Source organism: Nicotiana sylvestris, chromosome 11 (assembly GCF_000393655.2).
Source record: "Nicotiana sylvestris chromosome 11, ASM39365v2, whole genome shotgun sequence".
Classification (NCBI taxonomy): domain Eukaryota; kingdom Viridiplantae; phylum Streptophyta; class Magnoliopsida; order Solanales; family Solanaceae; genus Nicotiana; species Nicotiana sylvestris.
In genome coordinates this window covers 133,275,737-133,347,825 of record NC_091067.1, presented here as the reverse complement: position 1 = coordinate 133,347,825, position 72,089 = coordinate 133,275,737, and the positions used below count along the sequence as shown (strand labels likewise).

The 72,089-nt window shown below is 36.8% G+C and overlaps 2 protein-coding genes and 1 pseudogene across 2 annotated transcripts in view; 1 reads left to right on the top strand and 2 right to left on the bottom strand.

The window, feature by feature from the left end:
- Positions 1-19,952: 19,952 nt before the first annotated feature.
- On the bottom strand, positions 19,953-32,120 carry LOC104218478 (4-hydroxy-3-methylbut-2-en-1-yl diphosphate synthase (ferredoxin), chloroplastic-like; annotated as a pseudogene).
- A 14,069-nt stretch (positions 32,121-46,189) lies between these two features.
- Positions 46,190-48,051, top strand: LOC104222594 (dirigent protein 20-like). The gene is made up of 3 exons (XM_070161917.1): positions 46,190-46,295; positions 46,906-47,403; positions 47,630-48,051. Exons 1-3 carry the CDS (start codon positions 46,190-46,192, stop codon positions 47,941-47,943), a joined length of 918 nt encoding a protein of 305 aa, XP_070018018.1. The 3' UTR covers positions 47,944-48,051.
- A 20,763-nt stretch (positions 48,052-68,814) lies between these two features.
- LOC104235090 (3-dehydrosphinganine reductase TSC10A-like) overlaps positions 68,815-72,089 on the bottom strand; it is a 3,515-nt gene continuing 240 nt past the window's right edge. The window contains exons 1-3 of the mRNA XM_009788772.2: positions 71,747-72,089; positions 70,520-70,667; positions 68,815-69,276 (exon numbers count right to left, since the gene is read on the bottom strand). The exon at positions 71,747-72,089 is cut by the window's right edge and continues 240 nt beyond it. Coding sequence (XP_009787074.1) covers positions 68,978-69,276; positions 70,520-70,667; positions 71,747-72,089 — 790 coding nt within the window. The 3' untranslated portion in view covers positions 68,815-68,977. The remainder of the gene's footprint in view (positions 69,277-70,519; positions 70,668-71,746) is intronic.

Here is a 72,089-nt window from a genome sequence, read left to right as displayed (position 1 = left end):
CAGTTATTTTCGATTGGGTATTGTTCCTACAGCATAATGTGACATATTCGTTCTGATTTTGGATAGATTCGACGCACGAAGAGGCCAATTCGAGAGGCAAGGGCATAGCGAGCTAGACTTTTGGCCGTCTTGAGGTGAGTAATTGATGTAAATGATATCCTGAGGGTTTGAAACCCCGGAATTTCACATCGTAACGCTATATTGAGGTGACTTGCACGCCGGATAACGGGCGTGGGGTAGAGCACCATTGGGAATTGTGACTTGGTCCGACCCGAGAGATGTTTTTACCGTATTTTCTACTTGAACTAAATTGTGAATCATCCTTACTTAGATTTGATTGTTACATTTGGGCTTCTTGCCAATTATTTGAATCCTTCAGGGATTGATATCATTGTTTTCGCATATTTTTCATATCATTTGATCTTAGTCCAAGGTTTTAAATACTGTTTTGCAAACTCAGCCATCTTTCTAAGATTTGAAAACTTAAATGATATTTCTACATGATATTTCGGGCTGAGAACTATTGTTTTACGAATGCCCAAGGGGCTTATGATGATTTCTGGACTGAGCATGGATCGGGCTGTGCGCCGCAATAGTGTTACATTGATATTAAGGCCGAGAGCCTGGTTGATTACATTGATATTGAGGCCGAGAGCCTGGGTGATTATACTGATATTGATATGAGGTCGAGGGTCTAGATTTGATGCCACGAGATGGCTTGATATTGCGCTTGGGCTGTAGGAGCCCCTCTGGAGTCTGTACACACCCCCAGTGAGCGCCGTCGACGATAAATAAATATGGATGGCTCGGGCTGCACGCCGTAGTGGGTACTAGAGGGTATCGTCATATGCATTGCATTGCACTCATGCATTTATTCCTTATCTGCATTATCTACCATAATAATTATGTGCTCTTATTTCATTGACTTGTTGCTTCATACTGTTCTGAGCCTGAGGGGCTGATACTGTTCTGAGATACTGAGCCCAAGGGGCAGATTTCTACTTATTATTTTGATACTGAGCCCGAGGGGCAAATTTCTAATTATTATTTTGATACTGAGCCCGATGGGCAGATCTCTACTTGTTATTTTAATAGTGAGCCCGAGGGGCAGATTTCTACTTGTTGTTTTGATATTAGCCCGAGGGGCAGATTTTTACTCGTCATTTTACTGCCAAATTACCTGTTTTACTGGTTTAAAAGAAATTTCACATGATGTTTCACTGAATTGTTATTTTAAATGATTTCATGCTTCTGTATAGAATGTTGTGTGCCTTAACGTGTTTTCTTACCTTCAGTCATTATTTATATTTATTACTCACTAGGTCGGAGTACTCGCATTACTCCCTGCACCATGTGTGCAGGTACAGGTATTCCTGAGGCATAGAGCGAGTTTTCTGCTGTTCAGTTTTCATCGGAGTTATCGAGGTAGTTGCATGGCGTTCGCAGACCCGTTTTCTCCCTTATCTTCTGTTGTTTATGATATCTTCAGACTTTGTTCCTAATTCCATACTTTGTAGAATTTTAGTAAACTCTAGCTCATGACTTGTGACACCCCGGTTAGGGCTGAGTTGGGTTGGATTTCCGTATTTTATCTATACTTTCCACTATTGGATATTATTAAACCATGTTTATACTATAATTGTGTTAATTAATTATCTTAAAAGGATGAATTGGGTTGAATGGCTGGCCTTGTCTTCATGAGAGGCTCCATCACGACCAGGTTCGGGAATTGGGTCGTGACAATATGATAATGTCACGGTTATAATGCGGAGATTTGTGTTATTGATATATACATTGTGGTGATTTGTTGAGTTTTGGATGTGTTGTTAGGAGTTGTTTTGGTGTTACTCTGACAGGTGGATAGGCCCAATTACAGGGAAGACTCTGCCGAAATTTCTGAAAAATTTGGGAGTTACAAAATTTTGGGATATTGAGATGTGCAAAGAAAGAGATAAGTTACATTATGTATTTGATGACGGACTCTACTTCTTATTTGAGGATGAATGACCTAAGTGGGGGAGGATGTAACAACCGTTAAGCGATATTTAAAAAGTTGATGCGTGCGTAGGCACGAGTTGCTATAGCCAGGTGAGACTAATGTCGTGTGATGATGTGAAAATCAGACCTTTTTGAAAATGTTCGGAGTGTAAGAAAATTGGTCTTAAAGTTTACAAAGGTGGGTAAGGGAAATAGCCTCAATTGAAATGATATTGTCTGACTTATTTCGAATGCGGTAATGTGGGATCAACCATGAGTATATGTGTAAAAGTAGAAATATCAATTTGGTAACCTCAAAATAATTCTTAGTACGTTCGAGGACGAACGCTTGTTTAAGAGTTGAAGAATGTAACGACCCGACTTGTCGTTTTAAGAATTAGTGTCTCGTTCAGAGGCTTAAGACCTCAAGAAGCTTCATAACGTGTATTATGACTTGCGTGTGCGATCGATTTTGGTTTTTGAATTATTCAAGACTTAATTGAAAGAACAATATATTCTTGTTTTGGAAGCTTGAATGAAAAGAGTTGACCGGAGTTTAACTTTTGTGCAAACGACCCCGAAATAGAATTTTGATGGTTCCAATAACTTCTTATGATTATTTCGGACTTAGACACATGATCAGAATTGGAGTTAGAAGTCTGTAGAGCAATTCAACACATTTTGGCGAAATTACAAAGTTGACGTGTTCTAATTATTTTGTATACAAACGAGGACTGATAAAATGATGGATATCAATTGGATATGATAATAAGTGTACGATGCATATTATAAGTGATATGGGGTTTAATGAATGTCCTAAGTCTAAGTCAAGTTGGAAAATTTTCTAATAGACTAAAGTTGCAAATGAGTACGCGCAAGACCTCACTTTAGATGATCATATCTACATATATATAAAGAACTATGTGATGTAAAACCTATCAATGAAAGTTTTTTGAGTTTAGTTTCCAACGCTTCAAACCGTTCTTCATTCGGACACTCCTACCAGAAGTTATGACCAAATTACCAAAGCAGCGCAGAAACTTGCACTACCGCGGCGTCCCATGCGGCGCCTCGTGCGGCGCGCCTGTAGGGAAATCCAGAGAGCATTAGAAAATGTTTTTTGAGCACATTTTTCACAGCCGCCCCGTCCCCCGGCGCCCCATGCGCCGCGGCAGTACAAAAATGGGTTTTTTAAGACCCGAACCCCATTTCATTTAACTCATTTGGGGTTTGTTATTTTGGGATTTTCTGGTGCTTTTAGAGAGAGGGAAGAGCAATTCTAGAGAGAGGAAGAAGCTCAAGTTCCTCGTTCATCAAAAATCTTGTCCAAGCCTTGAAATCGCATCAAAGGTGTTGCTAAGGCTTCAAGAGGTAAGAATTTCTTTTTCCCAATTCTTCAATTTCGAAGTCTAACTAGAAATGGGTAATTAGTAAGATGATTCATGGAAGTTTGAGAATTAGTTATACCTGCTTGTAACAATAAGGTTATAGGAAGATGGTTGAGTTCAAATAGTAAAGATTGGGTTAAAAATGGTAGAACTCTTCAAAACTTTAATTGAGGATTTGAAAGTCAATCCGATGTCGGAATTCGATAATTTTTGTATGGTTGAACTCGTATCAGAATGAATATTCAGATTTCGTAAGTTTTCCCGGGATTCATGATGTGGGTCCCACTGTTGAATTTTAAAATATATTTCGGATTTTATCCAAAAACAATTAGTAAATTCATATGGAATTAATTCGTATGATTTATATTGAGTATATTGAATTATTATGACTAGATTTGAAGCTTCGGACGAATTCGCGAGGCAAAGGCTTGTTGGAATTTTGAATTGGTTGCAAAGCGAGGTAAGTGTTAGGTCTAACCTTAGCTTGAGGGATTAGGAGTTGTGTCCTATTTGTTATGTGTTATTTGTTGAGTACGACGTATAGACATGGTGATGAGTATCTATACGTTGGTGTCAAGTATGCCCATGAATCTTATACTTTGATTAATGTGACTCCTTTTCGTATTGTATATGCTCTATATGATAATTTCTATTGAGGAATATGACTTGCGTAAGTATTATTGTTAATTGAACATTGTAGAGCATTAGCTCTAGTTAAAAATAGAATTGTTGAACATTATAGAGTATTGGCTCAAGTTGAGAATTGAATTGTTGAATATTGTAGAGCATTGGCTCTAGTTAAGAATAAAATTGTTGAACATTATAGAGCATTGGCTCAAGTTGACAATTGAATTGTTGAACATTATAGAGCATTGGCTCAAGTTGTGAATTGAATTGTTGAATATTGTAGAGCATTGGCTCTAGTTAAGAATAAAATTGTTGAACATTATAGAGCATTGGCTCAAGTTGAGAATTGAATTGTTGAATATTGTAGAGCATTGACTCTAGTTAAGAATAAAATTGTTGAACATTATAGAGTATTGGATCAAGCTGACAATTGAATTGTTGAACATTATAGAGCATTGGCTCAAGTTGAGAATTGAATTGTTGAACATTGTAGAGCATTGACTTTAGTTAAGAATAAAATTGTTGAACATTATAGAGCATTGGCTCAAGTTGACAATTGAATTGTTGAACATTGTAGAGCATTGGCTCAAGTTGTGAATAAAGGAGAGAGAGAATCATGACATTGTCTCCCTTGCCGGGATGTTATTGTTTTGATGTTGTTTCCCTCGCCAGGATTTGAGTGTTGTACTATTGTTCCCTTGCCGGGATTTTGTTGTGATTTCATTTATTTCCTTGCCCTTATTTCTTGTGATTGTTGTTTGGGTGAGGAAGAGTGTTAAAACACGAAGGGTGATGCCATGTATGATTTGTGAGGAAAGAGTTTAAAGCACAAAGGGTGATGTCGTGCCGCACGATGTGCCATTCTGTGCCTATTATATTGAGAGTAAAAGCACGAAGGGTGATGTCGTGCAGTTTATATTGATTCTTATAGTGAAGACGAGAGTAAAAGCACGAAGGGTAATGTCGTGCACTTGTCCTTGATTTTTCCTGATTCTAATTGAGTTATGTTGTCCTTTACGTTTATTTACTGATTTTTTGTTGTTACTTGATTTTATTTCGATGTTATATATTCCCTTACCCTATTTGCCTTGTGTTTGTTACTTGGGTGAGGAAGAGTGTAAAGCACTAAGGGTGATGTCGTGTATTGTTTTGGTGAGAGAGTGTTAAAACACGAAGGGTGATGCCGTGTATTGTTTTGGTGAGATAGTGTTAAAGCACGAAGAGTGATTCCGTGCACTTTCTATTTGATGTATTTACTTGTTATTAACAATTCAAGTGTATTAATTGTTTAAATCTCTTTACTGTTGTGATCCTTTATGTTGGAATCCATAGTGTTTACAATACCTCGCCTTATTTTTTTTATATGTTCAATACTTCAAATTTCAATAATTGTTACATTTTTAACTCAATTGATTTCTCAACTAAATTTTTCCTTAAACCGTTTGAGGTTGTACTTTACTTAAAAGCGAATACCTTTTATGTCTTGATTAATTGATTTCTCGTATTAAAGGTAATGATTCATTCGATATTGTACTTTAATTGAAAATGGTATTTTCTTTATCAAATAATTTCTAAAAATAACTTCATCTTTTCTTGTTGATTTCCTATTTGGGTTGGGGGCTGTACTCTACTTTATGTTAAGTGAATGAGGCTCCTTAAACATTCTTAATTGTATTGGGTTATGGAACCTATAAACTGAGTAATATGAGAATATTGTTGTGCAATATGAGACAGAATAATGTGGGCACGAGGTGCCGTGAAAATATGAAAGTGGGCTGAGACCTATATTATCTATGATTATGAAATGAGGCGTCACAAGGTGACCTTTACTCGAAAGAATTATATTCAAAAGATGCTTATTTGAAAGATACTTATTTGAAGGAAATATATTCGAAATATACTTATTGAAAAGCATATTATCTTAGAGATTATTACTTGAAGGATTTATAGGCGAAAGATTTATATTTGAAGGACTTGATTAATTGATTGCACTTGTATTTATTTATTTTTTGTTGAGAAGCATTTATGGTGTTCTTGTTGCTTGCTATTTATATCACTGGTTGATCATTTTTGCCATCATTGTTATTCGCTTCCTATTATTTTTATACGCTATATTGCACAAGTTTATTTGGTAGTCTGGTCTTAACCTCATCACTACTTCGCCGAGGTTAGGCTAGGCACTTACCAGCACATGGGGTCGGTTGTACTGATACTACACTTCTATACATTTTTGTGTACAAATCCAGGTATTTGATCGATAGTAACTGTTCGTTGCGGTGGAGACTCAAGGTAAACCTGTTGCAGCATTTGCAGTCCTTGGAGTCACCTTAAATTGTACTTATTTCCACTTGTCCCCTTTGTTTCGGAACAGTGATGTACTTATTTTGTATAACTACTCTTAGAAAGGCTTGTGACTTGTACCAACGGTTTTGGAAATTGTAAATTGTTAAGAGTTATTGAATTTTGAAGTTGGCAAATGTCAATGTTATTTCAGTTAATGTTAGGCTTACCTAGTTTAGAGACTAGGTGCCATCACGACTCCTTCGGAGGGATTTTTGGGTCGTGACAATGACGTTATTGTAAAAACTTCTATATACCATATGTGTACTATTATATATGCTATTCAGTGAATCTAAGTTTTCAGTAGCATGATGGTCATATTTTTCTTCAAAATCAACCTATATGCAATGGAAGATCAATTTTAACTTAGTCTATTATATATATGGCGACACTAACATGTAAAATAATGAATTTGACAATAAACTGTCACGACCCAAAATCCCAACCCGGTCGTGATGGCGCCTCTCGTGAGGACAAGGCCAGCCAATCAACAAAACAATACATCTCTTTATAATTATTTAGCAGGAATAAGTCTAAATCATGGGCAATATAATCTTAAATGCGAAATAAACGTGATAGAACAAGGAAAACCCTCCCAACTCAGCCCGAAATCGGGGTGTCACAAGTCATGAGCTACTATAGAGTTTACTAATATTTTACAAAGTCTGGAATTATCATAAATAACAAAGATAAGGGAGAAAACGGGGCTGCGGACGTCAACAGCTACCTCGTTACTCCTAGTCACCGCCTGGTCTGGAAAGAATCAGCGCTCAGGAGCGAACTCAGCTCTGCCTGTATCTGCACACATGGTGCAGGGAGTAATGTGAGTACTCCGAAATCAGTTATACAGTAAAATAGTGAGTATCAGATAATTCTTCTTTTAAAACAGTAAAGACAAATAATTTCCACAGTAAGGATAAATCAAAAGCTTGCCCCTCGGGCTCAATATGTAAATCTCAGTATAGTATCAGCCCCTCGGGCTCACTCCCAACTCACCAGCACACAACATCAGCCCCTCGGGCTCACTCCCAACTCACCACACACAAGCAACGGCCTCTCGGGCCCACTCCCAACTCACCTGGGTACCCTGCGCTCACTGGGGGTGTGTACAGACTCCGGAGGGACTCCTACAGCCCAAGCGCAATATCAATAGGTCTAAAAGCCTTCACACATCACACACGAGGCCTGAAAGCCTCCTTATATAACACTCGAGGCCTGAAAGCCTCCTCACATCACTCAACATATCCTCACGTATGGCCCTCGGCCTCAATCAGTCCAGAAAATAATCATAAGCCTCTTGGGCATCAGTAAAACAATAGTGCTCAGCTCAACAACATTATAAATATCATTAAATCTCGAGTTGAGTATAAATGTAGCTGAGTTCACAAAATAATATAATTCAATTGGACTGAGTTCAAATAATATTTCAATTCGTGAGGAAAATAGTGATGTAAATTCACAAAAGATTTCAGATAATTGGCACGAAGCCCAAATATGGCAATAAGCCCAATCATAGTGAAAAACAATAAATCTTTATCAATTACGCGGTAAAAATATCAACTGGGATGGACCAAGTCACAATCCCCAATAGTAAATGACCCCGCGCTCGTCATACAACGCGTGTCTCATCTCAACATAGCAGTATGTTGTGCAATCCGGGGTTTCAAACCCTCAGTGCATCATTTAAAATCATTACTCACCTCAAGACGGTCCAACGTCTACTCCGCTATGCCCTTGCCTCTCGAATTTACCTCTTCGCGCGTCGAATCTGGTCAAAACCACAACGAATACATTACAATAGGCTAAGGGAATATAACCCAATCGAAAAGACTCGAAAAATATCAAAATTCACGAAATTCGCAAAACCCGAGCCCTGGGACCACTTCTCGAAAAATTACGAAAGTCACATCACCAGATTCCTTGTCTCGCCACGAGTCCGTACATATAAAATTTACCAAAATCGGAGTTCAAATGACCAATCAAATCTTCAAATCTTATTTTCAAATCCCTAGGCCTAAATCTTCAATTTACTCCTCAAAAACATGTAATCTAGTCGGATTATTCGATGATAATTCAATATTATAGAGTGGAAATAATCACAAGTGACTTACCTCAAGATTTCCCAAGATTTCTTGCAAAAAATCGCCCAAAATCCGAGCTTGGAAGTCAAAAAAAATGACCAAACTCGGACTGCTGGACATTAAATCTGTCCAGAAATTTTCGGTACTGTTCACGCGGGGGCACTATTCATGCGCGTGAGGTCACTGTTCACTGTTCACCCACGCGGTTACTGTTCACACGCGGGTACTGTTCACTGCTGCAGAAAATACAGCAGCTTTTAAGAAATTTGCAGCACAACCATTTTTCACTAAAATGGCTCTAACTCTATCATACGAACTCGGAATTAGACAATTCTTGTTCCTATGAGTCTCAAATAATAATACGAACACAACCCTTCAATCGAAACTCAATTCGGAGCTCGTTTGCCCAGTTCAATACCCATTTCGCTCGTTAAATAATTAACTCACATTTTACGTCAAAAACCCAATCGCGACTTGATGAAATTAAACCAAAATTTCTAGATCAGTCCTATAATTCATGATTTAAATTCTGGAAGTCTCAAAATAAAATTTGGATCTCTATAACTAAAAATGAACCTTTAGATCATTACATTTATGCTCAAAACGGCAAAAATCTTCCAAAAATGACCCGTTGGGCATCCGAAACACACCCGAGGCCCCCGGGACCCCGACCAATAATACCAACCAGTCCCAAAATACATTACAGACTTGCTCGAGGCCTCAAATCACATCAAACAACGCTAAAATCATGAATCAACCTCCAATCCAAGTTTTATGAACTTTAGAATTTCCAACTTCTATTTCCGATGCCGAAACCTATCAAATCACGTCCGATTGACTTCAAATTTTGCACACAAGTCCAAAATGACATAACGAAGCTACAGAAATTCTCAGAATTCCATTCCGATCGTCGAATTAAAATTTCACCTATCAACCGGAAATCGCCAAAACACTAACTTCGCCAAAATGAGCTAATTTCTTCACCGGACCTCCAAAATTAATTCCGATTGCGCTCCTAGGCCTTAAATCATCCCCCGAAACTAACCGAATCATCGGAATTTAATTCCGAGCCCTATAACTCATAAGTCAACGTCCGGTTGACTTTTCCAAACCAATTCTTCCTTAAAGAGACTAATTGTCCCATTTCATACCAAACTCGATCCGAATTGACTCAAATTCACCAAGTACACATATTAAAACATGAATAAGCATTTAACGGGGAATACAAGACGAAAATACAGGAAACGACGGTTCGGGTCGTTACATAAACATGTATAATAGAAGGCCATTTGATATTAATGTGTTTAAGTATTCTTCTTGGTGGTTATTGTTGGTATCATCTTCTGCTAAGTCAGAACTGAAAAATATTTTATTTTTACCATAAAACTTAGCAATCAACATTTTATTTAGTTAATCAATATATTCATTTCTGCTAGCTAAGAAAGGTCTTTAATTTCTATCATGTAATTTGCACAAATTGCATTTTAATCTAATGATGAAAATATTTTCCTTATTAAATGCACTACTATTACCATTGGGGTTGATAACCAAGTGTTCTAGAAGAATCAAATCATCTTTTATTGGATGCTCTTCTTCGTTTCCTATACGAAGCAAGAAGTCACTGAATGCTGGATCTGTTCTTACTATTATATTTCTTGTCATTTGAATATTTTTCATTTGAGGTCATAAGTATAATTTTGGCAAGCTAGCTTTTACAAATTCTGCTTTGGTCACTTTTGGAACTACTGATCGTACTTGATAGAAATCACCTCCCAAACTATTATTTTTCCACCAAACGGTTCATCGATATCCATCATATCTCTAAAACCGTGGGTGATTGTTTCAATCGTATGACGCTAACCAAAACCGCTTCACCCCATATTATCACTTTTGTCTTCCTTATAAATTTAGCATTATTGCTCTGATTTGATATTTATGATGATTAATTTAGTTATTTGAAGAGGTATATCAAATTTGAAGTGAGTTGTACGACCTCATAATAAAATCGTTACTGGTACACCACTTGTTCTTATTGCTAACAATATCATGCCTCTTGATCTGACATTTGCAAGTAATACATGACATAGAAATATTATTCGACTCCACTGGAGACATCTACAAAGGATTGATAATCCCATTATACCCGAGTCAATTTTTTATAATATAGTCTTGAAAGCTTATTCTTGTTTAGGATTTAGCTTTAGTTGTGCTTCCTCAAACACTTGTATGACCTTCTTAATATTATATTAATCTCTTTTACTTTGGGATCTATTTTGTTTAATCTCTAATGCACTTTTTATGGAATAAATTTATGTACCCTAAGATTTTTTTTAACTTAAAAAATTATTTTACTCATATGATGATTTATTAAACAATTTAATTGAATTCTCTTGCTAAATAATTAATTGAAAGATTTGATTGTTTGGTTTTAACATAAAATATAATTTATTTTCTGTTGATTTAGATTCTTAATATTAGTTCATTTCATGTTTGAATATTTAACCGTGATTATAATTTTATCCACCATAAGTTTTATTTTCAAATAGTAAAAAGATCGATGACATTCTACGTTTAGATCTTTATGTTTGTAAAATCATTAGTGGTATGGATTCTTACCAATCTTTTCTTTCTTTTCTCACACATTTATATTCTTAAAAATTTTCGCAGTTGTTCTTTAATAATTGAGTATATTTTTCTATATTACACGAAAAATTGATAATAAAAAATTATTATTTGAGTAGGAAACCATTCAGATATACTATAATAATATATTATCTTGGGATTTTTTTTCTCAATTTCAACGCTTTATGCAGTCCATTTAGCATTACTTTTTTTTGTTGGTATTGATGAATATTATAGAGTGATAATGTATTATCAATATGGAGGATTCTTATGGATTTGATTTTATTAAACCTTCCTACATATTTTAAATAAGAAGTTAATAGAGAAGATTGTATTAATTTTAAAATCTTAAATATTAAAAAAATTAACATAGAAGTTATTGTAGTCCAAAAAAAAGTTATTATAACTATGCTTTTTCCTATGAGTTCTTCTGTTTAATAATCGGCCTTTATAATAATATATACTATCTTGTTTCTAAATGGATTTTGGCAATATAACCTTTTTTACTCTTTGAAAATAGAGTTTACATTGGACAAAATTATAATTTAATCAGTCTCTTAATATTTTGGATTTAGCAATCAATTAAAATCTTATTCATTAAATCTTTTCTTATTTGAACTATGTAATAAATCCTAATATTTAGGACTTTAAAGTTGATTAAGATTTTAACCTTATAAAATTACTTCCTTATTAGAACTATGTACGTAATATATAACTATAATATGTTTCACCTTAACTTGGAAAATCAAACGTGTATATATGCATGTATCTAGGTCATTATATAGCATAACTGAACCCACAGGTCTCACTCCTAAAGCTACAAAACTATGGAGAAAGTAATTTATGAATTGCAACAATAATTATATTTCGCTAGGATGCACATCTATTTTAATATCTAATATTTATGCCCGAAAATAATTATAATAGTAGGATTCCTAAAGGTAATAATGTAGAATTCCTAATGTATAGTTATGTCCCAAAACTAATAGGATTACAAGGTTAATGTCTAGAATTCCGATTATGTCCTTTTATTGTGAGTTATTATGCTTAATATTAAAAGGTTATTTTTGTAATCCAACTTTTTATTCATGCTTTTATAATAGCTAGTTTATATGAACGTGCGTTACATGTTAAAAGTTGTACATAATGGTTTAGGAAATTATTTTTATAAAGGAACATAAAATTTAAGTAGTGAGAGAATTATATACAATACAACAATAATTTAAATGCCAAAAAGATCATTATATTAGCATAAGACCTTATTTCAAAATGATTGAATATTGTCATTTGAACTTGCAAAATGATCAATTTATAGCATGTTTGGCCAAGCTTCTAAAATCAGCTTATTTTGAGAAGTGTTTTTCTCAAAAGTACTTTTTAGCAAAGTGCTTTTGGTGAGAAACAATTTGTATTTGGCTAATTAATTTGAAAAACACTTTTGAACAGTAATTAGTGTTTGGCCTAACTTTTGAAAACTGCTTCTAAGTGTATTTTACTCGAAAGTGCTTCTCAGAAAAGTGCTTTTAGAGAGAAGCTACTTTTTTATTCTTCTCAAAAACTGTTTCTCCTCAAAAGCACTTTTTTTTTCTTCTAAAAGCTTGGCCAAACATCTCAATTTTTTTGCCAAAACTGCTTTTGGCCAAACAAAACATTTTTGGCCCAAAAAAAAGCTTGGCCAAACAGGCTATATGGTAGTTAGATAATATTATTACATACTTATAATTATCTTAACTCTTCTTTGTAGACAATATTCTTTATATATGTTCCCTTCATATGCTTTGGTGCTCCGTCATGACCAGAACATTGTTGTGAATATTGATATTCCTCTTAAAAGTGCATCATATAAGTGTTCGTATGAGAAAATATATTGCCGCATATACAGTTCAATATTTGGAGTTATTTGCCCTTGTGCTTTTCTTATTGTCATTACAAAACACAAATGTTCGATAAATTTTCTGGATGTGAAAGTTGAATTCTAAGGATGAACACAAGCTTGAAAGTACATTGACATATCACGATGTCTGCATGTATAACGATGTTGTCAAAACCTCTGCGTACCATTCTTATACAATTACATAAGCTATTTGACGAAATTAAGTTTCTCGGTAACATGATGAATGTATTTTGCTTCAAAATCAACATGTACGCAGTGAAAGTTTATTTTAAATTAATAATAATATATTCAACTCCAGTTAAAATCACCTACCATTAAAAAAAGAAAAAGCTAATGCACCATGAAGCCACAAAATAAACAAAAACCACGTAAAAGAAAACTAAAGGCCTTTAACTGTCAAAAGGAATTAAAAACTTAGTGTCATGTACTTTACACAACTTCCATTTTCATTTAGTGATGGAATAATTTCCTTGTTAAGAGATTTTCACAACTAATATCATCAATGTGCTTGATAGTCAATTGTTCTGGAAAAAGGACCAAATCATCTTTTATTGTATGCACCTTTTCATTTCTGACACGAAATAAGAAATCACTGAATGATGCATTTGTCCTTATTGTTAGCTGAAGATCCATCTTTGACATCAAATTATATATTTAGTTTATTAAAAATAAAATTAAAAAATGATAACTTTTTTAGAAATTAATTGGTATACTCTTTAACATCACACCCTAGCAAGTATTTTACAGCATCAAAGAGTGTAACATCATTTGTCATTGAACAACTCAAGTTTTAAATAGTTTCTACAAAGTATTATATAGTTACATTAGAAACATCTTTATTTTATAAAGGAATAAAAGGAATTGAAAGATTTTTTATATGTTTATCTTCCTCGCAATCCATATCTCTTATCATACAATTATTGCAATTAGCAATTTTATTTTCATCATATACCTTCTTGTAGCATTTTTTTCAAGAAGAAATACCATAGAGCATCTCTATTTATATAGTTTATTATTTGTACATTGAATCTAGAATATAAATCATGCATATAAATAAAAGTCAATTTATTGGGTTTTACACATTCGAAAAGGACGTAAAATTATTTTAAAGTTTTTTAATTCACAATTATAAATAAGCTATTTATGGTGGTTTTATGCATTTAAAAGGGACGTAAACTTGTTTTGAAATATTTTAAAATCTTTTACCTTTACAATTGTACATGAGTCATTTATGATATCATTAACTATTTTAAGACAAAGTAAAAAATTATTTATCCCTTTATTTTAAGACAAAGTAAATGACTAAACTTCCTAAAACATGCTTCTTACTGGTACAAATAACATAAAGAAATGTAACCAATATTTATTGGAAAAAGCAGCTTCTTGAAAAAGACCCAAATGATCTAGAAAGGCCTGGCGGCCTAATCTAGTACATCACTTTAATAAAATGGATAGAACATTAATAACTTACTTAATTAATAGGCGAACACAAATCATCAACTAACTAAATAAGAGTATAATATTAGCCAAGCAAAAAAGAGAAAAATAGTTTGATCTCATACGGATAGAATTCAATAAAACTATCTATTGAATATATACATCCAATAACTATTTATACAAATCATCTTGAATAAATTTTTTGACAAATAATGTAGTTGATAAAATTGAAGGAAAAAAATAACAATTGAGGAATATATTATCTACACGGTTGATTTTCAATCTTAGGAATAACATATGAATACATAAGCTAAAGCAAGAAGACTTGGTTGATAAGTACAATAAAAATAGTATAATGTAGAAGAAACAATACCTTTTGCAAAGTTTGCAGCATTGTAATGTTTGCAGAATTTTGATATTGTATTTTTTTGAAAATAGCACGTGCTAGCCAGTCTTCAGACTGATAATTGAAAAATAGCCAACATTTGCAAAGTCACTGAAAAATAGCCGCTATTTTACTGCAACATGAAAAGTTCCAGCATAATATACTGGAGATTGGTGCACCTGGGTATGAACTTCCAGCATATTATGCTGGAACTCCAACACACGAAAAGTTCCAGCATAATATACTGGAGATTGGAACACCTGTGTATGAACTTCCAGCATATTATGCTGGACCAGTATATTATGCTGGAAGTCCAGTATAATATACTGGAACTTTAGTATATTATGCTAGAATATTTTTCAAATTTTGAACAGTATTTTCGTTCAGATTTATCTTTACTTGAAAAGTGGCTAAATTTCGATTATTTTTGAAACTGTGGTTATTTTTCAATTACTACTTATAAATCTGGTTATATTTTAATTTTACCCTGTATTTTTACACCAGGACCAAAGCTAAAAACTAATATGTAGAAGTATTTGGCTCTTTTTTTAAAAAGAAAATGGATTCGTACAATTTAATACGTTCTCCAATTAAATTAATAAAATAATTTTTTTAAGAAATATGTCCTAAAAATAAAAGAATTACATGTCTATGTGGCAACGTGGCACATAAAATTCCTAAAAGATAATAGAATTACATGACAATGTGGCAAGTCTCAAACAGAAAATAAGTTATATATATTGTTTCCAATTGATATTAGGATTTGGACTTAAAACGTAAACCAAAATTGTGGATTAGTAGACTACGTACTGGTTAGCCTTTTTTTCTCAGTTAATTCCCATTAAGTTTCCTCAAATTCACAGACTTTCTTTAACTATATTATCAAACCAGCATATTTACAAATAAATTGATTTAGCAAAATTTTTCGAGGTTTTAAGAATTAGGAATAGGATCCTAAAAGTAATAGAGTTGTATAGCTAATGTTTGGGATTCCCATAAGAAGTATGTCCTAAAACTAATAGGATTACATGACTAATGGGTACAATTCCGGTTATGACCTTTTATTGTAAATTATTATTCTTAATATTATAAGGTTATTTTAGTAAACCAACATTATATTCGTATTTTTATAATAATACTAGTTTCTATGTACGTGCGTTGCACGTAAATCTTCAATCAATTATTTATGTGACGGGATAAGAAACTAATTATATTAGAATATACAAGAAGAAAGAATCCTTGTAAAGAATTGATATGGATACAATGCTACATCTTTGAAATGTTAAAAATCAATGTTATTACATTAACATAATACCTAAAGCACGTTGGCCCATTATAATTTTTGCATATATGACATTATTGGCTAATCTCTATATGTACTATCATTGTACCATTACATAAGGCAATTGCGGGATCTAAAGTTCATATCACTATCATGATGGGTGCCCTTTTCTTCAAAATCAAACTATGTATAAAGAAGATCTTTTTTAAGTTTAGTATAGTAATCTTCTCAAGAAATATGTATAGCGAAGGTCATATAGTATCAAAATATGTAAGTATTATTTTTGGCAAAAGTCATTGGTATCATCTTCTGTGGAGTGAAAATTGAATAGTGTTTTGCTATCACCAGAGAATGTAACTATCAAAAACTTATTTAGTATCGACATATTTATTTTTATTTGCTAAGACATCTCTTCCATCATGTATTTTCACAACTTACATTTTCACTTAATGATGAAAATATTTGTCTTGCTATTACCGTTTGACTTGGGAGCCAATTTGAAGTTTGTTTCCCATGTTAACTATATGTTGGTCTAGGACTCATTGGCGAGACATCAACAAGACTTGCACCTTGTAAAAATATATACTTGTGGCATGTAATTATGTAATTTCGTTGTCTATGGTTAAAGGTGTTTAAAAGTATTTTTATTCATGTCTAGCTGGTATGGCTTTAGAACTTTAGCAATAAGGAGGATACTTACTTGAATGATATTATAATTCCATATAGATTAGGAATACGTTTTTAAGGGTCTGAGATTATCTCATAGGTGTAGTCTAAAGTTATTGATCAATTATAATTGATACATACCAAAATAAGAAGCGAAACAACTTTGTAGGAGTTATTGGGGGTTTGCTGCATGTTTGACTCATATTATAATTAGAACTAAACTTGCAGTTTAACTAGAAAAAAAATATTGTGTAGTATATTGAATATTATAATTATATTCATTTTTAACGTGCTTTATTATATCTAATAAATTTTTAAAACAGGTGATTAAGAAAATATTATTTTGGTCTATAAATTAACATAATGATATTTACAATAAAATCAAAGCAAAAATTATCAAATACATACATATCAAGAACCAATAGTAGAATATATTAGAATAACATAAATTAACAATCAAGAATAAAGAATTTACGATAATACTATCTTCGAGTAACTCGTAACTCGAGTCTCTTGCAACCTATCAACATGAAACGTACGTAAAATATAATTTAAAAGACTGACAAAATATTGCAAACGTTAATGTTCTCATAATTTGAAATTTCTAGAATAGTTAGTAGAGACATATAGTTAATTTACCACCAAAGAAGATATGTATTACCCTAAGAATCTAAAACATGAAGAATAAAATAGATTAGAGGAGCGTACATTAAATGGAATTTAAGATAATAAAATTAGCCTTGGTTAGCTAAATATGAAACCACTACTTTTATGGAATACGCACCCTATCAAGAAGCAAATACACAATTTATTAAAGTAGCAATCATCCTGTGGCATCAATTTCGTATGGAACCTTTTGTATAAAATCATTGACTTCCAGCTTCCTTTAAATACTAAGATAATTTGTGGTAGAATCCCACAAGGAATATAATCAAACGTTTGAATAAGAAAAGCTTTAATCTCATTGCGATGGTTACTTGTAAGAGACTTCAGCTATAAGATCGGCGTATAGTGTAGTTTAAATCGGAAAATAATTCTAACGTTAAATAATTTACAATTATATCCTTAAATTATATAAATTTTTAAGGTTTTAAAAGTCGATCAATGTTTAATGGATATTTTAGTCGTTCAACATTTAGCATAAATTATTCGTGCTTTTATAATAATATAGATAGATAGATAGATAGAAGATTATTTGTGCTTTGTGCCGTCACTATTACATACAATTCAATTTTACTATTTTTGAATCATGAATCATAAAGCTTATTTTTTCTAATCCCTGTTTAATACAATGGTATATTTAAAAGGAGTAAGGGAATCGTCATTCTTCTAAGGAAGACAAACACTACTACTAGAATAAAGGAACAGTTGAATTGAGCTCGTTAGGTAACTTTTAACGTATTCTTCTGGTTTATTGAAGGCGTTTGTTGGGGAAAGTTGAAAATTTGAACTTTAATTCTTTGACCAAATTTTGACTCTCTTTATATACTCCCTCCGATATTGTAAATCTTGTTTATGTTCCAATCCATGACCTCATTTCCTATTATGTGAAAATAATTTAATTTAAAATTTTATTTGATCCTTAATAAAAAGCTTCTATAGTCAGGGGCGGATTTAGGGGACGGACCCGAACCCCCTTCGCCGAAAAATTACGCTGTATATATAAGGCAAAACTTATTTTTTATCTCTATATATTAAGTTCTGAATCCCTTTGAAACCCCCTTGGTGACGATCCTGCCTCCGACACTGTCTACAATTAGACAAATATTATGGTATATTTAAGATTACAAGTTAATTAGGTTCTAAATTTCATATTTAATGAATGTTTTAATGCAAGTTTGAACAAAAACTATTAAGTTCGACCGAATCCGCATTCTAGCTTCGCTCCTCCCCGGTTTCTAAAATCTTCATTCTTAAGTATTTTATTTTATAATCCCTCTAACTTGCCTAAACCTGATATAGATTCAGAAAGAAGTTTCCCGTACAGATTTGTTCCAGGTTAAATACCAAGTGCCTTATTGACAGTTGCCATTTGTCAAGCAGGCAGATCATTATATATATGTAATTAACATGGGCCAAAGTATAATTAATAAGCATGTGAATCGAATAGGCATCACAGTTTTGTCTATATTGAATTTTTTGTTTGAGCCAACTCAGATATGAAGGAAGAGTGGTGCAGTTAAAAGTAGATTTCTTAATGTTTAAATCTCATATAATGTATGTATACACTAATTAGAGGATGTTGATCTTTACTTAACATGCAATATCTTTCTAATGCTTAATCAAAAAGAAAGAGAGAAGTGTGCACATAATGAGTAGTAGTAAATCTTACACAAAGGGATTGCCCTAATTAGCTAATTCCAATACTTAATCGTGTACTTGCTATCTCTCATCGTTTTCGTTGAAGTTTATCATTTTTATTTAGCACATCATTTTTGGATATCGTTGAATATTTTATTTACTTATCACAATAAATGATTTAAAGAAATTAACTTTTACAAAAATTGTGTGAAAAATTAATTGACTTGTGTTTACAAGATTAAATATTCATACTGTGCAACCCACCGGAAAATTTGCTTTTAAAAAATGAAAACTAAGAACAGTTGATAATTTTTTTTCCATATAAACATAAGTTTATCCACGACGATATAAGATATTTGCATATTAATGTAACTGACCAATTACAACATGTTTAACTACCATATTGTCCAAGCTAGTCATGATTGGCATAGACACTCACTCTAGCTGATTGTGTATATATACTCTACATTGTCTGCGAATAAAACTTAAACTAATTTGTTATCCATCCTGTGCAGATTGGTTGAAGAGGAGCCTTGAAGCAACAGCAAAAGTTGCTGCCATATAACCTATAGGTCACGGGTTCGAACCATGAAAGTAACCACTAATTCTTGCATTAGGATAGGATGTCTACAACATAACCTTAGGTGCGGTCCTTCCCCGGACCCTTTGTGAATGCGGGATGCTTCGTGCATCAGGCTAGCCTCACTATGTAGATTGGTCATCAATGAACAACGATATAGCCTATTACTAGATTCCCAAGAATGGGACTTGGAACTTGAATTGATTAATACATGAATAATCATGTTCTGCATTTGCATGCATGTACCTGATTCTACAACAACATAAAAGCTACATCTCAGCTGCTTGGAAATGGTAGCTCTCTGGAGTTGGCTAATGCTGTATTATTATCAGGTGCTAGAATCTGCATTTACAATGCAACTGTATCTAGACCTCCCTCCCAGTTCCATCTGTTAACTCTTCCAGTTGATCTTACTCCGCAGCCGGAGGATCCACCCAGCAGCCGTTATCTTTAATTAGCTGGATCAAGGCATCTGTTGCATGCTCCATTTGAATACCGCGTTTTACCACCGCCTGATAGAAATTTCGTTCACCAGTAACTGAAACATATTAGTTAAAAGTATTACAAAATTTGAAAGCTAGCAGTTCTTTATATTGTATTCCAATGGCTCAAAGATTTGTTTTGCTTCTTGCTACTGAAGACACTACCAGTGTGTTTTAAGGAATTATATGAGACAAATTGGTACTCCTTTCAGAAAAATTACATGTATAACTTCATTTTCTTTAGCTGTTTTTTGAGCAAATTGCGTACGCTTGAAGGACTACAAGCTGTGCTATCTTGGCATTTTCAGTTGAGAGATAACAACAACCATGTAGCATATGCGCATCTAGTTTTGATTATCTTTTAGGCCAGTATGTTGGCTGAAGAGGCATTGTCCACTCGCACTTTTTGTACTTCAAGTGACATTTTGTCTTAAATTTTCTTTCAGTTGACATTATATAGTGAATAGGGCAAGCCAGACGCGTCTTACTTGGTAACTAGCGAGGAAGTTCTTAGTTGTGAAGAGCATTAATAAAATAAGGAAAATCAAAGCTTGGTACCTTGCCGACGTAAAGGTCAATCTTCCCAGGAGCACCACCAACATATCCAAAGTCCGCATCAGCCATCTCCCCAGGTCCATTCACAATGCAGCCCATGATGGCAATCTGAAAAGGAAATTAACGACACAACACAAACCATTTTTACAGATAGAAATTTAAGAAATTCAATGACAGTAAGCATTAGGGTCGTGTAATTACTGAAACACCGGGCAAGTGTGACGTCTTCTCCCTTATTTGAGCACTTATCTCTTGAAGATCAAATAAAGTTCTGCCACACGATGGGCATGATACGTACTCCTGAAAGGGATACACATAATATGGAAAGAAATCATGTTACTATGAATTAGTTCAGATTCTTGCTTTATCCATTCACTTTCATTACCGTTTTTGTGTTCCGCATTCTGCAACCTTGAAGCAAATTGAAAGACGTATTTCTGAGGAAATCAAAATCCTGATCTGGAGCTTCCAACAGAATACCATCTCCGAGCCCATCTACCAAGAGAGCCCCAGCATTTGCCCCAGCACCAATCACTAAATCATCCCTGTCATATTGAAATTTTCATAAGCTAAATTCTACATAACCTCCACATGTCAGATTTTAGGTAAGTGAAGTCTGATTTACTATACCTGTGGGTATCATTGGGAAAGTGTATGTGATGAATCACTGGGAAGTTCAATGAATTCTCAGAGAGATACTCAAAAAGCCTGCAACAGATGATATTTTCAGGTTATTAGAGTCAAAAAATTAGAGACATGAAAATGCAGCAGCCAAGTATGTTTCCTCTCGTAATGTCTGCGTTTAAGAAAGTTTATACAAGTGAGATATGTAAGTGCACGTATGTCATATTGATTAAGCCGTCAAGACTAACTGGTAGCAACTTTGACTGTTGCGGAAGCCAAATGTATATAGTGTGAATAAGTCACAATTACTATACCAAAAATTATGACAGCCACCAAATAATAAATAAGACAATAAAGCAACAATAAAAGGAACACCAGAATTTTGCCTACTTCCTCGGACACAACCAATATTTTATTCAACTCCAAAATACAAGTGAAATAATACTAAAGAGAGAAGATACAAATGCCTTAAGAAGATAAGAAGGCAAATGAGAGGTGTATTTAAATCCTAAACATTAGGCCTTCTTTTATAGGGAAAATTTCCCAAACCCAAATTGTCACCCACCGATGTGGGACTTTTGACAATCAACAAATCTTCACCTTGGCAAAATTCCACAACTTCAACTTTCTCGCAATAACAAATTTTGGTTGTGTCTTCATCTTCAATCTTCAGTGTTCAACAATGTTGATCAAATCCAAACAATGTTGAAACTTGACCACATTCACCACTTTTGTCAGCATATCAGCAGGATTCTGTGTAGTATGAATATTTTTCACCGTGACTCCACCTTCTTCTATGATTTCTCATACGAAATGATACCGAACATCAATGTGCTTCGTCCTTGCATGATAAACTTGGTTCTTCGCTAATTGTATAGCACTTTGACTATCACAAAAATTGTGATACTTTTTTGTTCAACACCAAGCTCTTTTAGCAACCCCTGAAGCCAAATTGCCTCTTTCACAGCCTCTGTAATAGCCATGTACTCCGCCTCTGTTGTAGACAAAGCAACTGTTAACTACAAAGTAGACTTCCAACTAACTGGTGCCTTTGCAAAAGTAAACACATAACCAGTAGTTGATCTTCGTTTGTCCAGATCACCCGCAAAATCTGAGTCACAATATCCAACTACAGACTGATTGTCTTCCTGCTCAAAAACTAACCCGACATCTACAGTATTATGAATATACCGTAGAATCCACTTCACAGCTTGCCAATGCTCCTTCCCTGGATTGTGCATATATCTGCTAATAACTCCAACAGCTTGTGAAATGTCAGGCCTTGTGCAAACCATTGCATACATCAAGCTACCAACAACATTTGCGTATGGTACCTTTGACATATACTCTCGTTCAGCTTCATCCATTGGCGACATAGTAGTACTTAGCTTAAAATGGGGAGCAAGTGGAGTACTAACTGGCTTAGTCTTGTCATCTATGCCAAAACGTTGTAGTACTCTCTTCAAATATTCTTTCTGAGATAAACAGAGTTTCTTTGAACGTCTATCTCTAATTATCTCCATGCCAAGAATTTTCCTTGCCTCACCCAGATCCTTCATCTCGAACTCCTTCTTCAGTTGAGTCTTCAACTTATCAATTTCTTCCGAATTCTTGGAAGCTATCAACATATCATCAACATATAGGAGAAGATATATAAAGGAACCATCTTTAAGCTTGCACAAATACACACAATGATCGTATTTGCTTCTCTTGTACCCTTGCCGCAACATAAACTTGTCAAATCGCTTGTACCATTGTCTAGAAGATTGTTTCAATCCGTACAACGCTTTTTCAAGTTTGCACACCATATTTTCTTTTCTAGCAACTTTGAATCCTTCTGGCTGAGTCATGTAGATTTCATCCTCCAAGTTTCCATGTAAAAACGCAGTTTTTACATCCATCTGAACTAGTTCCAAATCCAACTGTGCTACCAAAGCCAACATAATTCTAATGGAGGAATGTTTTACAACTGGAGAAAACACTTCATTGTAATCAATTCCCTCCTTTTGAGCATATCCTTTGGCCACCAATCTTGCTTTGTAGCGAACATCTTCTTGGTTAGGAAATCCTTCTTTCTTTGCAAATACCCATTTGCACCCAATTGCTTTCTTTCCCTTCGGGAGATTGGCCAATCTCCATGTATGATTCTGATGAAGGGACTGTATTTCATCATTCATGGCAATCCTCCACTTATCTTCTTCTGAACTTTGGACAGCGTCTTTATAAGTGGTAGGAACATCATCAGCTACAATTGAGGTTGCACAAGCAACCGTCTCTATGAGACGAACAGGTTTCGTTATTGTTCTTTTTGGCCTGCTGGTTGCTATTGATTCAAGTTGTTGTTGAGGTTCCTGAGTTGGAATCTCCTCTACTGGCTCTTCTTCCAGAGGGTAATCTTCATTTGTTTCCTCCTCTGCTTCTTGTGTAGAAAAAATAAATTTTCCCTCAACTCCACCTGCTTAGAAGCACCCTCATTTTGTTTGGTATTTTCTGTTACCTTATTTACCATAGCAGATTCATCAAAGGTAACATCCTTGCTGAATATTACTTTCTTTGTCATAAGACACCATAAGCGATATCCTTTGACTCCAAAAGTAATCCCCATAAAAATAGCCTTCACTGCCCATGGATCCAATTTTGACACTATCACATGATAATATGCAGTTGAGCCAAATACGTGCAAAGAGTCATAATCTACAACAGGCTTTCCATACCATTTTTCAAATGGTGTCTTGCCATCAATAGCAGCAGATGGTAGACGATTAATGAGGTGGCATGCATATGTAACTGCCTCAGCCCAAAATTCTTTGCCCAAGCCAGCATTGGACAACATACACCGTACCTTCTCCAGCAAGGTCCGGTTCATACGTTCTGCCACTCCATTCTGTTGTGGTGTATGTCTGACAGTGAAGTGTCGGACGATGCCATTATTTTCACAGACCTTATTGAAATGATCATTTTTGTATTCACCTCCATTGTCCGTGCCAATACACTTGATCCTCCTGCCTGTTTGATTCTCCACCATCGTCTTCCATTTGAGAAAAATTCCCAACACTTCATCTTTGCTATTCATTGTATATACCCACACTCTTCAGGAAAAATCATCAACAATAGTTACAAAATAGTGCTTACCACCCAATGAAGGTGTTTTTGGAAGGACCCCAAACATCAGAGTGTACATAATCGAAAATACCTTTAGTATTATGGATCGCTGTACCAAATTTAACCCTTGTCTGTTTTCCTTTGACACAATGCTCGCAAAACTCCAAGTTGCAAGCCTTTACTCCTTTTAACAATCCTTGATCTGATAAAGTTTTCAAGGATTTTCCTCCAGCATGTCCCATAGCCTGGTTGCTTCTGCCTTTTTTTCGTCACTGGATGTTACTATCGTTGTCCCAATAACTGTACTACCGTGATAACGGTACATGTTATTGTTCTTCCGATTGGTCTTCATTACCACTAGTGCACCAGAGCATACTCTCATCACTCCATTTTCTGCAATGATTTTGAACCCTTTTGATTCTAGGGCTCCCATAGAGATGAGATTTTTCTTCAAACCTGGTACATATCGAACATCTATTAATTGTCACGACCCCAACCCCGGTCATGATGGCGCCCAACACACTGCTAGGCAAGCCCGACCATTCAACAACATTATCCCAAATTCTTATTCAGATTATAGATAAATATCACAGAGAATTTACTAAGTCATTACATACAAGTGTATAATTAATAATAAAATCTGCGGAAGTTCAATTAAAATACCACACCATAGCCCAATAGAATCCGGTGTCACGAATATGAGCCTCTAATACAGAATATCCACCTATTACAAGTCTGTCTAGGAAAAATTCGGAATAAAAGATAGAGATAGAGGGGAGAGATCAAGGCTGCGAATGCCATGCAGCTACCTCAATACTCCCGGGTACTGTTGTTCAGCTAAACAAATCCTCACTCAGCCTGTGGTGTACCTGGATCTGCACGCAAGGTGCAAGGAGTAATGTGAGTACTCCGACCCAGTGAGTAATAAGCATAAATAAAGGCTGAGAATAAGAAATCATGAAAAGAATACCAAGTAAACTATAACTGGCAGTTTAGAACAACAAATAGTGAAGCAACAAGTCAATTAAATCAGAGTACCAAATACTGAGATATGTATAACCGATAAAAACAAATGCATGAGTGCAATGCAATGCATATGATGGTACACTCTAGTACCCACTGGGGCGTGCAGCTCGAGCCATCCATTTATTTATCGTCAACGGCGCTCACTGGGGGTGTGTACAGACTCCGGAGGGGCTCCTACAGTCCAAACGCAATATCAAGCCATCTTGTGGCATCAAATCTAGGCTCTCGGTCTCATATCAATCTCAGTATAATCAACCAGGCTCTCGGCCTCAATATCAATGTACTTAACCAGACTCTCGGCCTCAATATCAATGTAATACTGCTGCGGCGCGCAGCCCGATCCATGCTCAGTCCAGAAAACATCACAAGCCACTTGGGCATTTGTAAAACAGTAATTCTCAGCCCGAAATATCATTTAGAAATATCATTTAAGTTTTTTAAATCTTAGAAAGATGGTTGAGTTTGCAAAACAGTATTTAAAACCTGGGACTGAGGTCAAATGATATGCAAAATATGCGAAAGCAGTGATATCAATCCCTGAAGGATTCAAATAATTGGCAAGAAGCCCAAATGTAACAATTAAATCTAAGTAAGGATGATTCTCAATTTAGTTCAAGTAGAAAACACGGTACAAACCTCTCTCGGGACGGATCAAGTCACAATCCCCAATGGTGTTCTACCCCACGCCCGTTATCCGGCGTGCAAGTTACCTCAATATAGCGTTACAATGTAAAATTTCGGGGTTTCAAACCCTCAGGACATCATTTACATCAATTACTCACCTCGAACCGGCTAATTCTCTAGCTCGCGATGCCTTTGCCCCTTATTGACCTCTGAATGCCTCGAATCTAGCCATAACGATTCGATTCAGTTAATAAAAATTATAGGAATTAATTCCATATGGAATTCTACATTTTCCATCAAAAATCCGAAATTACACTCAAAATTCGCCCGTGGGGCCCACGTCTCGAAATCCGGCGAAACTCATAAAATCCGACAACCCATTCCGATACGAGTTCAACCATACCAAAATTATCAAATTCCGACAACAACTCGACCTCCAAATCTTAATTTTTCATTTTTGAAAAATTTGCAAAAATTTCAATTTCTTCCATTTAAATCTGAATTAAACGATGAATATAACTATGTATTTATGAAATATAATCACTTTCGGATATAGAACACTTACCCCAAATGTTTCCCTTGAAAAATCTGTTGAAAATCGCTTTTCCCAAGCTCTACAATCGTCACAAATGAATAAAAATGGCTAATTCCCGAATATAAGCTGTTTTCCAGGCAAGTCGCATTTCTTATTTCCAGCCAAAACAAAAGGCAGTCCCAGCCTTCACTACATCTGTCATACCTTTCTGTATAAATATCGGAATGATGAATGGTTTAACTTTCTGGAAACTAGAATGCAAGGGCTACAACTTTCATGTTTTGCAAATTTTCAGATTCCTTATGGATTTAGAGGTATAAGCTTCCAAAGTAGCCCCCTCGCATCAAACATTTCTGGAAAATTTCAAAACAGCTTTACCAACCCTTATTCAATCGATCATAACTTTCTATATAAATGTCGGAATAATTAATGGTTTAGCTTTATGGAAACTAGGATACAAGAGGTACAACTTTCATGTTTTGTAAATTTACAGATTCCTTATATATTTTGAGATATAAGCTTTCGAAATAGGCTCCACGATTGCACAGTTGCTGTCCAAGACAACTTTTGCAGCAGAAAATTCCAACAATCCTTTTATCCGATTTCCATTCCGTTAACCTTCTGAAATCCACCCTAGGCCCTCGGGACCTTAACCAATTATACCAACATGTCTCAAAATACAATACAAACTTAACCGTGCGATCAAATCGCCAAAATAACGTCATATACCACGAATTAAGCTTTAAAATCCAAGAATTCCTTCAAATTTCATAAAACATCAAATTTTTCATTTTGAGTCCGAATCACGTCAAATGACGTCCATTTTCAACCAAACTTTACAAAAAGTGCTTAAACCATATTTAAGACCTGTACTGGGCGCCGGAACCAAAATACGGGCCCGATACCATCACTTTCTAATCAAATTTCATTTCCATTTTCCTTAGATATTTTTTCAGAAAGCAATTTTACTCAAAAATTCATTTCTCGGGCCTGGGACCTCGGAATTCGATGATTCTTATTCCTATGAGTCACAAATAATAATACGAATATAGCCCTTCAGTCGAAACTCAATTCGGAGCTCATTTGCTCAGTTCAATACCCATTTCGCTCGTTAAACAATTAGCTCATGTTTCGCGTCAAAAACCCAATCAAACCACGTCCGAATGACCTGAAATTTTGCACACATATCCCAAATCACCTAACGAAGCTAACCGAATTATCGGGATTCAAATCCGAGCCCTCTAACACATAAGTCAACCTCCGGTTGACTTTTCCAAAACAAACCTTCCTTAAAGAGACTAAGTGTCTCATTTCCTACTAAAATCAATCCAAATCAACTCGTTCACACCCAACACTGATAATGAAGCATAAAGAAATAGGAAATGGGGAAAACGGGGCAGTAACTCATGAGACGACGGGTCGGGTCATCACATTAATGTTCTGATCATTCCATCATGGTTCCTTAATCGTATTGAACCAATGCCATATGAGGTAAGAGGGTTGTTATCCGCTGTGTGGACGACTCCATATTTTCCTTCTTGAAAATCCACGAACCAGTCCCTGTTGGGACACATATGATAGCTACAAGTCGAGCCCATCAACCATATGTCTGATAATGTTGATGGCTCTGTTGTAACTAATGAGAAGTCTGAATCATCATCATCAGCTACATTTGAATCCATAATGGCCTTTTCATTATTATGTTTGGCCTTATTCTTCAACTTCGGACAGTCTTTCTTCCAGTGCCCCTTTTCTCGACAAAAGACACATTCATCTTTGCTGGGTCTAAATCTTGACTTGGATCTTCCTTTCTTTGTCCTCGTTTGAATTTGAGGACGACCCCTCACAACCAGTGCTTCTCCTTCTCCGCCCTTCTGTTTTTCTCCCTTTCTTTGTTCATAGCTGTACAAAGCCGAACAAACTTCTTTGAGAGAAAGTTCGTCATTTCCATGGAGTAGAGTAGTTTCAAGGTGCTCGTACTCATTAGGAAGTGACCCCAACAACATCAAGGCCAAGTCACCATCATCAAAAGTTGCATCCATATTTTGCAAATCTGTGACCAACTTATTGAAACTGGTGATATGTTCATTGATCGTGGTATCGGGAACATATGTGAAGCAAAACAGTCTCTTCTTCATGTACAATTTATTTTGACTGTTTTTCTTCAAAAAATTATCCTCCAGTGCTTTCCATAATTTACTTGCAGAAGTTTCCTTTGTGTATTGATATTTCTGCTCTCTAACAAGGTAGGATCGAATGATACCGCAAGCAACACAGTTGATAATTCTCCAATCTTCTTCTCCAATAACATCTGGTCTTTTTTCTTCAATGGCAAGATCTAGCCCTTGTTGAAAAAGGATGTCTAGAACCTCGCCTTGCCATATACCAAAATACCTGACCCGTCAAAAATTTCTACCGCAAATTTTGCATTTGACACAATTCTTGTCATAAGCGAAGATGCCAATGATGAAGTATTGTTGACACTGATGTAGATTCTTCTTGTTTATTGTCTCCCATCTTTGACACAAATATTATTTAATAGCTGGCGACACAAATCAAGATTATTTCCTTTCTGGTGTGGAAGGTCAGACTAAGCTACAACCACAGAGCATACTCAGACAGAACCTTGACTCAGTTATCAAAATAAATCTTTTCTGATGTGGAAGATCAGACTACGCTGCAACCACATAGCATACTTAGACAGTACCTTGGCTCTGATACGAATTGTTGCGGAAGCCAAATGTATATTGTGTGAATAAGTCATAACTACTATACCAAAAATTATGACAACCACCAAATAATAAATAAGACAATAAAGCAACAATAAAAGGAACACCAAAATTTATGAGGTTCAGCTAATTTTGCCTACTTCCTCGGACACAACCAATATTTTATTCCACTCCAAAATACAAGTGAAATAATACTAAAGAGAGAAGATACAAATGCCTTAAGAAGATAAGAAGGCAAATGAGAGGTGTATTTAAATCCTAAACATTAGGCCTCCTTTTATAGGGAAAAATTCCCAAACCCAAATTGTCACCCACCAATGTGGGACTTTTGACAATCAAGACTGGCTGCATGAACTCTGCCAATTTTTTCTTCTGTATATGGAAGATTATGATTCATAGTAACATCAGTGCTCTTTAGGATGTCCAATTCATCTTTTGATTCATCACCACGCACAGACACAACCAATCGTGTACCTGAAGGAGGTTCCAGTCTAGCCGGATTACTAAACTTTTGGAATATAATTAATTCAAAGAACTTAAAAAACTATTATGATTATCACACCTTCTGGAAGAAGCTTTTGAGCACCACCAGATAACTCCTTCAGAGTCACCAATAACTCCTTCTTGCATTGGGTAACTGCTTTGTCAATTGCTCTGACAAAGGAGTAATGACTCCCATGCTTATGTCAACCAGTCTTTTGAGAGCCAGACGTTGTTCATTTTGCAAAGACACAATCAAGTCATTCTCAAAGTTTCCATAAACAAAAGGGATCGAGCAAAATAATCTGCACTAGAAATGCTAAATTTTAACATATTCGTCCAAGCATCATGAAGATAAAACTTAGATACTTAAATTACTACATAGAAAACACAAGGGTCCTCACAGAATCTTTATCATCTACTGGTGGAAGTTCCCTCAACAGGATTGAGTCCACAGTTGCCAGATCCTGCAAAACCACTGATTATAATTTAGCACAAAGACGGCACACAAACAAAGGAGAAGAATTAGTTCTAGAGTTAGACCTTAAATGGCATGCCCACGACAAGCTTTGCCGCTAATGATCTGTATAGAAGTTCAGGGGTCTGCAAAACCAAAAGACAAGGCTATTTTTTAGGGAAGATAATATAAAGAAAACAACTGTGGCTAGAAAATTCACAAAAAATTAGCATATAATAAAATCGATTAGTAGAATCATATATAACAAGTTATCTTAGAGAAGTGCTAGATACCTTCAATTGATCCAAAGAAACAGACATGAGAACAAAACCATCTCGATGCAACACGCCTCTGTAGTCTACTTCATCACCCTGTTACAAAAATCAAAACATTTGTTTGCTTCACAAAATGAACCCTCATATAGCAGATCTGCTCAAGTTTTTTAACTGACCTCCTTTTGAGCTTGCAATTCCCCTGACCTACGTTGAAAGTCAAAATAACGTCTGTTCTTTTCTTCAAAAGGGGCCTGATAAAGGAAGCAGAAATTTTACTACACTGTCAAACCTTAAGGTCCTAGAGCACATTTATAAGCAATCATGTACCACTCCTTGTTGAAGCTCAACTGCTCTCTTTCCAAGGTTTGCCAACCGTCGACAGGGATCTATCTCCTCCTCTGGAGGTTCATTAGGGAAACCCTTATTGTATCACCCAGACCATCCTGCATCAATAGAAAATTTTCTTCTTTAGAAAGTCGAGCAATACATTTATGATGATAAAGCCACACAAATGAGGAACATGTATGAGAATAGACTACCTTATCGTAGTAATTTGCTCGCATAAACACAATTTAGTTTTTAAAATTCCAAATGTGATAAATCACTAGTATTTTCTGTCACTTGAGAACTCGCTCTGATTGAGCAGATTATAGCTTTTAGCTTAATTATGTCTTCTTATTATCATAATTTAACAAATATATTCTTGCTTTGTTTCATTTTCTGACAGTAAATACTAAATACCCTATTGCTTGAATGAATGAATATGTATTAGCGAGTACAACATATCTGGTATATCTAGAGAACTCATATAAATGAAGCTGGACGCAAAAGGAATAAAGATATTACTTTCAACAAGATGCACAACTTTTACTGTTGTTCATCAGGAAGTCTAAAAGTGTACCTGAAGAAGTGTGCCAATACCGATTGCAGACTTCATCCTTCCGTCCTCACCTTCACCAGCTTCAGTAACTCCCAAGTGTAAAGGATAATTCCATCCTTGAACATACATCTCAGCTACAAGAAGGCGATACGCCAGGACCATAACTACTGGATTGCTAGCTTTCATTGAGAAGACGAAATTGTGGAAGTCCAACTTTCGACAAATTCTTGCAAACTCAAATGCTGATTCAACCTGTTACCACATTTAGATGATACAAAGTAATTAAAGAATACAACAACAATGACTAGAACAGAGTATTCTAGATAAGCAATTCAGTTACTGCTCACCATTCCCCTAGGTGAGTCCCCATAATAGCTCATAATTCGATCTGAAAGGCTCCCGTGGTTAGTTCCAATACATATTGCACGACCGTACTTTTTACATTTTTCCACCAATGGTGTAAAAACCTAAACAATTTCAAATCAAAAATGGATTGAACTCTGTAAAGAGGTAGATTATCCAAGAATATTCTCCTTAATAAAAGGGAAAATTTCTTGCTAAATGCGAATAATGAGCTGGCACAGTTTCCAATATAGGATGATTATAGACCCAGCATCAGCTTGAGAAGCAATTCTTGTTTAACATTGTCCGTCTTAGCATAACAACAATAACAACTGATAAGTTCAGCTGCTGCCAACTAACAATTCTAGATGCCCACCATTGTTGAAGCCACCAATCCATTCTAGAAGCCACCATTGTTGAAGCCTCCATTGTTGAATGAAGAATTCAACCACCAACCACCTTCTTTAAGGCTATAAATAGAGCCTTATGTTTTACACAGAAATATCAATCCAGAGAGATTGAAATACAATCCAGGAAGAGATTGTGAGAACAAAAAGAGAGTTTGGTGAGGTTTTTTTGTAGAGAGAAATTCTTGGTGTAAATTCTCTGTAATTCTATTCTTGTGAAATAGAGTTGTTTTTCCTCCCAAATAATCTTCATATTGATATGAGAATCACAACAAGTGGTATCAGAGCCCTCGATTCTGTGTTCATCGAGAAATATTGGAACACTAAAAATTTCAACCCGGATTTACGTTTTTCGAAAACGTGATCTTCGGTGTGTTTTGATCATTTCATTAGATTCCTTGCGTCGATACGAATTCAACGCAATTTTCCGGAGGCCAAATAAAGCTAAAACGAAGAAGTTATGGTAAATTTTTTTCTTCTGCTCAAGGAAGAAGATGATGAATAGTAACTGCCCAGTCAGTGCCACGTCATCATCCAGTCAGCATCTAGTCAGCGCCACGTCAGCATATAGTCAGCGCCACGTCAACATCCAGTCAGCATCTAGTCAGCGCCCAGTCATCATAATTTTTAGAAATTTATGAAATAACCCCTGAAGTTACTAAAATTATAAATCTGCCCCACAAGTTCAGTATATTTTCGATTTAACCCCAAAAGTTTGGTGTAAATTTTGAAAATTTTCTGGAGGCCCTATTTTGACCCAAGAAGAGTCAATCCTATCATTTTTCACCATTCCGGACGCGTTGGTGAGTTCCGTTTGGTGAGATTCTGCTCCAAAATATTGACCAAGCCATTTTAAAGACATAATGGAAGAGTCATCATCATCTGGAGTTATGATAAAGCTTACTGCCACAAATTACACATTGTGGAGACCTCGAATGGAAGATCTCCTCAGTTGTAAAGATTTGTTTGATCCCATAAAAGCAAAGGGTAGGAACCCCGATTCCACCAAAGAAGCAGAGTGGAAGAAATTAAACAGAAAAACTATCGGTCAAATTCGACAATGGATTGACGATAGCATTTTTCATCATGTTGCACAAGAGACAGATGCGTATGCCCTCTGGGTGAAGTTAGAAGGGATGTATCAAGCCAAGACCGCTAGGAACAAAGCCTTGTTGATGAGGCGTTTGGTAAATTTGAAGTTAAAGCACGAAACTTCAGTTGCCGAGCATACCAGTGAGTTTCAGAGCTTGATAAATCATCTATCGTCTGTTGACATGCCGCTCGGGGATAAGATGCAAGCCCTACTACTCCTTAGTTCTCTTCCTGATAGTTGGGAGACGCTGGTAGTCTCTCTCAGTAATTCAGCTCCTAGTGGAAATCTGACCATGTCTATGGTTAAAGATGCCTTATTTAATGAAGAAGCCAGAAGAAAGGACATCGATCATGGTGAGTCGCATGCCCTTATTACAGAAAGAGGGAGACAACAAGAAAGAAGTCAAGATAAGAGGAGAGGCAGAAGCAAGAGTAGGGGAAAATCCACAGATGGTAGGAAGTCATCATATGCGTGCTACCACTGTGGAATAAAGGGCCATTTAAAGAATAACTGCAGAAAATTGCATAAGGAGAAGGAGCAGTTGAAGCAAAAGGATGGAGATGCATTAGTCACTACCCACAGAGAGGTAGCCATTTGTTCCATCCAAGAAGAGACATGCCTTCACGTCTCAAGTCAAAAAGAAAATGAATGGGTGGTAGATACTGCATCATCATACCACGCCACATCCCAAAAAGATTTCTTCACAACATACAAAGCAGGAGACTTTGGAGTAGTGAGGATGGGGAACACTTCTTCCTGTGAGATAGTTGGAATTGGTGATATCAAAATACAAACAAATATCGGGAGTACAATGATATTGAAGGATGTCCATCATGTGCCAGATCTTCGTCTAAACCTAATATCAGGTATAGCTCTTGACAAATAGGGCTATGAAAGTTATTTCGGAAAAGGCACATGGAAATTGCTGAAAGGGGTTATGATTCTCGCTCAAGGACATAATTGTGGCAACTTATATAAAACTCATGTGAAGGTATGTTCAGATAGCCTCAATGTTATGGAAAAAGAGGCGTCTCAAAACCTGTGGCACCAGAGACTCGATCACATGAGTGAAAAGGGGATATCAATTCTAACGAAAAAGCAGCTTATCAGAATGGACAGGAATGATGCTTTAGACCCTTGTAATCATTGCTTATTCGGAAAGCAACATAGAGTCTCTTTTACATTTTCTTCAACCAGAAAATCAGAGTTACTCAGTCTGGTACACTCTGATATTTGTGGTCCCATGGAGGAGAAGTCACTTGGCGGCAATAGGTATTTTCTGACTTTCATTGATGATGCTTCTCGAAAGGTGTGGGTGTACTTCTTAAAGACAAAGGACCAGGCTTTTGATTATTTCAAGATATTTCATGCCATGGTAGAGCGTGAAACGGGAAAGAAATTAAAATGCCTTCGCTCAGATAATGGAGGCGAGTATACTTCCAAGGAGTTCGATTCCTATTGCAAGAGACAAGGGATTCGACATGAAAAGACGGTCCCACGCACCCCACAACACAATGGAGTAGCCGAGAGAATGAACCGGACAATTATGGAAAGAGTCAGAAGTATGATCAGTATGGCAAAGCTGCCTAAGCCATTCTGGGGAGAAGCTGTTCGCGCCGCCTGCTACCTAATCAACCGGTCACCATCAGCCCCGTTGAATTTTGAGGTTCCAGAGAAAATATGGTCTGGTAAGAATCCCTCATATTCTCACTTAAGGGTATTCGGTTGTTTAGCACATGCACATATATCCAAGAAGCTCAGGAAAAAGCTTGATAGTAGAACTATACTATGTATCTTCATAGGCTATGGAGATGAAGAATTTGGGTATAGATTATGGGATCCAATACAAAAGACGGTTATCAGAAGTAGGGATGTTGTATTCCACGAAAACCAGACAATTGAATACATTGAAAAGCCCACAATGTCTTATGAAAGAGGTTCCAGTGCCCAAAAAGTTGGTCCAGATCCACTACCATTGTAGTTTGACACAAATAGCATGGGGGAGTATGAAACAGTACCAGAAGCAGAACAGGAGGATGTTTGGCAAGGGGAGGCACAAACCCTTCAGGAAACTACAGAACCATCACAGGGGAACGATGACGGTACACCTCCTGAAGCTAATAATCAACAACCTCGTCGATCTAAACAAGGTCAGATTCCATCAACTCGATACCAAGAAACCGAGTATATTCTACTTTCTGAAGATGGAGAACCAGAGAGTTTCCATGAAGCTATATCTCATAAGGATAAAGAAAAATGGCTGCAAGCAATGACCGAAGAGATGAACTCTTTACAGAAAAACAACACTTATGAGATTGTGAAACTTCCACAAGGAAAGAAGGTACTGAAGAGTAAATGGGTATTCAAGCTGAAGAAAGATGGCAGCGGAAAGGTGGTGAAGCACAAAGCCCGGTTAGTAGTCAAAGGATTCCTACAGAAAAAGGGAATTGACTTTGATGAAATATTTTCACCAGTTGTAAAATTGACTTCAATCCGCATCATCCTTGGATTGGTAGCCAGTTTGAATTTGGAGCTTGAACAAATGGATGTCAAGACAGCATTTCTTCATGGTGATCTAAATGAAGAAATCTATATGGAGCAGCCGGAAGGTTTTGAGGTTTCAGGAAAAGAAAACCTCGTCTATAGCTTACGAAAAGTTTATATGGCCTAAAGCAAGCACCGAGGCAGTGGTACAAAAAGTTTGACTCATTTATGGTAAGTCAAGTATATAAAGGACTGCTGCAGATCAGTGTGTTTACATTCAAAGATTTTCGGATGGCAATTTTGTTGTACTTCTACTTTATGTAGACGACATGTTGATCGTCGGACAAGATGCAACAAAAATTAGATAGTTGAAGAAAGAACTCTCTAAGTCCTTTGAAATGAAAGACTTAGGTCCAGCTCAACATATTTTGGGACTGCAGATAACTCGAGATAGGAGAAACAAGAAGTTATGGCTATCTCAAGAAAATTACATTGAACGGGTGATCAAACGGTTCAATATGAGTAATGCCAAATCGGTAGGTGCCCCTTTGGCAAATCACTTCAAGTTGAGCAAGAGTTTGTGCCCCTCATCCAAGAAAGAGATTGAGGAGATGTCTACAATTCCATATTCTTCAGCAGTTGGAAGTCTGATGTATGCCATGGTTTGCACGAGGCCAGATATCGCACATGCGGTAGGTGTGGTAAGTCGTTTTCTTTCTAACCCTGGAAAGAAACATTGGGAGGTAGTTAAGTGGATTTTCAGGTATCTTAAAGGTACTTCAAAATCAAGTCTGTGCTTTGGGGGAGCTGATCCAGTCTTGGAAGGCTATACAGATTCAGATATGGCCGGAGATCCTGATGGAAGAAAATCAACCTCAGGATATGTTTATACTTTTGCAGGGGGAGCTGTGTCATGGCAGTCAAGATTGCAGAAGTGTGTTGCACTATCCACAACTGAAGCAGAGTATATTGCTGTAGCGGAAGCTGGAAAAGAAATGTTGTGGCTAAAGCGGTTTCTCCAAGAACTAGGGATAAATCAAACAGAGTATAAGATACATTGTGATAGTCAAAGTGCAATTGATTTAAGCAAAAACTCAATGTATCATTCTCGGACAAAGCACATCGACATTCGCTATCACTGGATACGCGAGGTGATGAATCAACAACTGTTGAAACTAGTGAAGATCCATACGAAGGAGAATCCAGCAGACATGTTAACAAAGGTGGTCACTCAAGAAAAGTTAGAGCTGTGCAGAGACATAGTTGGAATAACTTTCAAATAGTAGCTGCGTTGGAATGCAGCTGAAGGGGGAGAATTGATAAGTTCAGCTGCTGCCAACTACCAATTCTAGAAGCCCACCATTGTTGAAGCCACCAACCCATTCTAGAAGCCACCATTGTTGAAGCCTCCATTGTTGAATGAAGAATTCAACCACCAACCACCTTCTTTAAGGCTATAAATAGAGCCTTATGTTTTACACAGAAATATCAATCCAGAGAGATTGAAATACAATCCAGGAAGAGATTGTGAGAACAAAAAGAGAGTTTGGTGAGGTTTTTTTGTAGAGAGAAATTCTTGGTGTAAATTCTCTGTAATTCTATTCTTGTGAAATAGAGTTGTTTTTCCTCCCAAATAATCTTCATACTGATCTGAGAATCACAACAACAACAACATACCCAGTATTATCTCACACCCATCTTAACATATTGCATGCATTTTTATTTTTTGACAAGCAGTGAATGAAAAGGATCTTATAACTAAATCAATATAATCCATACCTTATAAGACAAAAGAAAGGTGAAAATCAACTGAAAATAACTACTTCCTCCGTTTTATTTTATGTGTCTTTGGGAAACAGAACCGCACGACAAGAAAGAACAAAAGTGAAGTTTTCCTAACTATGTAGCCTCTGGGGGATAAATACAGACGTCTCCGTACCGATCCCTCAGACTCTACTAAGTTTGTCTGTGAACTGTGAGACCCATGTAACCTAGAGCTCGGATACCAACTTGTCACGACCCAGATTTTTCACCCTCGGGAGTCATGGTGGCGCCTACTGATGAGAGCTAGGCAAGCCAACCCTTAACTATCTAATTCCTTACCAAATTACTTCCTTTTTACAATTATGTGAAATAACATAAAAACAACAAAACTTAAATAATTGAGCGAAAGATAACCATGAAATATCAGAAGGCTACGTCTATTACAACTTTTAAAATCTCAAATACCCCAAAACCTGGTGTCACAGTGTCACAGACTGTCTAAGAGTTTCTATATACAAGGTCTGAAGGAATACAATACACTGTTTCTGAACAAAGGAAATAAAACATGAAATAGAGATAGAGGGAGACGCCAGGGCCTGCGGACGCCTACATGTCTACCTTGGGTCTCCGAGTGGACTGAAGGAAGCACTCCAACTACTGTCCGAAAGCTACTCCGAGATCTGCACACAATGCAGGGTGTACTATCAGCACAACCGACCCCATGTGCTGGTAAGTGCCTGGCTTAAACCCGGCGAGGTAGTGACGAGGCTAGGACCAGAGTCCAGATAAACCTGTGCAGTTATATAACATATGGCGGAAAGTAACAAGTAATAAGCAATTAAAGCTGGGGAAAGGGAGCATGCTTCGGGTGTAGCTGACAAAACAAAATAACAAGGAAGCTAACAATATAACTTCTAACACAGATAAAGAGAAGTAAAGACACCTTTCACTTTCAGTTTCCATCTTGTTGCGGGTGTGCTACCCGATCCCATTTCTCATATCTTGTGGTAGGCGTACCACCCTCTCCCATTTCATCATATCTTGTGGTAGGCGTACCACCCGCTCCCATTTCATAATATCTTATGGTAGGCGTACCACCTGCTCCCATTTCATAATATCTTGTGGTAGGCGTACCATCAGCTTCCATTTCATTATCTTGTGGTAGGCGTACCACCCATTCCCATTTCATAATCTTGTGGTAGGCGTACCACCCACTCCCATTTCATAATCTTGTGGTAGGCGTACCACCCGTTCCCATTTCATAATCTTGTGGTAGGCGTACCACCCGCTCCCATTTCATAATCTTGTGGTAGGCGCCACCCGTTCCCATTTCATAATCTTGTGGTAGACGTACCACCCACTCCCTTTTACAGTTCATCACACAATCACAAGAAATCCCGGCAAGGGAGCATAAGTGATATAATAACTTCCCGGCAAGGGAACAAAAATAATATAAAAATTTCCCGACAAGGGAACAACGGTATCGAAATAGTCATCCCGGCAAGGGAGAATCAGCTATAACCAATCTCACTTAGCTGATACTCAGTTCAATTAATGAACATGCTCAATCATAGAAGATCATTAATTAAAGCATACAAAGTGTCATTCAAGAACACAACAACTTCCAATGTAAGACCCACGGTCATGTTTGACACCAACGTATAGATACTCGTCACCATGCCTATACGTCGTACTCAACAAGAAGCAAGTAGCAAGTATGACTCAACTCCTAATCCCTCAAGCTAGGGTTAGACCAAACGCTTACCTCGATGCCTTGAACATCACTCAAGTCTCAATTATAGCTTTACCCCTCGATTCCACCACCAATACGCTCGATTTCAACACCTTGTGCGGACCGCACAAGGCCGACTGCGGCCGCACAACCTTCACCGCGGACCGTACAAAGGCGACCGCGGCCGCGCTGGCCCCTCCGCGTTCGCACGCGATTTCTCGCGGACCGCACTAGAGGGTTCAGAGGCTGCAGCTTCCTGAACCTGCAACACTTGACTTTCTAAGCCTAAGGCATCCCGGAACCTACTCGAAACTCACCCGAGCCCTCGAAACTCCGACACAAGTATACACACAGCCTCAAAAATATCATACGGACATACTCGTGTAATCAAATTGCGAAAATAACATCACGAGCATCGAATTAAACCTCGAGATCAATGATATTTCTCAAAACTCTTTTAAACATCAAATTTCTCAATTAAGGTCCGGATCGCGTCAAATGATGCCCATTTTCAACCAAATTTCACAGGAATGAGTCAAGTCATATATAAGACCTGTACCGGGCTCCGGAACCAAAATACGGGCCCGATACTATTGCTTTCTAATCAGTTTTCATTTCAAATTTCCTTAAATAATTTCTAAAAACAATTTCACTTAAAAATTCATTTCTCGGGCTTGGGACCTCGGAATTCGATTCCGGGCATCCCAAGTCCCATATTTTCCTACGGACTCTCCGGGATCGTCGAATCACGGATCCGGGTCCGTTTACCCAAAATGTTGACCGAAGTCAAATTTATTCATTTTAACATCAAAACTTAGCATTTTTCACAGAGTTTCATATTTAAGCTTTCCGGCTACGCGCCCGGACTACGCATGCAAATCGAGGCGACTATAATGAGGTTTTTAGGGCTTCGGAGACACAGAAATCAACTGAAAGCAAGTGATGACCCTTTGGGTCGTCACAATACAATATGTTCCTAAATTAACGTCCAATTTGTAAAAATTAATCAAAGGACTATTATAATAGCATGAGCGTAAAAGAGATGTCGGATGCCTAAAATTAAAATTAACTTATTGAATTAAGCTTCTCTATAACAATTATATTTACATAAATGGATAGAACTAAATAAGAATATAACATATTATTTAGGCATTTTTTGTGATATATAGACACATATGAAAATGGATAGAAAGAAAACAAAATATTTTGATTTAGACACTTTCTGTGAATCCTGAACCTGAGTAAATTTATAAAACAAAAAAAAGAGAGGGTAATTTAATGTCCTAGAACAATTTTCAATTTAATTAAGATCCTTTCAAACGTGGATGTAGTAGAAATAATTTTAAAACTGATTCAGAGTAATAGGCTGCAAATTTTCTTAAAAGCGAAAAGTGTTGCTAGTATTGTCATATATAATGTTAAAAAGCTCATTGTCAATATTCATTACAGAGGGTCTAATATTATTTTCAATTTTCAGTAGTCTAACACTTATTACTATTGACTACTCCTCAATGTTTTTCCTTCTTTCCTTTTATCATTTTTTGGTTTTCTTTTTGGTAACGACCCGGCCGGTCGTTTTATGAATTTCAACCCTGTTTTCTTCATTTCTGCTTCTTTATGTGTTGTCCAGCTGTATTATGTGATATTGGATTGGTTGGTTCGGGTTCGGAGTGATTTTGGAGAGGAATGAGACACTTAGTCTCTTTTGAGTAAGCTTAAGTTGAAAAAGTCAACTGAATGTTGACTTATATGTAGAAGGTCTTGGATGTGAATTCTGATGGTTCGAATAGCTCCGTTAGGTGATTTTGGGCTTAGGAGCGTGTTCGACATGTGGTTTGGAGGTACGTGGTAGATTTAGGCGTGAATTAGCGAAATTAAAAATTTGGCGTTTTTCCGGTCGGCAGTGAAAATCTTGATATCGGGGCCGGACTGGAATTTCGGAAATTTGAGTAGGTCCGTTGTGTTATTTTGTGACGTGTGTGCAAAATGTTAGGTCATTCGGATGAGTTTTGATAGGTTTTTACGACGTTTGCAGAATTCGGAAGTTTTAGAATCCTTAGGCTTGAATCCGAGCTCGATTTGGTTTTTCGATATTGTTTGGAGTGTTCCGAAGGTTGGAATAAGTTTGAATAGTGGTATATGACTTATTGGTATTTTGGGTTGAGGCCCTGAGGGCCTCGGGATGAATTCGGATGGTTAACGGAAGGATTGGGAAGTTGTTTAAGCAGCTGAACTTTTGCTACTTCTGTCATTTCCGCACCTGCGAATTGGGGACCGCAGGTGCGAGCCTCGCAGAAGCGAGATTGGACCGCATATGCAGAGAGTTGAGGATCTGAAGAAAATTGCAGGTGCGCACAAAGACCGCACCTGTGAGACCGTAGAAGCGGGAATTCTAGGTTAAGTGAAAACCACACCTGCGATGGGTTTTTCGCAGAAGCAACTCGGAGGTCGTAGATGTGGAAAACACTAGGCACAAGGTATAAAAAGGTCTTCTTCGTGAATTTTGCTAAGTTTCTCCATTTTTGAAGACGAGAATTGAACTTGGGCAGTGATTTCTCAAGAGGGATCAAGGGTTATCAGTTGGGTAAGCTACTTAAGCTTTATTACTTATGTTTATGACCATTTTTCCATTGTTTAATCGTGATACTAGTGGAAATTAGGGAAGAAAGTTGAGAGATTAGGGCTTGAAATTGGAGGCTTTGAATTGGGGATTTAGGGGCCATTTGGGGTCCGATTTTGATGATTTTGGTATGTATGGACTCGGGAGTGAAATGAGTTTCTAGTTTCGTGATTTTTGTTGGATTCCGAGATGTGGGCCCGGGGCCGGGTTTGAGCAAATTCAGGTTTTTGGATCTAATTTGATAATTTTCGTGATAATATACTGATTTTGGTTAGATTCGGAGCATTTGAAGGCCGGATCGAGAGGCAAGGACATTGTGGGTTAGAGTTTTGGCTTGGTTGAGATAAGTAATACTTCCAAACTTGGTTCTGAGGGTTCGAAACCCCGAACTATGTGTTCTATGATTACTATTGAGGTGACATAAATGCCAAGTGACGGGCGTGTGGGCGTGCACCATGAGAATCGCGGCCTGGATCCTTCCATGGCACCGCTTAGTGACTCTTTCTTGCTGATATTTGTGTTGTGATTATGTGATTAAGTTAATGAGCTGTAAATCATGTTAATTATCATGTTAAGGCTTTACGCCGATACTATTGAGACCAGAGAGGTCGTTTCTTGCTGTCATATCATTAGCTTCATTGATATTCTGTACTCAGCCTTGTTCATGCATATTATATCATGCCTCAGTCTCGATTATTGTTATTTGGCACATCATATCATTGTTTCGGGCTACTATCATGATATTTTGAGCCCGTGTGTGAAACTGGAGAGTGATGACTGAGTGAGGCCGAGAGCCTGATATTGAGTGATAGTATGGGATCGGGCTATACGCCGCAGCGGGATATTGATTATGCTTTCATTGGCTTGTTATAGCGCTTGGGCTGAAAGGAGCGCCTCCGGAGTCTTTACACCCCCAATGAGCGTAGTGATGTTATTGAGGGATGTATCTTCCCTGGACATGGATCTTGTCCGAAGTATTTATACTTGGAGATGGATCTTCTCCATAGGGCTGGAATGGCCTTCCTCGGCATTGGATGACTGCGGTCAGTGATGTGTATATATTCCGGAATGGATCTTCCCTGGGTCGGATGGCCATATACAGTACTGAGTGGTTGAGCACTTGTGAGTGGACGTACATTGTACATTTTTCATGCTTTCTGTGCATTAGTACATAGAGATTTGCTAAACTTTATACTCCGTACTATTCAGATTGTATTTATTTACTGTTGAGTTCTATACTTGAACTGCAAGCATGCCTACTTTTCTGTACAGTTAAATTGTATTACCTGTTGAGGTTTGGTTCGTCACTACCTGTCAGTCCATAGTTTGGACTTGTTACTTACTGAGTTGGTGTACTGTCGTTACCCCCTGCACCTTCTGTGCAAATCCATGTATCTCAGGGCACAGTAACAGCTATTGAGTATTCCAGTCGCGGACTTCACGGAGATAGCGAGGTAGCTGCCTGGCGATCACAGTTCCGCTTTTCTCCTTCTCTATCTTCCTATTTGTACATTATTGTTATTTTCAGACTATTTTGGTCTTGTCTTATTTCGGAACTAATGTAGTATTGCTCATGACTTAGTAATACCCGAGGTCGGGCTTGTATTTTTCGCTTTGTTTAATTTTGACTTTATATCTTTTATCTGATTTCAGTTGAAAAATATTTTTACTTAAGTTTTAAATGAAATGTGAATTATTTTGGAAATGGGTTGGCTGACCTAGTTTCACGATAGACACCATTACGACCGGGTCGGTTTTGGGGTCGTGACATTTTCCGTTTGAGATGAACACGATAATTTCTCAAGCCTTTGGTTCGCTTAGCTCTTAGTAGTAAATAATAAAAATGGTCAATAGCTTGTTCATAAATATATGGATTCTTCCGAATTGTTTCATCTTTCACATGTTCATAAAAGAGATATGAGGTAATTTTCTTAGACTTTTTTCTTGTCAAAATCTATTTGATTTCTTCTGCCGTTCTTAATCAGAAACTATTTCTTCCAATAATACACTATATGTTATACAAGAGCCAGCTTTCGTCCCAATACCATCATCACTAAGAATTTTTAACCCATTCTTCTCCATGAACACACCATATATTGAGTTTCTTTGACTCAGGGTTATCATGTTAACCATTTATATAATAATTAAAAGAACATTTTTTTATAGAAGTTACATTTGGAAATTGCAGCAACAACAGTTAGCTCGGGCTATAGAGGAGATGGAAAAATACAAATTCAAGTAAACTGTAAAGATGGAGAAAATTTGCATGGAATTGTTATTTTTAAAGAGAACAAAATTCTTGGAGAAGATAATCCTTGGACGAAGCTTTCTTTACAGTAGGCATCTTTGGCCGAGGAAACGTTGCGTCTGTTCCTTAAAGAGAAGCAGTTTATTGTAGTTTTTTTTTCTTTCTAAAATTAATTAAAAGAAGGTAATTTTGAATAATTTTATAAAGGACTGGGTAATTTAGTAATTTGACTTTTGCTTAAAGAACTTCCTGCTTTTAAATATATATATATGTATATTGGTAAGTAAAAGATTTTATTTACCAGTATCAATATGTACAAACACAAAACAAAATGAGCCTAGACATTCCCTAGACTCAAACATCTCTATCTACTCATCCTCTATACACTTCTACGGATAAAAATTTAGTGCTTCAAGCGTCTTTACTAGTTTATTCTGCATCAGCACTCTACTTGTTACCTTTTGGATAATGTGTCTAATGTTGTTGCCCTTGAAAGACTCTTATATTCTTTTCCCTCCATATATGATATACAACACAGGCCAGAGTTACTCTATATAATTGCGCATCTGCATTTCTACCCTTTGCATTGCCTTCTGCCCATTCAATTTCCCTTTGCCAATCTAGAGCACTTCTCAGAATGCCTTGCCATCTCAAAACATTCTCCCAGATTCTCTTAGTTACCACATACCTAAAGAACAGGTGTTCCATGGTCTCATTTTCGTCATTGTACATAGGACATCTTAGAGTATCAGTTATCCCATATGCATTCAATCTAGAAAGAATTACAAGAAAATACATATGACTTCACACCATAACAAAAAATGACCCATATTTTTAAGTTTTACCTGACCTAGCTCATATTGTACATATTTTGAAAGCACTAGCAAATTCAAAATCTGTGTTCGTACAACCATTGCTTCTAAAAGCTATGGAATTAAATCTGTATTCTCACAACTATTGCTTTCACTCTCTCTTCTTTTCACATCTTCTACATATGCTTCAAAGGGGGGCGTCCACCATTACTGCTTCTCTCTCTGTGTCAACTGATTGCAACGTAAGAAATTGAAAAGATTGAAGGCCATTCAAAGCTTTGCTTTCGAAAATAGAATTTTTTGAGTTTGTTAGTTGTTTGGATTGGGTGTTGTTCCAATTAATTGAAAATATCAAAAGGAGTTCAAAATTTAAATTTGAAGTAATTTGGAGTAGATTTGAGCAAGATTTGAGTTAAATTTCAGAAAGGACGCAAGGAAGAAGACGAAGTCAGTTTTTTGTATAATTATGTATAATCTTGTATACTAGTGTATATGAGTGTATAAACACATCTTATACACTATTATACACTTTTATGCACCTTTATACAGGCGTATGTGGACGAACTTCTTCCACGATTTTTAGTTGCAATTCTTTTCAAAACCAGTCCAAATCTCCATTAAATGACTTCAAATTTTATATACAACCTCCTTATACTATTTCTAACAAGCCTAAATAACACCCACTCCAAATTTTTCACAAAATTAAATTCGAAATTTAAATCCACATATTTAAGCTTCTTAGAAATCTAATTTTCACCATCCAAATGGATTTGGTTTGTTGAACCAATAATTGAGTCACAGTTAATGATTCGAAAATTAACTTAAAAGCTTGAGCAATTTTTTTTAAAAAATTAAATAGTAATTTCAAGAATCTATTGGAGTTGAATGTTTTGTATTAGCCTATTATTTTTGGGCTAGTTAGTTATAAATTGAAATATGGGTTATAAAATTGAAAAGTGGAGAGCCCAACTGTTCTAATGTGAAATTTTCCCTTCAATCTATCTCTCGTGAGCAACCTTCTTTGTATAGCCAAGTTCAGCACAAATATCCATTTTGGAGCTCCTGCATTGTTGCAAGTCAAATTTCTCCAAGTCATTTTGTGAAACTCCCCTCTCATGGCATTGTATAACTTTTTAAAAGAAAAAAAAAATTCCAGCCAGTCACTTCATGCATAGTGTATCCCATTTCTTCAAAGTACTTTTTAGCCTTGATAATCTTTTGAACTATCCAAGATGCATTCCTAGGATTAGGTACATATGTATCCATTGCACCCATAGTATTGCAGTTCTATTCCATGTGGAAATTTTCAGTACATTGTAGCCCCCAACAGTTTTTGACATGCACGCTTTCTCCCATGCTAAAAGAGCCTTTCTTGATGTTTCCACTCCATCTCTCCACAAAAAGGTTCTGCACACAGCTTCTATCTTCTTTATCAACTTTTTAGGCAACACAAAGATTGAGACCAATATATTTGGATGGAGAACAGTACAATTTTAATTAGTTGCAACCTTCTAGCATAGGATAGATATCTTGAGGTCCAAGAGGTTATTCTGCCAAGTATTTTATCCACCAATGGAAGTGTGTGTGTATATATATAACTATACAATATACAATCATTAATTAACACTTTGCAAAAAATCCAGCATTAACATAACACATATTATAGAACCTTTAATTTGTAATATACTGTATACACAAATATAAATATATAATGTCCTATATATGATATATAATATATTATATATCACTATATATGTATGATATATACTAATTGTGTGGAGAAGTATCCTTAATGAAAAAATTAGAGGAAAATTGGTACGGATCATTTAGGTGAGAGAATAAGGGAGATATATGTTATGTTAGGTAGAGATTAACATATAATTTATTTTAAAAAAAAGGTAGAGATTATAGGGGTAAGAAAAGTTGTATATAATTTAATTTAAACATTAAATTTTAAAATAAATTGTATATGTGTAATATTCCGAAAGTAGTTGTAATTTATTTAAATAAGTATTAAAGAAGTTGTATTTTGTGTAAATTCCTTGTTTGTTGAGGAATTGGAGCGTTTGTTGAGGAATTTTTTGACATCCTAACCATAAAACGAAGTGAGAAAACGAGCCATCTCCATTTCTACTTCCATGACATTGTCAGTGGAAAAAATCCTTCATCAATCAAAGTCATTTCACTAGGAGGAGATGGAATCTACGGATTTGGAAAAACTTTCATTTTTGATGATGCATTAACAGTAGGGCCTAATGCATCATCTAAGGTTATAGGAAGAGCACAGGGGATTTACTCCATCGCTTCGCAGAGTGAGCTTGCCTTGCTTATGGTTTTGACCTTTGAGTTCATTGAAGGCAAGTATAACGGCAGCAGCAAAAGTATTCTTGGGAGAAATTCAGTTCCCAGAGATGTAAGGGAGATGCCTATTGTGGGTGGCACTGGCCTGTTTAGGTTTGCTAGAGGTTATGCATTGGCCCATACTTTTAAGTTTGATATAAAGAGCGGAGATGCCACTGTTGAATACAATGTGTTTGTTCAACACTTTGGAAGTAAGTTGAGCGTATAAAGTAGCAGTGCCACGCGCAATTAGTTTTTTTTTAGTTATTCCATCCATGGCAAGCTAGTTGTCTTTTTAACTTTTCTGGCATTGAATATTTTTAGATGTACACTCCAATTATTGTTAGATGTTTAAGGTTCACAACCACTCTTTAGATGTACGTATAGTCATTCCCATCATTAGAGTGAAAGGAGACCAATTTTATTGGTATTTTGCAGATCAGGCTTCCCTACTGTGTTTGAACTTGGCGTTCTTTTTCTCTGAGTTGATAACCAAAAAGGAGCGCAAGTGGAAGGATGAGTATCATCCAGGTTATTATATTGCAAAGTTGAATCCAAGATCCATTGTTCATGAAAGCTTTGAGATAGATACAGACACTGGCACTACAATTACACAACTTATACAATCATGTGTGCGTCCTACGGCTGATGAACGTCCACATATAGACAGAGTCTTTGATGCATTGGTAAGCATAGCTGGGTATAGTCCAACTGTGCAAATATGGGCCTCCCACACTCAAGAAGTAGAGTAACACAGTTCTCCATGGAAGAAAGAAGCGACTGAGTCTTGATCTCAGAGTAACCCTGGAAGTCTAGTCAACCATGAGGCCCTTTGGTTCCAACACCCGACAAGTAATGAAGAGAAATACTTACAGCTGCCCTAGCAGGTGCCTTGGCAAGCAATTCTGCTGGTGATAGTTCAGAGGTGTGTAGAAGTTCCTCCGCGGCAGCCTTGAAAGCAGGTATCACACTACAGAGATTTGCAAATAAATGGAAATAATAAAGTGATGGTACATAAAAAGCACAACTATAAAACTTACCTATCAGAAATTTCAGCAACTGCACAAGCTTTGGTCCATCTAATGAACTTATCCACATATTCATTATGTGTGTAGATTTTCAACAGAAAATCTTTCAATTATGTTAGTGGAGTTTCTTGTGCTTACGTATCATAGTACATCTCACCCCTCAGGAAAATGAAGGGGAAAAAATAAAAAGAAGAAAAGAAACATAAAACCGGACAAAAAGGAAAAAATTGGAATAAAATTTTAAGGGATTATCTCATCCTATTAAAAAAATCATGCATTTCCTTCTTATGGTGGGATTAACAAAGTACCTCACAAATGCCACAGCATGTAACATACTACACGTCATGTACAGCGACTCTTCTTGCCATCTCATGATGCAGTTGATATGTAGGTGATTGGCCCACTCGTTCAGGGAAAACATTCTCCCTGTAATGCATAATACCCCACAGGTAAAGAACTGGCACGATATGAAAAAGTCATTCCTTCTGATCCCATGGTTGGTTTATCACTTGAACGTGAACTACCATAAACCTGGCTGTTTCCTGCTGTCTGTTGCTGATGAAACTGAGCCGAGCTGACCCTAGAAACAATACCATCTCTAAGCAAATTCAGAATCAATGCAAGTATCAGGCCACATATTGGATACAGCACTCACAAGCTTGTTCAATACAAGAACATGTGAGACAACTGTGAGGATAAATGATTGCAACACCTTGCTTGAATATATAGCAATAAGAAGACAAAGACATTAGTTGAATTTGTGAAGACTCCTACTTGTTTTGAGCTCAGAGGGCTCTCCTTTCCCATCCAGGTTACATCTCCTATCAAAAGGATATTGCTAAAGAGCGACAAATTCCCATTGTATATTCCAAACACATTCCCATTTTCATTCCGATTAGTGCAAAATATAATCCAGAAAAAGATAAATATAAATACTATTTGAGAGTATTTGATAAGTCAATCCACAAGATATATTTAAAACCATAATACTGTAAGAAGAAACCTTTTATTATTTCTAATAAATTTATAAAGGTAGGCAGAATCTTCTTCAAACTACTTCACAAAATCTGTAAACAAGAACAGAATTTGTTCACTCAAATGGAATAAAAAGGATACAAAGGCTAGCTAAATGACCTTAAAAGTTTTTCACTCAAGGAAGAATGAGCTCACTCACTAGTAAGATTAGACAAACAGCATCCTCAAGACCAACAAAGCAGATCTAATCCCAGGAATTACAATTATTTATATATTAATACATGTAAGTGCTCTACTACCTAACAAAGATGGCATCAATATTCTCTGTTGAGGTTGGACGATTTTGGAGCAGATTGAAGTTGAGAACAGAACTTTTTGAGAAAAATAAGAAGGTTTAGGAGACGAAAGTGGTAGGATAATGGATTTGGAATTACAGTACATCTAAAAGACTTTAAGTACAAAATTTATACAACCACATAACAGCGAAAAGACAAGGCAACAAAGAGAACTCGAACCCATACCAAACACACATCCAGACTAATTAAAAACTCTTCAAAACTGAAGCAGGATATTCCAAAATTCCAATTAGACATGACAACCAAATGCTAGGAATCATGGCAAACCTTACATTCTATGTAAATCCTGGAAAAGATACCACTCTCTGAAGCACTGGCAGTGGTGCATAACTTGAAGAACCTTGCCAGCGTGCACCAGAAATAAAAGAAGCTCTGGACAAGGGATAGGACATCTGACCAGGAGTTGTAGAAGAAGGACCGGGAGGTAAACAGTAGAACCACGTGAAGAGACCATCATGTTAGAAGGTTCGGGATGATGAAATTTACAAGTACTTCCAAACTTGCATTTTGCAGTTCTCATGTAATATGTGCATTCATTCTCATTCTGCGGGTAAGAAAAATCATATATTATAATATTATCTGAATAAGATTCAGAGTACAACATGAGCAAAGAAAGGAAATGTTAGAAATAAATAATCAAATTGGCTTTGAGGCGTGAAAATCGACCGTCCTTAAAGAGTTATCGCTTATATACTAATTTAGGGAAAATACAAAACGATTCTCTTCAGGATACAACAAAGCCTGCAGTAACACTTGTGATTTTTTTATTTTCACTTCGTTGGAATTATTGTGTATTTATAGGCAACCAACAGACCCTTTCTGATAGGATGTCTTGTTTCACAAACAGACACGACTATTTATTCGAATTTTGAATTTAAAATTCAAATAAATAATTAACTCTAGGATCTTGTGTCTGTTGAGTTAATCTCGTGCCTGTTGAGTCAGTCTCGTGCCTGTTGAGACAATCTCGTGCCTGTTGAGTCAGTCTCGTGCCTGTTGAGTCAGTCTCGTGCCTGTTGAGACAAACTCGTACCTGTTGAGACAAACTCGTGCCTGTTGAGTGTTATTTCATAATGATCAGTTCCGAGGCTAACAGACACGGTACGAGTAAGGTCGGTCTCGAAGGTGTTTCACATAACAGGCACGAAACTTCTTTTTTCCGATGTGGGAAGAATCCCACTTCCAACTTGCCAATAACAAACTATCTTACAATCCCCCACTAGTTTGTTATTTCGCTTCATAACACTTGTGAATAATTGAAAGTATCTTTTACAGATTTGAACTTTCCTTTAGTGTAAGTATATTAAAGTTTTGACGAAGTTAATGGTATCTTAAGATTTGAACCACAACTCCTTGTGCCAAAACCGAAAGTACCACACACACAGTGTTATCTAGTAGCTTAGAAAATCCAGTATTCGCTTTAGCACGTTTACGGCCATGTGCTCATCCTGAATTCATGAATATTTACAAGATCAACCCTTTAAATCTTGCTAGAAGCGGCACCACTTCAATATTCATATAGGTGGAATTAGTTATATGTCCCTGTTACTCCAGACATTAATAATTCCATTAAGATTAATCAACCTCTTCATGTAACAGTATGCACTTTGGAGTTTGTCTTTATGCCCCTGTTATAACAAGCATTTAACAACTCCTTAACTCCTCATATAACAGTAAGTAGTACATTAGAATTAGGGCTCCTAAAGAGGAGATCGATGCTTAAACAATACAAGTAACTTGTTATTACCCATTGAACTTATATTGTTAGAGTGTATACTAACTCAAAGTGAGGTTCCCATTCCTTGTATTTAATTTAAGGGTCTCAGCCCCATCTCTCCATAAGTTTGTTGTACTACATCTCTACCTAATGGCTTCGTAAGTGGATCAGCTAAATTCTTATTTGATCTCACATATATTATAGCTATAGCTCCATTTGTAATTAATTCTCTTATATAAGCATGTCTCAAGCTTATATGTCTCGATTTCCCATTATATATTTTATTGTGAGCAACACACATTGTAGTCTCACTATCACAGAATATGGAAATGGCTGGCATAGGTTGTGGCCACAACTTTATATCAAGTAACATATTCCTCAGCCATTCTGCTTCTTTTCCAGCAGCTGCTAATGCAATAAATTCAGATTCCATAGTAGAATGGGAAATACATGTTTGTTTCTTGGATGCCCAACTAATGGCTCCACCGCCTAGAGTAAATATCCATCCTGATGTGGATTTATTATCATTAACACTTGTAATCCAACTTGCATCAGAATATCCCTCTAATACATTAGGAAAACCATTATAGCAAATGCCTAAGTGCTTTGTATATTTTAAATATCCAAGTACTCTACTTATTGCTTTCCAATGATCATTACCTGGATTACTGGTAAACCTTGAAAGTTTACAAACAGCAAATGCAATGTCGGGTCTAGTGCAATGCATTGCATACATCATACTACCTATCGCACTTGCATACTCCAACTGTGCTACTGCTCTTCCAGTATTTGCAGTTAGCTTAACACTAGAATCATAAGGAGTATTATACCCCTTTATTCCTAAATGACTGAATTTAGTAAGGATTTTATCTATATAATGTGCTTGTGACAAAGTCACTTGCTTGTTATCTCTTTTGACCTTGATTCCCAAAATAGTATCAACTTCATTTAAATCCTTCATTTTAAAAACTGAGGTTAGATACTTCTTGGTCTCGGTAATTCCTTGTAGATTCGTACCAAAAATCAGCATGTCATCGACATATAAACAAATTATTACTCCATATTCTTTTGTAAATTTAGAGTAAATGCACTTGTCTGCATTATTATGTACGAATCTGGTTGATAGTATTACACTATCAAATCTTTCATGCCATTGTTTAGGCACTTGTTTAAGACCATAAAGAGACTTTATCAATTTGCAAACTTTCTTCTCGTTTCCCGGAAGAACAAAATCTTCAGGTTGTTGCATATATATTTCTTCACTAAGGTTCCCATTTAAAAAGGTTGTTTTAACATCCATTTGATGTACGTAAAGATCATAGATAGAGGCCAAGGATAAAAGGACTCTAATGGATGTTATTCTTGCAACAGGAGCATATGTATCAAAATAGTCTATGCCTTCCTTTTGAGTGAAACCTTTTGCAACTAATCTTGCTTTGAAGGTTTGGATGGAACCATCTGTATTGTACTTTCTCCTAAAGACCCACTTACAACCTATAGGTTTTGATCCAAGAGGAAGATCAACCAAAACCCAAGTGTTGTTGGATATAATTGAGTCCATTTCATCATTAATGGCCTCTTTCCAAAAAGCAGCGTCTCTAGAAGACATTGCTTCTTGAAATGTCTTTGGGTCTTCTTCAACATTTAATATAATAGGAATTTGATTACAAACGTTTGTCCTATCTCCTTCAACAAGAAATACTATAGATTGTGAAGAAATAAAATCAGAACCAAGATGTTTTTCTTTTCTTATTCTTTGGCTTTTCCTTGGTTCTATCTGCATATCATCACTTCTTTCCTTAGTTTTAATAATTTCAGAAAGCGACAATTTATTAGCATCGATACGTTTTCCATTTATTTCAGTCATTTCATCAACATTGTCATTTATAAATCTATTTTCAATAAATTCAACATGTATAGATTCTATAATGACATTAGATTCTAGATCTAGCAGTCTATAAGCTTTGGAGTGTTGTGCATATCCTACAAAAATACTTTTAATTCCTCTAGGGCCCAATTTTGTTTATTGATGGTCAGGTACTCTATAATAGGATATACACCCCCACACTTTAAAATAATTTAAATTTGGTTTTCTACCATTCCAAAGCTCATAAGGCGAAATATGCATACTCTTTGAAGGCACTCTATTTAAAATATAACATGCAGTTAGTAGTGCTTCACCCCATAAATTATGTGGCAAATGTGCATTAAGTAACATAGCATTAACCATATCCACCAAAGTTCTATTTTTTCTTTCCGCTAACCCATTTTGTTGAGGAGTATAAGGGGCACTCATTTGATGTATTAGGCCATGCTCTTCACAGAACTTATTAAATTCGTTAGGAAAATATTCTCCGCCTCTATCACTTCGAATAATTTTAATTTTCCTACTCCTTTGATTTTCCACAACAGACTTGTATTCTTTAAACTTTTGAAAAGCTTCGTCCTTAGTTCTAAGTAGGTAAACATATGTAAATCTAGAGAAGTCGTCTATAAAAGTAATAAAATATCTTTTGCCTCCTCTAGTTAATTCTCCATTTAATTCACACAAGTCTGAATGTATTAAATCTAATAGTTCTGTGGATCTTTCAACTTTACGAAATGGTTTCTTTGTCATCTTTGCTTGTATGCAAATTTCACATTTTATATGTTGAGTTTTACATGAGATATAACCATTTTTGGACATATAATTCAAGGTGCCAAAATTTAAATGTCCTAGTCTAGCATGCCATAAACAAGAATCAGACTCAACGATGTAAGCAGAAACATAATTTATTTCATTAATACTCAATTTGAACATGTCGTTACAGTTATAGCCTTTTCCAACAAAAACTCCATTCTTAGACACTATTACATGATCAAACTCAATAACTATCTTGAAGCCTTTCTTTGACAGCAAAGCAGCGGACATTAAGTTTTTCTTCATATCAGGAACATGATACACATTCAGTAACGTCAACTTCTGGCCAGATATGAAGTTAATCTCAATACTTCCTTTTCCAGCAACATCTGCCGCAACATGGTTTCCCATCAAGACTTGTTCAGAATCCTGCACTTTTGCATATGTCTTGAACATCTTCTTGTCATAACAAGACATGAATAGTAGCACCCGAATCTAGCCACCAGTCTTGAGTTTTTGTAGCAGCGGTAGCCACATTCAACTCTGTGACCATACCAATTTGCATTGCGGAAACCATGGCAACCAGTCCTTGGGCAGAATTTTCCACTATGTTTGCCTTTTCAGAATTTCCAGATTTTTCAATCTTTCTAGACTTTTCGGTATTGCCTGCATTGAAATTTATTCCTGCCTTTCTATATCTGCAGTCCCGAATCATATGGCCTTTCTTTCCACAATGATGACAACTAAAGTTCTTTCTCTTTTTAAAAGAAGACTTTTTGGAAACTTTCAGATGTTTGTTCCCACTTCCTGAACCATTCTGACTGACAAAATTGACTGCGGAACTCGAAGGCTGACTAATAACATCACGAGCACGAGTCTCACTTTCAATTTGAATGTGAGTACGAAATTGTTCCACAGTCATTTTATCCATAGAATGTAGGATTTTCTTTCTATAGTCATTCCAAGAGGAAGGCAATTTCGAAAGAATAGCACCTATTTGAAGTGCATCAGGAATTTTAACTTCAAGATCACTTAGTTTTGATATTAAGATTTGCAGTTCATGAATTTGATCCATTATAGGCCTAGTATCAAATATTTTAAATTCAAAGTACTGCAGAGCCAGGAATTTGTCAATACCTCGTTTTTCATTCTGGTATGCAGTTTGTAGAGCAGTCCAAATCTCTCTTGGCGACTTCAGATTGCAGTAAAGATCATAGAGTCGATCTGTCAAAGTATTCAGAATATGGCCGCGACACAACAGTTCATCATGTTCTCGTTTCTTCCTTTCTTCCTTGACTACGTCAGAATCTTCTGTTGTGGGCTCAGGCATTGGAGGCAAGGCATAATCAAGAACATAGTAGATATTGAGAGCGGACAACAAGAATATCATCTTGTCTCTCCAACGGGTAAAGTTCGTTCCATCAAAGCGATCAAGTTTGATGAACTCCTTCGGATTCTCAACAACAGACATCAATTTCTCCATAGCAGAATAACTCTTTAAGATTGTTAGAAATAAAATAATCAAATTGGCTTTGAGGCGTGAAAATCGACTGTCCTTAAAGAGTTATCGCCTGTATACTAATTTAGGGAAAATACAAAACGATTCTCTTCAGGATACAACAAAGCCTGCAGTAACACTTGTGATTTTCTATATCCACTTCGTTGGAATTCTTGTGTATTTATAGGCAACCAACAGACCCTTTCTGATAGGATGTCTTGTTTCACAAACAGACACGACTATTTATTCGAATTTTGAATTTAAAATTCAAATAAATAATTAACTCTAGGATCTCGTGCCTGTTGAGTTAATCTCGTGCCTGTTGAGTCAGTCTCGTGCCTGTTGAGACAATCTCGTGCCTGTTGAGTCAGTCTCGTGCCTGTTGAGACAAACTCGTACCTGTTGAGACAAACTCGTGCCTGTTGAGTGTTATTTCATAATGATCAGTTCCGATGCTAACATGCACGATACGAGTAAGGTCGGTCTCGAAGGTGTTTCACATAACAGGCACGGAACTTCTTTTTTCCGATATGGGAAGAATCTCACTTCCAACTTGCCAATAACAAACTATCTTATAGGAAACTGTCAGCTGCGTCGAGCCTTATCATGACCATAACACACTTAGAACATCCAAAGAAGCAATTGCACATCTAGAATGTAAGGACAAAAAATCCATTTGTTAGATGTCTCCTATGAATTAAGCTTAGCTATTCTTTTGTCCATGTCCATTAAAAAGACTCACAAGTATGAAAGGTCACTGCAAGCTCCCACCCCCCCCCCCCCCCCGCACACGCACACAAATTTTTCTTGGCTGCATTTAAGTGTTCATCTTTGCAAGTAAAGCAACATCTAACCAAAAATAACATTTTAAAGAAAAGGAACAAGAGGAACTAAAATGAAGGTTGAGGATCACAAAAATTCACCATCAGCTTAGAACCTATTGCCTACATTTGGGTAACTGTTTCAGTTAAATTGACAAGTAGAACAAGTATGTGTTACAATCACGGGGAAGATGTGCACCATCTGTTACTACATTTCGGGCTACCAACAGAGTTTTGGTCCTTGGTATATTCCCCATTCAGTATGACGGGTACCAAAGGCGGATGTAGTGAACAACTAACACGTTCAACTGAACCTATAACTTTCGAAGAGGCGTAAAAATTCATTAAAATTACTAATATAGTGGATATGAATCCATAACTTTAAAAATATAATGGGTTCAATGCTAAAAATCTTAAAAGTTGAACCAATAGAATTTAAATCCTGAATTCGCCTTTGACGGGTACCTCCTATTATAGTGGTGGAAGTGATGGTGAGAAGAGGGCAAGAAAGATGGACGTCAAAAAGAAAGAGATATGGAATACAACTCCTTATTGCATATTTTGGATGATTTGGAGAAAAAGAAGATTAGAGATTTTGGAGGAATTGAAATTCACTATGGAGAATTAGAAGTTGTCCTTTGTATGTATTTTGGTGTAAAAAGAATACAATGTTTTGTATAAATTGATAATTGGATCTTTTGGAGGGCTTAATTTCTATCCTTTTGTATTTTTGTAAAGTTGACACCGTTTTGATATTAATAGAAAGACCTTTTTGCATAGTAACAAAAATAAATTTTGACAAACAAAGAGGTAATGAGGTCAAACAGGGGGAAGTGGATAGCCCAAGACATTTAGGGTAACTCTTCCAGCAATTCCAGCCTTGTCTCTAGGATGATGAAACTTGCATGTGGCTCCAAACTTGCAAGTTCCAGTCTTCAAGTAGTACTGGAAAATAGTTCAATAATTCAAATTGTGAGTGAAATAGGTTAGTGGGGATTAAAGGAAAGAACGGAAAGTCATAAGACACGAAATAGGAACATCAACAACTATAAAAATAGACACCCAATTTAAGACAAGCTGATTCAATTAATTTAATAATTCGTGCACTCGATAAAACTACAGATACTAACATGTTCATATTCAAAGATAGTGAAGCAGATAAGAAGTAAAAAAACAACTTAGAAGGTGAAAAAAGGTCAAATAACACAGTCAGATCTTCATTATGAATCTTCTAACAATGGGTGTAGCTGTGATTCTCAACATATCCCAGAAGGTGAAAATCTTCAAAGTCTAAGCAAGCATCACATAGTACGGCCAGATTTTCAATAAAGAAACCAGCAGGTGTGAGTATTTTACAATACTTGAGCCAAAGGCATAAAAACAACAGCTCATATCTAATGAAAAAAAAATTAATGAAAGAACTTAAATTCTTGAAAATTAAAGGACGATGTAATCAAATCTCATATCACATGCCTCAACCAGTGTATTACAAAAGAAATAAGCGATTTCAAAGATGCTAGGTAATTTCCAGAGATATTAACTTTTTTTATAAGGACTTTCTAGAGATATTAATTAAACCACAAATTTGCCAACTATCCTGACTAGAATCAAGATTCAATTATCAGCCTCCACAAGAACAACGGGACGAAGAAAATAAGGCAGTAGATCAAACCATAATGGAACAGACACCCTAAAAGTTAATGAGGACAACAATTAGCATCAAATCATACATGTTTATTTAAGTACTCTCATCCATAGTATAGATATGTTTATTGAAGTACTTCCATTCATAAGTTCAATCTTTTGAATGATGAGCCACAAGGGTCAATATTGTTAAGGGCAACTCGATGCACTAAGCTCCCGCTATGCGCGGGTCCGGGGAAGGATCGGACCACAAAGTCTATTGTAAGCAGTCTTACCGTACATTTCTGCAAGAGGTTGTGTCTGTTAATTGCTTTTTGCACTTTCCTCTACAACAAGCAGATATAAGACATATGGACCTGGCAACAATACCCGGCATTCTTGTTGTCCTATTCTTTCTGGATACTCTCCGTTGATACTTGCTGTATATTCTAAAATATTGTCTTCTTTTAATCGAAAAGTTCTATTCGTAAATTTACAAGATTATGTGTCATTTTTTAAGTTAATCTTCTCCCTATCTCTTTCAATTAATCTTCTCCTTTCCCTAATAATTCTAAACCAATTTTTTAAAAGAACATTTTATATGTTCCTTCTCTTTATCCGGTTTGTGTTGTTCAGCTAGTGGTCCAACCCTTAGGCTATCCAATTCTTTCGAAGAAAATTGAATGTTGCGAAAAATGGTCCAACAGAAAAATTCAACCTGCCTCCTTTTGGTACCCACACAAACAGCCTTCCCCTGAAAAAAATCGAAGAGCCTGTCGAAAGAAGAGAAGGTTAAGACAGAAACAGTGGATATTCAGAATGGATACAGTTTACTTACATTTATAACATTTGGTTCTTTTACTTCTATACATAATTCGAACTGAAACCAACCCAAAAACAATGGCATTCCAAGCAAGAAAAAAAAGGTACATCTTAAGCTGCCCAGTGGATTTGAGGAAGAGCTCCATCTCCATCAGGAAAATGAACCCCCCGGGATTGTACCAACATTTAGTAGTGTTAGTTCCCACAATGTTCACACACTATTGGACACAACGGAAAAGCATGAGGAACAACCAAAGCCCAACCAGCAGCCATGAAAGAGGAGCTTCAAACAGAAACATAAGCATGAATATGATGATATAGAACTGTCGAGGCACAAATAGCACAGAATTTAGACGAGCTTTTAGAGCAATGCTGGACTATCATAGACCTAGTATTGTGGCCCTGCTAGAAACAAAAATGGAAGACCACCATGTTTTGGTATAAGATTTCGACTACTCAAGCCTTATCCAAATGCCCGCCAATGGAAACTCGGAGGGGGGGGGGAGGGCATCGTGCTCATGTGGAACAATGGAGACACAATGATGGACCAAACTGGAGGAACGGACTAAGAGATACACGCCATGGTAAAGGTACGGAATTCAACAAAAAGTTGGTTATGTTCTATTATTTATGCTAGTAACCTATTGGAAGAAAAATTAATTCTATGGCAAAATCTAGAAATAGTAGCTAATAACTATAAAGGACAGTGGCTAGCCGCGGAAGACTTCAATGAAGTCACTCGTGCCTCAGAAAAGTTTGGAGGTTTACCCATAAATTATAATCGAGTCTCACACTTCCTAGATTGCATGAACCAATGTGGCCTTGTGGACTTAGGGTTTAAGGGCCCAAAGTTTACCTGGACTAACAAAAGAAAAAATTGTAAAAACATAATTATGGAACAACTCGATAGATGCATTACGAACACGGAATGGTTAGAACTATTTCAAAAAGCTAGCATCAAGCATCTAACTATAGTCCACTCAGACCATTGTCCAATAAAATTAGACCTATACAAAAGCTTCCCTACTAATAGCAATATTTTTAGAATAGAATCTATGTGGCTTTCTCACCCCACCTTTAGAGCCTTGGTCGATAACTCATGTTCTGACCAACCAAATATAACTAAAGCCATAGACAATTTCTGTTCCAAGGCAATTGAATGGAACAAAAATACTTTTGGTAACATTTTTAAATGGAAGAGCAAATTACTAGCTAGATTAAAAGGTATCCAGAACTCCCCAAACTATCCCCACAGCCAATTCCTCATAAACCTGAAAAATGAACTCCTACATGAGTATAACATAGTACTCATGTAGGAGGAGGACTTCTGGAAACTCAAATCCAGGGTTTAGTGCATCCAGGATGGAGACGCTAACACAAAATTCTTCCACATTACCACAATGCAAAGAAGAAGGAAAAATAGAATTATCTGTTTAAAAGATGAAGCAGGGAATTGGCTCCAAGATCAAAAGCCCATCAAAGACCTAATTATTAACTACTATCAAAACCTCTATACTACGGGTCACAATCAATCCTCGCTCAATAATATCTACATGTCCTACAATACTACAATTAGTTACCAAGACCATCTATACCTAAGTAGTATTCCCTCTATAGAAGAAATAAAAAGGGCCCTAGACTCTTTCAAACTCTACAAAGCTCCAGGGCCGGATGGGCTTCATCCTTTCTTCTACCAGAAATACTGGAAGGAGACAGGCAATAATCTCATTAAATTATGCCAAGAATCATTCCAATCCAAAAGAATGCTTAAAAGCATGAATAACACCTTAGTTTCTCCCATTCCCAAATGTCAAAATGCTAAAACAATTAGGCAGTTTAGACCTATAAGCCTTTGCAGCACGGCTTATAAGGTCGTACTAAGATAATTGCTAACCGCATTAAAACCTTCCTACCAAATCTCATTCACCCTACACAAATTAGCTTTATCAAGGGCGGAAGAGCTGCTGACAATGTCGTAGTCATAAATGAGGTACTATACCACTTTAGGAAAACTAAGGGTAAAAAATCTAAAATGATGATTAAAATCGACCTGGAAAAAGCCTTTGACAAAATTGAACGGTCTTTTGTTAAATTCTCTCTCACCTCTCTTAACTTCCCTCCTAACCTCATCAAGCTTATTATGTCTTGCATCTCTACCACCACCACGACTATTCTTATCAATGGCCCGAGAACAGAATTCTTTGAACCTTCTAGGGGTATTAGACAAGGGGACCCTCTTTCCCCGTATATCTTTATCATATGTATGGAAATTCTCTCTAGGCCAATTGACCATGAAATAGATTGTTATAGATGGACTCCCATCAAAATACCTCCCAAAAGCCCAGAGCTTTCCCATCTATTCTTTGCAGATGACCTTATCCTCCTAGCCGAAGCCAACCAAAAAAGCTATAACTCAATTATACACACTATTAACAAATTTTGCAATGCTTCGGGGCAATCTATCAATTTTGGGAAATCAAAAGTTGTGTTCTCCAGGAATACCCCTACGGATTACAAAGATCATATTAACAACTGCTTTTCAATGAGATATACTAATAATTTTGGTAAGTACCTGGGTTTCCCTATGCCTAATGCCAATCCTACCAGAAAAGACTTCCAATTCATCCTAGACAGGATGAATACCAGACTAAAAGGTTGGAAAACTAAGTTTCTTAATATGGCCAGTAGGTCAACCCTCATAAAAGCAACCCTAACCGCAATCCCTAACCACATCATGCAAATATATGATCTCCCCAAAACAACCCTCAACAAGATAGAATCTATCCAAAGAAACTTCTTATGGGGTAGCACGGAGGAAAAAAAGAAATGCCACCTTGTCAAATGGAGCATAGTCACAATGCCTAAAAACAAGGGGGCTTAGATATTCCCAACACCCATTGGAAAAACTATTCTTTCAATGCGGAATTAGCTTGGAGATATAGAAAAGAGAAAGAGGCTCTATGGGTCTATCTAGTAAATATGACCATAGGAAAAGCAAGAATATAGGCTCACACACTTGGAAGGTCATTAGGAAAGGCTCTGTGATTTGCAATGCCAACACTAAAATGGCTGGTAGGAAATGGGATATCCATCAACATATGGCATGATAAATGGATAAATCATTTAGGAGCTCTTAGAGACTACATCCAGGGTCCCATTCCTACTAGGGAGCTTGACCTAAATCTCTCCTGCATTATCGAAAAAGGAATATTCGACCTTAGGGATTTGTCCTTCGAATTACCCCGAGATATAGTCTCTAAGATAAATTGCACTTACATAAAACAAACTACGCCCACTATTGACTCATATACTTGGGACTCAAAGGGTTATAACTGTTTCTCCGTTAAGGCTGCCTACGAAGCAATCTCAGATTTTACTTGCAATAAAAAAGACTACTCTTGGATCTGGAAAACCAACTCCTTAAACAAATTGAAATATTTCCTTTGGACAGTATTATGGGACAGGCTACCCACAAAGCATATGCTGGCCAAAAGAGGGATTTGCCATGACGACACTTGTAGCATATGCAATAGGGAGACTGAGAACATGAAACATATCTTCTTCCGCTGCAGCTACTCTAGATCCATCTGGGAACAAACAAATACTAACCATCCCTTCTCTCAGAACTCCTTAGGAAAAGATACCTTGTGTAATTGGCTTAAAAACAACTCGTATCAAGGAAATCCTTCAACAATCACCTACGTTGGTCAGATTTTCTCCGATTCCTCCTATGACATATTTGGAACTTCAGAAATGGGATTCTCTTCCAAGGAATTAAATCCTTTATCACCATAAGCCAACCCATTAGCAAAGCCATGGAATACTTTTACCTGCCAAAAAATCTTAGCTTAAAACCCCCCAAGAAAACTATCCTTGTTAAATGGGAGCCTCCAACTCCAAATTTTTATAAACTAAATATTGATGGCTCATGTGTAGGAAACCCAGGAGTGGGAGGAATAAGAGGGGTGTTTAGAGATGATAGGGACCAATGGATCTTACGCTTCAATATGAGAATCGATCATGCTACTAACATATATATGGAAATCCTGGCACTACTCCATGGAGTCAAACTAGCACTAACAGAAAAACTCTTCCCATTAGTAATAGAGACAGACTGTTTGGAACTAATAAATCTCCTAAAATCTAACAACTGTCTCTATCAAAATTTGATTGATGATTGCAGGTACCTATTGCGGAAGGTGAATGATCCACAACTGAAGCATGTTTTTATAGAGGCTAATGGAGTAGCGGACCTATTAGCAAAAATGGTTGTAGCTTGGACACTTTTTGTATTTTGCAAACTTATGCTCTTCCGCCCGCTTTTGTTGGCCATGTATTTAAAAGAGACAGTCTAGGCACTACGTTACCTAGACTGATCTCTAGTTGTAATAACTTTTAGCTTGTTGTTTGAATAAATCGTTTATTACCAAAAAAAAACTGCATTGGTTGCTGATCGCCTAGGATCCGTACATGAGGAAAAGCTGCTGATGAGAGCACAAACAACAAATGCTTGGTGGTGGTACTTGTGAGAATGCACAGAAGAAAATATGATTGATATTATTCTCATATGTTAAACATGATACAATGAGCCCTATATATATACATAACATGTCCTACTCCTAATACATATGGGATTAGGGTTACATAATTATTCTAACACTCCCCCTCAAGCTGGTGCATATAAATCATATGTACCGAGCTTGTTAAATATATAGTTAATACGAGGACCAGTGAGAGACTTGGTGAAAATATCTGCAAGCTAATCATTCGACTTCACAAACTTTGTAGCAATATCTCCTGAGAGTATCTTTTCTCTGACAAAGTGACAGTCAATTTCAATGTGTTTAGTTCTCTCATGGAATAATGTATTTAACGCAATATGAAGAGCAACTTGATTATCACACACAAGTCCCATCTGACTAATCTCACCAAATTTCATTTCGTTGAGCAACTGTTTGATCCAAATTAGCTCACATGTCGCCATAGCCATTACTCGATATTCTGCTTCTACACTAGACCGAGCAACCACATACTGTTTCTTGCTCTTCCAAGATACCAAATTTCCTTCTACTAAGACACAATATCCAAAAGTAGAACGTCTATCAGAAGGTGATCCTGCCCAATCAGCATCTGAGTATCCAACGATCTGCTCATGGCCTCGATCCTCAAACAATAAACCTTTGCCTGGAGCTGATTTTATATACCGAAGAATATGAACAACTGCATCCCAATGACTATCACACGGAGAATCCATAAACTGACTCACAACACTCACAGAAAAGGAAATGTCAGATCTTGTCACTGTAAGGTAATTTAATTTACCAACCAACTGCATATATCTTGCAGGATCGCTAAGAGGCTCCCCCTATCCTGGAAAAAGTTTAGAATTCGGATCCATCGGAGTGTCAACAGGTCTACAACCTGTCATTTATGTCTCCTCAAGAATATCTAAGGCATACTTCCGTTGTGAGATCACAATACCTGAGCTAGACTGAGCGACCTCAATACCCAGAAAATACTTTAGTTTGCCCAGATCCTTAGTCTGAAAGTGTTGAAAGAGATGTTGCTTCAATTTAGTAATACCATCCTGGTCATTGCTGGTAATAACAATGTCGTCAAGGTCATTGCTGGTAATAACAATGTCGTCAACATAGACCACCAGATAAATACAGAGACTCGAAGCAGAGTGCCGATAGAATACAGAGAGATCAGTTTCACTCCGAGTCATGCCAAATTCCTGGATAACTGTGCTGAACTTACCAAATCAGGCTCGAAGAGACTGCTTTAGACTATAAAGTGACCAGCGCAAGCGATATACAAGGCCACGAGACTCTCCTTGAGCAACAAACCCAGGTGGTTGCTCCATATAAACTTCATCCTCAAGGTCACCGTGTAAAAATGCATTCTTAATGTCCAGCTGATAGAGGGGCCAATGGCGAACATCAGCCATAGATAGAAAAAGGCGGATTGATGCTATCTTAGCCACGGGAGAGAAGGTATCACTGTAATCGAGCCCAAATATCTGAGTATATCCCTTGGCAACAAGACGAGCCTTAAGAAGATCAACCTTACCATCCGGACCAACCTTGACTGCATACACCCAACGACAACCAACAATAGATTTACCTGAAGGAAGAGGGACAATCCCAAGTACCACTCGTATGTAAAGCAGACATCTCGTCAATCATATCTTGTTGCCATCCTGGATGAGACAATGCTTCACCTGTAGACTTAGGGATGGAAACAGAGGACAAAGAAGATAGAGAAGCATAATAGGGTGATGACAAATGATGATAACTTAAACCGACATAATGGGGATTAGGATTAAGGGTGGTCCGTATACCTTTCCGAAGTGCAATCGGTGTACTAGGAAGAGACAAGTCCACAGTAGGAGCAGTGTTATCAAAGGCGAAAAGCGCAAAAAAGTTCTAAAGTCCGTTGGGGCTTTAAGCGCAAAGCGCAAATAAAGCATGGGCTTTAATGAAAAAAGGCACAACTGGAGAAAAAGTAAAAAATATGCATATGTAGTCCAAGACAAATAATTATAAGCATGAATAACAAATATATGGACAAAATAATTGAAAAAAAATGATAAAGTGAAATGTCAATTATTTAATGTCGCCTTTTCATGATTACTCTCATTGGGAATAGCATGCCTTAGAGCCTTGATGAGATACTAAAGCGCCCACAAAACGAGACGAAGCGCTCAAAATATTTTGAGATTTTCTTCAGGGATTAAACGCGCTTAAAGCGCGCCTTTGACAACACTGAGTAGGAGCAGGGTCAGGTGTAGGACGTGAATCAGCTGGGCCTGATGCTGGGTGCAGACGACGATGATATGTCAAGAGTGGTGTTCTTGTGGCAGGGAGTGTATGAGGAGCCACACTAGACTCCCCAACGGTAGGAATGGGTAAGACTTCTGTGGCGGAAGGTAAAAGAGGAGCTATAGTAGACTCCTTAAAGGTCGGTGTAGGTAAGACCTCATATATATCAAGGTGGTCAGAATGGTCAGAAGAGGCAAAGAAAGGTTTAGACTCAAAAAATGTGACGTCAGAGGACATAAAGTACCTACAAAGATCAGGTGAGTAACAACGATATCCCTTCTGAATACGAGAATAACCAAGGAAGACACACTTGAGAGCACGAGGAGCTAACTTATCTTTCCCAAGAGTTAAGTTATGAACGAAACAAGTGTTCTCAAACATACGAGGGGGAATAGAGTATAAGGGTGACTGGGGAAACAATACTGCATACGGAATCTGATTCTGGATGGGAGATAAAGGCATCTGATTAACCAAATAACAAGCCGTGAGAACTGCATCGCCCCAAAAACGCAACGGAACAAGAGATTCAATGAGAAGTGTGTGAGCAGTCTTAATGATGTGCCTATTCTTTCTCTCTGCAACCCCATTTTGCTGAGGGGTATAAGGACAAAAGGTCTGATGAATAATTCCTTGAGAAGTCATAAACTGCTGAAATTGAGAGGATAAATATTCTAAGGCATTATCACTGCAAGAAGTGCGAATGGAAACACCAAATTGATTTTTAATTTCAGCACAAAAATTCTGGAATATAGGAAACAACTCAGAACGATCTTTCATTAAGAAAATCCAAGTATATCTTGAATGATCATCAATGAAACTAACAAAATAACAAAATCCCAAGGTTGACTAGACTCTGCATAACTCTCAATACTACGAGGAAAAGAGGCACGGGTATGTTTCCCGAGCTGACATGACTCACACTCTAATGTAGATAAACTAGACAAACTAGGCATCATCTTTTGAGGCTTGGATAAGCTTGGATGTCCTAAACGTCTGTGAATTAGGTCTGGAGGATCTGTAACTAGACATGCCTTGGAGGAATTGAGTGAGTTAAGGTAGTAAAAGCCTTCTAATTCAAGTGATGTTCCAATCGTTTGTCCCGTACTGCAGTCCTGCATAATAAAAGAATTATCAATAAAATATATACCACAATGGAGGGCACGAGTCAAACAACTAACAAATGCAAGATTAAAAGGACAGCCAAGGACATAAAGAACGGAATCTAGAGTGACAGAGGGTAGGGGATTCGCTTGTCCAACAACTTTTGCTTTAGTTTGAGACCCATGGGCTAAAGTAACAGTGGGAAGAGACCGTGAATACGCAATATTTGACAAAAATGATTTATTACCAGAGATATGATCAGAAGCGGCTAAGTCCACAACCCATTGTCCAAGAGTACTAGACTGGGAAACACAAGCAAAAGAATTACCAGCAACAGAAGTATCAGTCTAGCAACAGAGGCTACTTGTGAAGATGTCTGCTTACTTGCTCAATATTGAAGTAACTCATTATACTCCCCTTCAGATAAAGAAAATCCCTGGTTACGTGTAGTCTCGGTCTGAGCAACATAAACATTTTTGGGTGGGCGACCATGTAAAGAATAGCACACTTCACGAGTGTGTCCAAGTTTATGACAATAAGAGCAGTTGGGTCTAGATCTTCCAAAACAACCTCCTCCTCGTCTATTCTCCTTAGTTTGAGATGCCCGATTATCCACTGACTAGGATACGAGGACAGATGAGTCAAGTGTCTGTGATGAGCTCACTCGGTGACTTGGTTCTGCAGCAATCTGTGACTAGCCAAAATCTGGTCACGTATTGAGTCAAGGTCATTAGGGAGTCTAGCGAGTGTAAGAACTAGAAACATCTTATGTCGTTGCTCTTGTTGCTTTTCAATACTAGCAGAAGCTGACATCAACGTCTCAAATTCTTCCATGACTGCTTGTACTTGTCCCAAGTAAGTAGACATATCCAATTCCTGTTTCTTCAAGCTTGTCATTCGCGATATTACATCATAGAAACGAGATATGTCATTAGTGTATAAATTACGAACCTTTTCCCAAACTAAATAACATGTCTAGAATGGACGGAATACGGGCATCAACTTGGAATCAATAGATCGCCACAGGATACTACATAACTGAGCATCAACCTTCTCCTAAAGTGTTTTGACCTTTTCATCACCTTTGCTAGCCTTTTTTTTTAAATGATCTTGAACTCCCTGACCTTTACAACACAACTCGACAGACGAAGCCCAAGCTAAGTAATTTGAACTTCCCATTAAAGGCTCTGAGGTAATCATAACACCGGAACTGCCAGAACCCAGGTTCTTAGACCCGAAAGCATCGACTCCCAAAGACATCATTGGATTGAAGTGAGGTCTATAAAATTATCACCAAATAACAGAAAGAATCAATTGAAAACTCGCTGAAACAGACGAAGGAGACACTGTTTTTTTGCCGAGAAATTACTGTAGCTACCGGAAAAAATCAATTTAGTCGTCCGAAAACTCAAAGTGGTCGGAATCAAACGAAAACAGTATGGGTGGGGTCGAAATTGGTACACGACCCAACTGTTCTGAAGAAAGTTTTTCAAAAAATGGCCGGAGGGTTCTGCACGAGCCGGCGCGTGAGCTCACGCGCGTGAGCTTCTGGTGGCGCGTAGGGCTTTTGTTGCCGGAGATTTTTCTGGGTTTGGTCACCGGATAGTGGCGACTTTTGTGGTAATGTTGGATTTTGCACAACACTGACAGAGACAACGCAAACACAAATAGCCTTGAAAAAGTCGCAAGAAAAAGGCTTTCGGTGACTGATTTCTCTTCTCGGAATCACTGGAATTTGTGCACAGCGATAAATCTCTCACAATTGCTCTGATACCATGTGAGAATGCACGGAAGAAAATATTATTGATATTATTCTCATAAAACATGATACAATGAGCCCTATATATATACATAACATGTCCTACTCTTAATACATATGAGATTAGGGTTACATAACTATTTTAACAGTACTAATGGCCTGTGATTGTCTAAACCACAAAGAAAGCAAAGTGCAATTATTCTTCCCAACATTTTAATGATCTGTCCACTTATTCCTCCATTACTGCATATTATTTGGTTAACCTTCATGTCTCCATGTATTAATTGGACATATGCACTTGAAATTTGTTTCTTTTTTTCTCTTTCACTTCTCTTCATTTCTACTACCTTTGCTACGCAACTAACCATAAACACAGGAATGAAGGTTGTGACAGCTCAAGAATATTAAGCTTAAATGCAAAACTAATAGTATAACCTTACCAGTTAACTAAAAATCTATTGAACTTCAAGCACAGTAGATAGAAAAAACTGGTCAAATTAGCCAGCAAAACTTGGCAATGGACACAATCTAATAGGGACGAGGACTACATAGTTTTAGTCTTAGCATATCCGTGGATCAAACTACTTCACACTAATTTTTTAAGGAAGTTGCAAAAAACATTTGTTAGACTGTGCTAAGTAGTCATTCGCTATTTCCTTTCTCCAGGCATTTCTCTATGCTTCCGTACCAATTCCACTGGAAACATAGGCCAGTAACACGTAATACTCCAGCAGCTATCACTTCGACAAATGCCATCAGGAATGATCTTTGAGGAGATAGACCAGCAGTTGCTATGGAAAGCAAGAATCCCTCAAAGTTACAGGGGACAGTAAAATTTCCTGATTTAATGCCATTCAAAGCTATCTTGGCAACTTCGTCAGCTTTCATGGCACCAGAAGAGGCTGCTATTATACTAGTCACCCGTGGCCTTCTTTTGTTCTCTGCAATAACAATGAGACTTTCATAATTGTTGTTCAAACGGGTGAAATAATGAAAAATAGATGGTAAAAGAGTATAACCAAATTTATGCAGACTTAAGCTGATTATCAATCAGGTAAGCTGAAGCCCCTTATCAAGTACATTAAACAATGTGTGCATGCCTCAGAAGCAAGGGCACTAGGAGTATTTAAGATTTCATCTCAAATGCTTGGAATGAGATGGGTGCAACACCGACAGTGATGATGATGTCTCCCAAGGTGCAATATTAGTGCATGCATTATCTCCATGCGTACTCTTCACATTTTTTCTTCTTCTCTCTTCTTTCGGATTGGTAAATAGTAAACTATTACATAAAATAAAGAGAGCACCAAGCAAGTTCATACAAAATATTGCAGCAACAGGTTACAACGGTTAAATGAGAATAGAGACAAAACTGCAAGACTGAAATATGCAAATAAGAAAAGTATAACAATCTAAAAGTCATAAATAATGGAACTCCTGAACTCGCATAAGCATGTCAACACCTTGACCACATTCTTCTTACCAAAAAGAAGCATATGCAATACACATTAAGCTTCAAACTGTTCTAGAGCTGTACTATCCAAATAGACCAAACGACACTCCAATGCAGCATTTAACATCCTGTCAGGTTCTAGGAATCCTCATGCCCTTTCAAGAAGATAAAAGGCAGAAATAGATTTTGCATAGCCAATTGAACCATGATAAAATGTGCTCCATTTAATATGTGCAACAGAGACTAAAGAAAAGGATATATAACTAACATATCAATTTAGATTCAGAGGTAGATCTAGCATTTAGAGTTAATGATTTCGGAGTGGATATGGTCATATTACATTTTAAAATTTTTACATAGAAAAACATGAAGCAAGCAGAAAGAAATGGGTTTGGTTGACCCACCCCCAACCCAACTGAAGGGCTAGATCTGCCTCAGTTTAGAAACAGCACTAGAATAACCCAGTTCTTTTTTCTTTTCTTTTTTTGATAAGGTAAAGTTAGACTTGTTTGCTTTGTTGGAAGGAAATCCCAATGCAAAGGTTTATATATGTAACTCTATTAAAGAACCACTAACCTACAATCCTTCCGGCATGATGATTTGTTCATAAGAAATAAGATAAAACCAATTTTTAATATTTAAACATGTAGCATATCATTTTAGTTCATGCATTGGGACATGCATCAAAAACAACCAGAAGAAACAGAGTGGGATCTATTCTCATGTCAAACCTTCAGCAAATCCAGGAGTTTCAGTGTCCGGGGGAAATATTAGTGATACGTGAATATTTTCGCCAATAACCTCCTGCTGCAATGCTTCTGCCAGTCCTTTGAGGCCAAACTTACTGGCTGAATAAGCTGTATAACCATATATGCCAACCTAAGACAAAATAAAATACCAAACAAAAACCAAATAAGCTAAGAAGAGACAGAAACATGGTTAAAGTTCATAATACAATTGTATGGGGAAAGAAATTCTGTGGATTCTATCATATTTTAGCATCACAGACCAAGCTCCACTCTTTCAGGTTATAAACTACTATTTGAAGAAATGTTGCCGGCTAAAGACACAAGTTCTCCCTTAATTATGCCATACTGTTGCATCACGGACCAATGACCAATCTCCAGTCTTTCAGGTTAAACTACTACTTGAGGAAGCATTTGCAGAGCGGATCTTTCGGTTAAACTTTTAACCATGAATACACACATACATGTGAACACAAGGGAAACAAAATTAGTTGTATTGGACGATTGCGATGATCATCTCTAACTTATTTTTCTTTCTTTTTGTCCAAAAATTCCTAGACGAAATAACAAATAAAAATTGCAATAGAGATTAGATATCAATGGGAACAGAAGATGGAAATAAGATTCAGATTCAAGAATTGTGTACTAACTAGCATAACGCAAAATCATGAGATTGCCCACACTTTGTGAATTAGTATAGCTGTCACCAAGCATTTTCCTTGGACTTTTGCTATAAATATCAAATCTTATCATCAATTCTTACACGGCAAACTGCAGAAATGGTCGAAGAGAATTTTGACAACACAAATTAAGGCAAAAGAGTATAATGCAATCAAGCATGTTCATATAATGCAATTAAGCATGCTCTTGATTTGGTGTAAGCATAGTTGGTAAAGAAATATTCACATCAGGATACATTAGCTCCTTAATCGTCCTTGTGTCCACAGATATACCCACTTGGCTGCACTGCTAATTTCTTTTAACAGAAAATGTTTTGAGAAAATCATTTTGCGGTGTTTGGTTACCTCACATCTGTGAAAAATTACTTCTCCCAGTGGTATTATCACTTATATACCTAATAAAACTCCTCAGTAAAATGTTTTGGATGAATACATATTTTCCTCCATATCTAACCGAGTTTAACCTTTAAACCAGGGGTGTATGAGGTTAGATCAGCTTTGAAATTGAAACCTGAAAACAGAGATACCAAACCTGGCCAGCTTGTGAAGACATGATAGCGATAGATCCAGGTCCACGGCCGCTCCTGTTCTTCATTCCAGGCAAAGCAGCTTTAATCAAATGAAAAGTCCCGGTCAAATTCACATCAATCATGAACTTGATCTCCTCAATATCTTGGGTCTCCAATTCCTGAGGTACAAATACGCCCTGATTGCACACCAACACATCGATCGGCCCTGCATCTTCTATAGCCTTCTTTACGGCCTCGTAGTTTCTGATGTCAGCGCTGAAAATGGCCACATCACGGCCAGTGGAAAGCCGAATCGCATCCCTCGCTTCCTCGAGCTTGCTAGTGTTGCGAGCGAGGATTGAGACT

Coding starts and splice junctions, on each gene's coding strand:
- LOC104222594 (XM_070161917.1), top strand. CDS start 46,190: ATGCACGCTTTCTCCCATGCTAAAAGAGCCTTTCTTGATGTTTCCACT. Junction 46,296..46,905: donor CTTCTTTATCAACTTTTTAG/GCAACACAAAGA, acceptor TTGTTTGTTGAG/GAATTGGAGCGTTTGTTGAG. Junction 47,404..47,629: donor GTTTGTTCAACACTTTGGAA/GTAAGTTGAGCG, acceptor GGTATTTTGCAG/ATCAGGCTTCCCTACTGTGT.